The sequence below is a fragment of the Lactuca serriola genome, chromosome 3 (genome assembly GCF_051521515.1).
Source record: "Lactuca serriola cultivar US96UC23 chromosome 3, Lser_US96UC23_V15, whole genome shotgun sequence".
Taxonomy (NCBI): Eukaryota; Viridiplantae; Streptophyta; class Magnoliopsida; order Asterales; family Asteraceae; genus Lactuca; species Lactuca serriola.
The window spans coordinates 121,621,676-121,693,764 of NC_136410.1; the positions used below are offsets into that span (position 1 = coordinate 121,621,676).

Here is a 72,089-nt window from a genome sequence, read left to right on the forward strand (position 1 = left end):
AAATGTCATATTCTCCCCGCCAAGGAGTGGTTCTTCTCTTTCTGATGCGTGACCAGGAGAAGATGGTGGTGGTGAAGCTGGTGGTTCGGTAGTATGGGTAGGTTCGGGTTGTGTTGTTTGTTCGGGTGTAGGCATGGGTTCGGTTTCTGGAGTGGTTTCAGGTGCTATGGTGGATTTAGGTGCGTCAGTATGAACCCCCGTATCAGATACGTTGGTTCTAACATCTGCAGTGGTGGTTGTGGTTGCTTCGGTGAATATTGGTGGTGGTATTGGGATAGAAGTGGGTGGTATTTGAGTAGTGGAAGTTATGGGGGGAATAGAAATAGGAATGGTTTTAGGTGGAGAGGAAATTGGAGAAGTAGAGACATGAACTTCAGGGGTCGGAGATCGTGGTGGAGTGTTGCCACGTGGAGAGTCATCAGAATCAGAACTCTCACCCTCAGATTCGCTTGAGGAGGAAGCGATAATCAACTTTCGTCGCGGTTGGGTTTTTCTCCTCTTCTGCTGTGGAGACTGAGCAGCTCTGGTGGGTTTCCTCTTCTTTGGAGACGGGCCTTTTGCCCCCTTGACCAGCTGTTTTCCCTTATCAGCCTTCTTGCCTCTTGGAGCAGGCTTGCCGACGTCATGAATGGATTTCAGAATCTCCGGAGTAAGATCCCTTGGACCAGAATGCTTGAACTCCTTGTACGTCGTCATAATCTGGCTATCAGCGGGAACATCCCCATACATGGTTTCCGGAATAGACCCGTTGAACGGAAACTTTGAAGCGTCCGACCCAATGATCTTCGTGGTATGAAAGGTACCAATCGAAGACATTGGAGCACCAACGACAATGGGGACGCGGTACTTGTCCATCACCCATTTTGTGATAATGGTCCAGAACCGAGCATACGAAATCTATGAATGTCTGGAAGTGGAGGAGAGACTCTGAATGAGTTGTTGCCACAGAACGAACCCATAGTCCATGTTGATGCCATTGTAGATACCATACATTATGGAGAGAAATAAACGGCTGGCTCCATCAGACCCGACACTTCGTTCAGATAAACCCTTGAACAAAACAGTGAACATCCCATTCCACTGTGGAGGTAGGCACGACTTCTTGAATTTCGTCACCGTAGTAAGCACCTCCATGTATCCCATGTTGTAGAACATGTTGAACAAATGACCCATGGGGATGGATTCCGGATTGACCCTGGAAGAATCCACGTCAAACCCTAACAATGAGCAGAACCGCTGCTTTGAAATCGACGCCTTGTGCTCATAGAGATCAAAGAAGATTCTGTCGACGACCTTGTCGTAGTGAGCGGTGGCAAAGATATGTGACGAGAATTCCATCGGAACAGTTTTAGCCCTGGTAAGTGCAGCAGCGATTGGAGAAAACTTCAGGCATTCGATGATGGGGACCATGAATGCGTCATACGATTGAGGAGTTAAATCGATGATCAAGCTTTGCTGTGGGCGAATGGGCAAGATGTGGGATGTTGCGTGGACTGAAGAAGAATCTGCCATTGTTTTGAAGAAGGTGGAAGAGATGATGAACAGTGAAGTTTGAAGGATTTTTGGCTCTCTGGAAATATAGGCACGGTAAAGAAGTAAATGGTGGGTTACACTGCCTTTTATAATGAGGGTAAAGGAGAGAGAAATATCTTCCCAAATCTTCAATTGAAAAACGAAGGGTTTTTCGGAGTTGACTGATGCGTGACAGTTGGGGTTGCCGATGATCACGCATGAGAGAGAATGTCAGGCCCCTAATAACACGCCTTCGCATCAGGCGCCGTTTGGATATGAAACGGTTCCTATGCGCACGCGTTTCCTTGTTGCGCCGTTTGAAATCAAATCGATTGGACTCCCGCCTGAGTCATTATGTCGTCATCTTATCCCTTTAAATTGTAACGACATCTTTAAAATAAAATTGCCACGTGGATCAATATTAACCACAACTTTTGATAACAGCCAACCCAATTGAAATTCCTTAGAATTAATGAAACCAGAATTTTGGAAAATCAAAAAGATTTTCGTGCTTAGGGTGTAAAAGAAAAGAAATAAAGCAACACTTTTGGGAAAATATGTGATGTCAATAAAGACACGAAACAAATGATCCCGAGCATGAATCTCTTCCTTCAAAGTCAAGAGAGACTTTAAAGTGTTTGTGTGGTTTCTCGTTGAATAACGATCAGACACTTATTAAGAAGTGTTGAAAGACTTCTTTTAATTAGGCTTATGAGGGTGGCTTTCGCTTCGATTCAGAATTCCTAATCTTGATATATGATAGAAATCGAACGAAGTACTTGTGAGACCAATGTAGTCTGTTGAACAAGTAGGTTGAAGATAATTTAATTTGGCTAGGAAATATATAAAATCTCAACAAAAATTAAAACTGGATCCCAAGGGAAGAAATGTTATGGGTGTTAACAATTTCATAGGAATCACTCAAAAGAAAAATAGAGATTTCATGTGGTACATTCGTCAATTCATTAGTGAAAGCTTGAGCAAATTAATTGTTCACCGTCAATGCATAATGGGTATTGAATTTTGGGTTTCACTTAGCACGTAGTGACACGAAGCTAAGATCATGAACACAGAAATTGTGCAACCATAAACCTCAGTGGTAATGTCTGAGAGTCTCAAGGGTTACGTTTGTGAAACGAGGGAGATGGAGAACAATGATGTAGATGGTATAAAGAAACCAAAGTACCTCTGCTATAAAAATAGGACTAAGTAGAAAACTCTTATCTCATGTGAGAAGAGAGTTAGGTAGCTCATGATTAGAATAAATACGATAGCCTAATTGGGAAGACAAGGTTTGTTTATACCAGGTCAGTAAGGCTATTATTCAGAATCAGGTGATGCTTTGGACGCATACAGCAGCATGCTTCTAGGGACACTTAGCTAATGAAATTATATACCCACAAGAAAAGGAAAAAAAATAAATAAATAAAAATAAAAGCCAAGCTAAATAAGATAATAAAAAAAATAAAATATTTTTGGAGTTTTTGTATTTATGAAAGAAAAGAAAAAAAATATTTTTGGAATTTTTGATAAAAAAAAATTAGACACACACAAAAAAAATTGGAACCGAACCCGAGCGTTCGGTCTATTACGGTTGAGAAAAACTTTGGAACCGAACCCGAGCGTTCGGTCTATTTCGGGTGAGAAAAATTTTGGAACCGAACCCGAACGTTCGGTTGATTTCGGTCGCCAAAGAAAATAGATTTGAAAAAAGAGAATAACTTTGACAATAAGAGAAATGAATCTGGAAAATTTATACATAAGATCTACAACCAAGGAAACTACCTTTGAGTGATGAGCGAAAAGCTGATAATGCAACCGAATGCTCGGGTTCGGTTCATTTCGGTACATTAGCACAAGACCCGAACCCGAACGTCCAGTCTATTTCGCTTCTTGCTTTTGAGCTTGAGAGATAATTTTTGGTACTGACTCTGATTCCATCATACCTAGCCCTTGTAGTATTTTGTTAAAAGATGCTTCAGGAAGAGCTTTGGTGAAGATGTCAGCTAGTTGATCAGTGGTTCGAACAAAGTGTATTTCGACGTTCCCATCTTCCACATGATCCTTAATGAAGTGATACCTTAGTGCTATGTGCTTAGTCTTGGAGTGTTGTACTGGGTTATGATAGATCCTAATTGCACTTTCAGAGTCGCAATATAGTGGGATCTTTTTCATATTGAGTCCATAGTCCCTGAGTTGGCTTTGGATCCAAATCACTTGAGAAGTATAGGAGGCAACTGCGATGTATTCTGCCTCAGCGGTAGACAGGGATACACAGGTTTGTTTCTTTGATTGCCAACTAACCAACTTCCCGTCAAGGAATTGGCAGCCTCCAGTGGTGATTTTCCTGTCTAGTACACAACCTCTAAGGTCTGCATCTGAGTAGGCTTCAACGAAAAAGCCTGAGTTGGATGGATACCATAGGCCTAAAGAGGTAGTTCGCTTGAGATACCGGAGTATGTTCTTCACTGCAAGCATGTGAGGTTCACGAGGATTTGCCTGAAATCTAGCACAGTAACACACAGAAAACATTATATCAGGCCTGCTAGCAGTAAGGTACATTAAAGAACCGATCATTTGACGATATAGCGTAATATCGACTGCTGGTTTATCCAAGGATGGAGTGAGCTTGGTGTCGAACGCCATTGGAACTTTAACCTTTGAGTCTCCCATCATGCCAAATTTAGCAAGGAGAGTCTTCGTGTAAGCTTCCTAGTTAATAAAGATGCCTTCGGGTCCCTGTCTAATATTTAAACCAAGGAAAAAGTTAATTGGACCCATTGAGCTCATTTCAAATTTAGTCTCCATCAGCTTTCTGAATTCAGCCATTAAGCTAGGATTGGTTGAGCCAAAGATGATATCATCGACATAGATTTGAACAATCATAAGGTGGTTACCTTCCTTCTTACGAAAGAAGGTTGGGTCAACCGAACCTTGTTTGAATTTGGACATCTTTAAAAACTTGGTTAGTGTTTCATACCAGGCCCTCGGTGCTTGTTTCAGTCCATATACCGCTTTGTCCAGAATATAACAATGATTGGGGTATTTTTCATTGACAAATCCAGGTGGTTGCTCTACGTACACGGTTTCTTCGAGTTCTCCATTTAGAAATGCGCACTTTACGTCCATTTGGAAGACCTCAAAGTTCTTGTGTGCAGCATAGGCAAGAAATATTCGAACAGATTCCAGCCTAGCCACAGGAGCAAAAGTTTCCTCATAGTCGATTCCTTCCTCCTGGCAGTATCCTTTCACCACTAGATGAGCTTTGTTTCTTATCACATTGCCTTCCTTGTCCATCTTATTTCTAAAGACCCATTTGAGACCAACAACCGAGGCATCTTGAGGAGTTGGAATGAGGCGCCAAACTTTATTTCTTTCGAATTCATTAAGTTCGTCTTGCATAGCTTGAACCCAATCGAAGTGATCAAGAGCAGTGTTAACTGTCTTTGGTTCAACTTTTGAGACGAAGGAGTTAAACATACAGAACTCTACTTTTGAAAATAAGGAAGTTTGATTTGCCTTTAGTTGAGATCGGGTCAGGACCTTTTCAGAGACATTACCGACAACCTGTGAAACAGGATGATCTCTGGTCCATTTGACAAGAGGAGGGTAATTTGGATCATAGGATGGATCCAATTCAGCATTTACCATCTCTTCTAGTTTAGATTGACTATCATCGTCATAAGACATATCGACATTCTCCCCCTCGACAGATGAGCTTCCAGGTGTATCTTGACTTTCCGGAGCTACAGGAGTTTCGGGTGGTGTTGAGCTTTCGGGTACCACAGGACTTTCGGGTACATATTGGCTTTCGGGTACAACTGGGCGTTCGGGAGCAGCTGGAGAATAGTTCTCCCCCTCAACATGTGAGCCCGGCTATGAAGAAGAAGGTGGATCCTCCTCCTCAACTGAAGCATCGTGCTATGGAGGGTCGTTGGAACTTGATCCTCCTTCATTCATTTGCTTGGCAGCATTTTCGATGACTTGCTTCAGATGATCTACTTTGTTGTCTGCTGCATTAGCTTCCGAGAGAGTGGCCTTCTCTGGTTCATCGAATAACTCAACAAACTTCTCAAATAGGTTTGCAATCGAGGCTGTGACTTGGCCTGTTTGAGAAAAAATTTCTCCAACTGTGACTTCACTGGTCTTCAGCTTTTTGACATAGCTGTCATCGAAAGTCACGTAATAAGTTTCTTCAATCTTCCTCGAACGTTTGTTCAAAACCTTGTATGCTTTCGAAGTGAGAGAATATCCCAGAAATATCCCTTCATCGGCTTTCACGTCAAACTTGTTACGATGTTCTTTAGAATTGAAGATGAAACACCGTGAGACGAATACGTGGAAGAATTTGACATTTGGCTTCCTGTTGTTGATGATCTCATAAGGAGTGAGACTAAAGCGTTTATTGAGATAGGACCTGTTCTGCTTAAAACATGCTGCAACAATAGCATCAGCCCAAAAATATAAAGGTAAAGAAGCAAAACTTAGCATGGTTCGGGCCGCCTCACACAAAGATCGGTTTCGTCTTTCGACAATTCCGTTTTGTTGAGGGGTGTAGGGAGCTGAGAAGTTGTGACTGGTTCCTTTTTCTGCCAATAAGTCTTCGAACTCTTTATTTTTGAACTCCAGCCCGTTGTCGCTCCTGATGTTGCGAACGACTTTCCTCAGCTGCACTTCAACCTGCTTGATAAACATCTTTAGCTTGAGAGTAGCTTCAGATTTGTGCTTCAGAAAGAACACCCATGTAAAACGTGAAAAGTCATCAAAAATGACAAGAATATACTTGCTACCGCCGATGCTTTCGATAGATGATGGACCACACAAGTCAATGTGAATTAACTCTAATGGTTCAACAACTTTAGTGTTTACAATCGATTTGTGACTTTGACGACTCTGCTTCCCCATTTCACACGCAGCACATAAATGTTCTCGATCAAATTTGAGCAATGGAAGACCTCGAACATGACCACCTGTGACAAGTTTGTTGATATCCTTGAAGTTGAGATGAGAGAGCCTTCGGTGCCACAGCCAGCTTTCGTCGGATTGTGCTTTGGATAACAGGCAGATAGCTGGATTTCCTTTGATGGGTTTGAGATTCAGGGGAAACATTTCGCCTTTGCGCTCCGATTTGAGAATTATTCTTTTTGTTTTCTTTTCAATTATCTCTGAACCCTCATCATCGAAAGAGACATTGAGACCGGTACCTCCAACAAGCTGAGACACACTAATGAGGTTGTGCTGTAGTCCTTCAACGTATGCAACCTTTCTGATTGTGAGATCTCCATTTGTTATTATTCCATAGCCTTTTATCGTGCCGAATGAGTTGTTCCCGAACTTGACATTTCCACCATTTGAAAGAGACCGAAATTCCCTCAGCTCTTCCTTCCTTCCTGTCATGTGACGTAAGAAACCACTGTCAATATACCATTCTTCGTCGAACTGCTCGTCACTGATAACCTGCAAAAAATAAGCAGATTTAGGAACCCAAAGTTTCTTGGGTCCACGTGAGCCTTTCACAGGAACAGAAATAGTAAGAGAGATGTCAACCAGATATGTTCTTTTTATTAAAGTTGTTTCATATTTCTTTTTAATGGTGAAAACCTTAATTTTATTGGGATTTGTTACTGTCGGTTTGGATTCAGGTTTAGGCATTTGGACATTGGGATGATTTTGATTTGTTTTGACTGAGGAAACCTTCGATTTTCCTTTCAAATCTGCTGAAGATTTTGGTTTTTGAGTATGAATAGAATTGGATTTAGAATGAGGTTGAGAAGAATTAGAAGAATTAGAATGAGAGAAGTTAGATTGGGAAGTTTGCTTGACTTGAGGTTCTTGGTGCCCTTTTTGTTTTTGATCATTTGTGGGACCGAACCTTGAACCTTGATTGCTTTTGCTTTCGGAACCGAACTTATGCTTTCGGTAGTTGGTGTTCTCTAAACCGAAACTTTCCCTTCGGTTGTTATGATCCTCAGAACCGAACCTTTCCTTTTGGTTATTATTACTTTCTTGCTGCCTAACAACACTTTTCTCTGACTTTGAATTTCTGTCATGATAAGAGAAATGGGCGTTTTGAGATCGCCAAAAATGTTTTCGTTTAGAGAGATTTTTCTTGTATCTCTGATTCCTTTGCTGCTTCTGATCCTTAACTTGCTTCGGCTGTCGGTATATGTTGGCTTTTTGCTTTTGCTTCTTGTCAGCCGGTTCACTTTGAACTGATGATGTTTCGCTTGAAGGAGTGACTTTTTCTGCAAGAACTCCTTTCTCTTCAGGAACTTCTTTTGTACCACTAGTACTTGGCACGTCGAAGTTGTCAGGTTTGTTTAGTGGCTTTGGCACATATCTGCCTTTGGTTTTCCAGGACGTCCGCTCCGACAAACCAACGGTTTCGTTAGCATTATCGATAAGGGCAGACCAGAAGCAATTTTCATAGCCATCGACATTATCTTCATTTACAATGGTTGTGAGTTCGGCTGTCTGATGTTCGGTTACTCCTGTGACCTTATACACCTGATTTGGAGTCGTCCTTAACTTTTGATATACAACAACTTTTTCTTCAAGGATCGGGGACTTTTGTTGGGACAAACGAGCAAACTCCACAGAATTTTCTGAAATAAGATTTTTGTGGTTTTCAGGTTCGCTCTTGACAAACTCAGAACAGTCAATTTCATCCTCTACAAAAATTTCACTCATATCATCATCCTCATTAAGCTCAGATGCATTTTCAACATCAATTTTATTTTCTGAGCTCAAGTTGGCATTCAATGAGTCAAACTTTTGTATGGTTTCGGTCCTTAGTTTCAGTTTATCATTTTCATCCAAAAGATTTTTCAGCATGTCCTTATGGTCCTTGGACTTTATGAAAGATTCGATTTTGTCTAGACCAAACATATACGTCGGATTTACATCCTCAAACGAAACTACACTTTCGCAATTATATGCTTCAACGTCAATTTCATCTTCCTTAAACTCAAGAAAGGGCAAAATCATGCGATGAATTTTCTGTCCTATTTCATATTTAAGATGAAGTTGAGTGATGTTAGAATAAAGACTCTTAGCAATCAAACAAAAGACATTTCTTTGTTTCAAAAGTTTTAAATTGTCTCTTTGTAAATAAATGTTTTCGTCTTTGGATTTGATCAACTCCGACTCCTTCAGCTCTATCCACATCCTCCGTTCCTCACTCTTTGAAGACAGACTGCTTAATTGGTCAGTTAGGTTAGAATTGGTGACCCGTGTTTGAGTTAAACTGCTCTCTAGATGAGAGATTCTTGAATTTACATTTTTTAATTCTTTTTCATATGAATTTTGTGGGACTTTGAATGAAACAAAAATGGATTGTACCTTCTTGATTAATTCATCAAGCTCATTAAACTGCACGCTGAGAGGTTTTTCTGTGAAGCACAAGTCCTCTCGCTCCTTCGTGTCTTCATTCCCACCGTCTGTGTTGTATCCCCTCATTTGAGATACATCCGACACCATCAAACACTTTCCACTGCTTCCTTCACCTTTCGCAACATAAGCCTTTCCATGAGATGGCTTTCTGACTTCATCATCCTCAGAGTCGGTTGACCAGACCTCCATGCCACCGAACTCATCATCCGCTACCGAACCCTGCATAATTAAAGTATTCATAGAAGGGTTAGCAGTAGTTTTCTTTCTCTTGATTTCTTCCAGCTTTTTCATCAACATAGCTTCTTCATCTTTTTCTTCATCCTTTTCTTCCATTTTCTTTAGGACACAGTCTTTGGCATAGTGGTTCTTTCCTCCACAGTAGTAACATTTCACACTTGAATCTCCTTCAGCTTTCGGCTCTTTCTTTGGTTCTTCTGCCTTCGGTTCCTCCCTCACTTTTTCAGAACTATAGTTTCCCTGCCAATTTCTGTTCTTATTGGTAGGAAACCTTTTCTTGATAAATCTCTTTGGATTTGAAACCATCATTGCATAATCTTCAGAGGTAAGGTCATAGTCTTCTAAGTTAAGATCTTCATCTTCTACCACAGTTTTGCTTTTAGATAGAAGGGCCAAGGAACCCAAGCTTGAAACCACATTTTTCTCCTGCAATACAATCTTTTCTTGGGATTTCAAAATTCCTACCAGTTTAGCCAATGAATATGATTTGAATTGCTCATGAGCTTTAACAGTGGACACAACTGCTCTCCACTCAGATCTAAGACCATTCAAAAACGTAACTTTTTGTTCAATCAACTTCCTTTCAATATCGTGTTTAATCATCTTACTGAGAAGATGATTGAAGCGATCAAATGTCTGAGTAACAGTTTCCTCGGGATTCTGCTTAAATTTGCCAAACTCAGATAAAAGTAGGGTCTGAATGGAATGCTCCAGATCTTTGTCTGTGGAATATAACTCTCATAGCCTATCCCATATTTCTTTGGCAGTGCTGCATGAACTCACTAGCCTGAAAGTATCCGATTGAAGAGCGAATCTGATTAGTCTCAATGCTTTAATATTGCACCAAAACTTATCTTTTTCGTCTTGAGCAATATCTTTTACATCCTTCAATAGATCATTATACTCTTTCTAAGTTTTAATGATTTTAGATGTTGCTAAATGAGCGAATGGTCTAGACACGATTGCTTCCCAGATAAGATATCCATTGTCTTCAGATCCAATGACATAATCTTCAAAGTGATGTGCCCAGACTTCGTAATCCTAGGTGTAAAGGATGGGAATCTTCGTCGTTGATCCAATGCTATTTGAGATGTTTATGGGATTTGATTATGACTCGTCCATGCTTGATCGTATAACCTGTTTGAAAGATCAGACTTGTAATATATATAAGATTAGGGCAAACCAAATAAATGCTGAGTTACGTCAATTATGGGATGATGGCTCAATAAATATTAGTTAATGCGGAATAACCCTAATCGCAACCTTTTTCACAGAAAAGATGTGTATGAATTACACAGCCTCCTGCTCTGATACCAATTGATAAGTCATTAATTAACTTGATGATCGATTAGATCTTCTTAACAGGTAATGCGATGAAGTAAAAACAGTAAATAACACAAGTATAGATCAGGATGTGTCGAAGGATTAGATCAAACAATCCTCAGCAGAGCTCGACTAAGAACTTCCGTTGTAGAGGATTTTAGGGTTACAAGAACGATAATAATAAACTTGCTGAATAATCACTTTCTGATCGTTCTTTTCTATCTTCTTATTCTAGGATGCATGCAAGCTCCTATATATACTAAACCCTACTAAACTCATGGATGGACAGGCCCATACCGGAGATACAAAATGGAATAGCTAACGAGCCCAATAGACGCAATACTTAACACAAAACACGACCCAACATATTCTTTAGTGCTTAGTAATGGATTGAATTTAGATTTAAATAATTGTTGCTACTCGCCAGATATGGCAAGAAACATCATTTCTTTTCATGATTTGTTTAAAAAAGGATTTAGATATTCGTTTAATAATTAGAATGGTTTGATTTATGCTTATCTAAATGGTGTTTTGAAGCAATGCCTTGTAATGGAATTTATGAAACTGTTATGGTTGTAGATAACCTAGGAAATGATGTGTTGTGTATGGATTCTTCCAATAGTATGGATAGAGCATCCTTGTGGCATTGGCGTCTTGGACATGTCAACAAGAAGCGCATAGCCAAACTCCAAAAGGATGGAGTGTTGGAGTCATTCGACCTTAGGGAAGATGACACATGCGAATCTTGTTTACTTGGAAAGATGACCAAGTCACCCTTCACTAGTACTTGTGAGAGAGGTGAGGGTTTATTGGATCTCATGCACACCAACGTGTGTGGGCCCTTTAGATCTACCACAAAGGATGGGAACTGCTTCTACGTGACTTTCACCGATGATTATAGTAGATATGGGAATATCTACTTAATCAAGCACAAGTCAGAAACGTTTGAAAAATTCAAAGAATTCAAACATGAAGTGGAGAATCAATTGGGGAGGAAAATCAAGATGCTTCGTTCTGATCGAGGAGGAGAGTACCTATGTCTTGAATTCCACGACTATCTTAAGGAATGCGTAATAGTTTCGCAATTGACGCCACCTAGGACACCGCAGTTGAATGGTGTGGCAGAAAGGCGTAATCGAACCCTGTTAGACATGGTTTGTTCAATGATGAGTCGTGCTTCACTACCTATCTCATTCTGGGGGTATGCCTTAGAGACTGTCGCCCATATCCTAAACTGAGTCCCTACAAAGAAGGTTGTCAAAACACCTTACGAGATGTGGACAGGGAAAGCTCCCTCGTTGGCACATATCAAGGTTTGGGGCTGTGAAGTTTTCGTAAGACGAGAGACTCACGACAAGCTCGAACCTCGTAGTGAGCGATGTATTTTCATCGGCTACCCGCATAAATCCTTTGGATATCTCTTCTATAGACCGAGTGACAATGTTGTCTTCGTTGCGAGGAGAGGGGTTTTCCGAGAGCGAGAAATCATAAGCCAAGGAGACAGTGGGAGGCAGATCGATCTTGAAGAGATTCAAGAGTCGAGCGATGAAGGAACCTCTAACGCTGGCGCTCAACTTGAGGAGGAAACTCCGGTTGAACCAATTGATGAGTCCTTACCTATTAGACATTCCGAAAGAGTTAGAGTTCAACCCTAGTTTTATGGTTTTCATATCACTACCGAAGGGGATATATATATTAGTGATGGCACACTAATAAATCTAAATGAACCTAATAGCTATAAGGAAGCCATGGCAGGCCTAGAGTCTGTAAAATGGAAAGAGGCGATGGACAGCGAGATTCAGTCCATGTATGACAACCAAGTTTGGAATTTGGTTGATAATGTGCCCAAACGTAAGACGGTTGGGTGCAAATGGATCTTCAAGAAGAAGACCGACGTGGATGGGAAAGTGCACACGTATAAGGCACGAATAGTGGCGAAGGGCTTTACTCAAACTCCCGGAGTTGACTATGATGAGACCTTATCACCAGTTGCTAAGATAAAATCTATTAGGGTGATGCTAGCCATTGTTGCATTTCATGATTATGAGATATGGCAGATGGATGTCAAGACCGCTTTCCTTAATGGGAAGTTGGCTGAGGATGTTTACATGGCTCAGCCAGAGGGTTTTGTCGATCCGAAGCATCCTAATAGAGTGTGCAAGCTTGAGAAGTCCATTTATGGACTTAAGCAAGCGTCTCGCAGATGGAATCTTTGCTTCGATGAGAAAGTTAAAGAGTTTGGATTTGTACAAAGTGAAGATGAATCATGTGTATATGTCAAGGCCAGTGGGAGTATAGTTAGCTTCCTCGTTTTGTATGTCAATGACATACTGCTCATAGGAAACGATGTCCCGACTTTGCAGGAGGTTAAGTCCTGGCTCGGGAAGTGCTTCGCTATGAAGGACCTCGGAGAGGCTTCCTATATTTTGGGAATAAGGATAGTGCAAGAAAGAAGTAAGAGACTAATAGGACTTAGTCAGAATACTTACTTAGATAAGGTACTAAAACGTTTTAGTATGGAAAACTCGAAGAAGGGAGAACTACCGATACAAAGTAATGCCAAGTTGAGTAAGACTCAAAGTCCGAGTACCGAAGCCGAGATAGCCGAGATGAGCCGAGTACCTTACGCTTCCGCAATTGGCTCAATCATGTACGCTATGACTTGCACTCGCCTTGATGTGGCCTTTGCTTTGAGCATGGTCAGTAGATATCAAGGGAACCCTGGCAGAGCTCATTGGATTGTGGTCAAGAACATACTTAAGTACCTTCGGAGGACCAAAGATTGGTTCTTATTCCTCGGAGGGAGTAATGAATTAAAGGTGCGAGGGTATAGTGATGCCAGCTTCCAAACCGACAGGGACAACTACCGTTCGCAGTCGGGCTAGGTCTTTACCCTGAATGGAGGAGCAGTGACTTGGAAAAGTTCCAAACAAGAAACCGTAGTTGATTCAACGTCCGAATCAGAGTACATTGCAGCGAGCGAAGTGTCAAAGGAGGCGATGTGGTTGAAGAACTTCATTGGTGATCTTGGAGTTGTACCTGCCATAAAGGAGCCTATGGAAATTTTCTTTGATAATGAGGGAGCAGTTGCCTTGACCAAGGAACCGAGGGATCATGGTAGATCTCGGCATATCGACAGAAAATATCACTTTATTAGACATCGAGTAGAAGAAGGACACCTCGTAGTGAAGAGGGTATCGTCAGAGGATAACCCAGCAGATCCGCTTACGAAGGGACTGAGTAGGATTAAGCATTTGCAGCACGGTAGGAGCATTGGGCTGAAAGACGATATTAGTTTAGATTAGATAGTTTTGAAACATGTAATAGATAAATGTAATTGACATTTGATGATTAAATAAAAGAGTATTATTTATAAGTAAAGATATTGTCTTATGTTAATTGTTTAACTATTGTTTCACTTTGCATGTTTTGACTTCCTGAATAATTAAGTTATTAAGAATAATTGAATTATTCGAGTGGTCCACAATCGTTCATATGTTGGAAGTAGGTATGAATGAAGATTGTCATGAATTGGTGTGTAGATTGTCTAAAAGGGTATTAGACATAGCAAAGGTTTGCTACAACGTTCATGAGTGCTTATGAACAAGTTTTGAGCATTGGAATAAACCCGCGCTTGCTGTAATCACTTTATGGAATGTGACACAAGTGATCGCAAGATGATAATATCATATGGTCTTAAAACCAAGATATATGGTTTATTGTTTATTAATTGGTTGTGCATTGACAATGCGAAAACGCATCAGTAAATTTATGTCATAAAACGCATTGTTGTGTATAGTTGATTAGTAAATAGTAAATGCATATAAGTCGAAGTTTATCTGTTACTTTTATCCTAAGAGAATAAAAGCGATATCACGGCCGCTCGATGATTTGATTTGACTTATGTGCCGGGCCCGGTCAGGATTGAATTGATGTGTTCAATTAAGTTCTATATCAAATGAATCTGAGATGGAGAAACCAACTGTTGGACAATAAGTTCCATGAGATTGTTTGCATAATATCTAAACAGAGGACTGTACGATCCCTTATCTAAAGGACAGGAGATTGATAAGATCAGAGTTGACAGCGTCTTTGAGAGCTACGATTACTAATCGGTTTGTGTTTGCATATATAGTTACTAGACTTATCCAAGTGGGAGACTGTTGGATTAGTGTCTAAGGCTATAACTATATTTGGTAAGTACTTGACCCGATTATGCATGGTCCTTTTGGGTTGCCTTCACCATAGCAACTTGACAGGATAATTTGTTAAGAGAGAAGAAATATTATTGTTAATATATTATGAGAATAATATATTAAAGGATTAATAATGTTATTTGATTAATATAAGTCATATATTAATTGAGAATTAATTTGGTGACTTAAAGAGGTTAACTGAATAAAGGGGCATAAACTGTCAAATGTGTGATAGTTGTGTTTTGGGCTATGTATCCTTATGGATATGAGGGTGGATGAAATTTAGGGTTTGGGAACCTTAAATTCGTCCAAGCCTAGTATCTAGGAGGATCATGGATTGCTTAGGGCCTAAGTTATTCAATTAGGGTTAAAGGTGAAACCTTAGTAGCTCATAGTATAAATAGATCCCTAGGGTGAGGGAAATCGGCACTCATGCAAGGCAAGAAACCCTAGGGCCAATTTCTCATCCTCCTCCCTCTCTCTCAAGATCATCTTCTTGCTAGTTGGTGTTTGTAAGCCATTAGAGGAGTGACAATTGTGACTCTAAGCTCCAAGAAGAAGAAGTATCAAGCAAGTAATCCAAGGTATTGTTCTAGATCCAATTTCATATGATTATATTGAATTGTTTACATTAGATCTAGTATTGTAAGTCTTGGATTCAATGCATGTTCAATTAGAGAATCCTAGATCCAAGCAATTAGGGTTTACATGTGCACATATGAAAGTTCTTATGGATCAAACCCATCAGAATCATGGATGGTTAATAGCTTGAAATCAGATGTTGATGTCGATGATTTTGGAAGTCAATGATTGACGGACAGTGAAAGTACATTGATCAATATGGGTGAACTGCTTAACAACACGGAGGCAATAGTAGGCCCTTGTGCTACCAGATGGCAAGAAATTAAGAATAAGCGAAGTTCAGTCCATGAAAGCTAAATTTGAATTTGTTTTTGTCATAAATCTTGTCTTATGATTGTAGGTTGGAAATGATAGATTCACATGGATGGGAACTTATACACCATAAAATCTAGGTGGTAAAAGGTTTCACTCTAATTCATGAATAATTATGAGGTAACACTTTCGCTAGTAGATTTTAAAGGTCTAATAAGTATCATTATGGTTAGTATTTGTGATAATTGCATTCTCAAATTCGCAATATGATTTTGGCATCCCTTTTCATAGTTCTATCTGTGAGAAATGGCAAGGAATTGTTTGAAGTTTTAACACACACAAACATATGTTATCTAATGGAGGTGTATAAGCTTGAGAAGTCTAGTTAGAGACTTGTCAAAGCATCAAATATTAGAAATCTGTACTTTAGTAAGAAAGTCAAGAGGGTTGATTTCTGGAAGTCCGGTTGATTTCTGGGTACATGTCAAAGCTAGTGGGAGCATAATTATGATGTAAATGGGAGCATAAGTGTTATGCTAGTAGGAGCATAATTGTTATGCTAGTATTGTAAGTTGGCAATACTATTTGTAGGAAACAAAGTCTAGAAATTTGCAAGTTGCAAAGTTTGGAAATTATTTCACTATAGTAAGACTTAAGGGAGAGGGCACTCATACTTTGAGTATACAAGTTTAGATTGAAGGGGTTAAAAGAACTTAGTCTTGGAAATACATGAGTATTGTGTTGAAATGGTTCAACATATGAAATTCGATATATGGAAACATTATAGCAAGAGACTGATCAGATATCATGTCTTTATGTAAGACATTATGAATCGAGTCCCATATGCTTAGAATAAATTACACACTATAATATTCATTTGTTCTGATTTTTCCAAATGCCTAGGTCATTGAGAGGGAAAAAGGACTAGAACTTGGTATGACTAATGTTGTTAAACAACTGTCAAGAACATTCTGAGGTTACACCAAAAGATTGGTTGCTTGTAGACAGTTGGAAGTATGGTATGGTTTGGAATAACCATATTGAAATGTTTTAGATTGGGATGATTCTTGGTCAAATTTATAGTCATATAGGAATATGGAAATGTTTCCATAGAGGGAGTTGATGATTAAAATCAACATGTGAGTTAGAAACTTTAATGCAAGTGTAGCACCTGGTTCCTGGTATGTAAAATTTATCTAAGTATTTTGCATTCTTAGCCTTGGACTCGGCGAGTTGTAGGCTCGAATCGCCGAGTAGAGCCGGGATATTAAGCACGTTTAAGTTGGCGACTCGGCGAGTCCATATTCTTGACTCGGCGAGTCCCCGCTGTCTGATAAAACCCTAATTTCAAGGGTTTGTACCCTATTTAAACCACCATATGCGCCCCTAAGCTCGCACCCTTCACCCTCATAGCAAGCTTAGCCAAACCCTAACCTTCCCCTTTGTGATTTGAGTGTTGGTGTGTGTTTATTTGAAGTTTTGAGGAAGAGAAGGAGGAAAGATCAAGGAAAAGGAGGAGAACAGAAGTTGTGAGCCCATTTCAGAGATTAGTAAGGTAAAACTCGACCTCTTCTTCTGTTTCTATGGTTGAACCTCCATTAGAGCATCTTTAAGACTTTTTGGAACCATTTTTGGCTTGGTTGTGGTTTAGAGGACTCCTTGGGTCGTTTAGCCTTCAGACCTGACCACATCTGAGCTCTAGAGGCTCAGATCTACAACCTTTATGGGACATTGTCATGAGCAAGCCTAGATCTACACTTCTAACCCCATTAAAGTCCTTTAATCACTTGAATGAGCCTACATGCACGTAAAGCTGGAGACTTTACGTGTAAAATCAACCTTAGGAACCCAGATCTATGAATGGTATGCACTGGATTCAAGCATAATCGAGTGTACAGTTCTTGCATGCATGCGACTCGGCGAGTCATTCTTCTGACTCGGCGAGTCGAGTCGCAAGTCCCTGATTTTTCCCCCCTTTTCGTGTATGCTGAGTTGGAGCGAGTCATGGGTGGACTCAGTGAGTCGGAAGCCGGACTCATCCATGGAGAAACTCGGCGAGTCAATGTCCTGACTCGGCGAGTCCAGGGCAATCTTCTTGCCTCAAGAACAGACTCGGCGAGTGGTTCATACAACTCGGCGAGTCTCAACATAGAGTGTTCTTCGGGTGAAGATGAACTCAACGAGTTGTTCATACAAGTCGGCGAGTAGGATGAAGGACTTTTGGACATCAGTTTAGAAGGAAAACTTGTCGAGTCAATGCCTAACTCAACGAGTAGAGACGGGATTAAGGACAATCAAATGGATAGGGACTCGACGAGTTGGCGAGCCAACTCGGCGAGTCGGGTCAACTTGAAGTTGACTTTGACCTTGACTCTTGGCTTGGTTAGGGGTAAATGGTCATTTTACCCTAAGGTCGATCAGCAGTATTTGACCGAGTGTTTGGTGGGAATTACAGCCGGAGGATTTCCAGAGCAGCAGCAGCAGACAGACAGTTCCCACGCAGATCAACAGTTACTACTAGGTGAGTTACCTTCCAGTAGCGGTGGGTCTACGGCCACAATGCCGGCCCAGCAGTAGGAGTGGTATGTTAGATGATTGTCTCTGTGATATTCATCTAGGGTTTCTACTACCTGTGATATGTTTATGTGCTAGTATGATATGATGCTATTTGATAGTGATAGTAGGGGGAGATAGTCCTAGATTACCGGTCGATAGGGCCGAAGGGGCGGTCACGCCCAGCCAAGCTAGTTAGATTATGTGATATGTGTTATGTGGTAGTACTAGGGGGTGAAATAGTCCCCAACATCCGGTCGAGAGGACCGAAGGGGAGACCAGCACCCAGATATGCTAGTCAGTATCCGGTCGAGAGGACCGAAGGGGAGGCCAGCACCCAGATATGCTAGCCAGTATCCGGTCGAGAGGACCGAAGGGGTAGGTCGGGCACCCAGATATGCCTAACAATATATGTATGTTATGTGGTTATTGGTATGTGGTACAGTCGGGGAACTCACTAAGCTTCATGCTTACGGTTTTCAGTTGTTGTTTCAGGTACCTCTTCGGTCAAGGGGAAGAAGCAGGCCCAGTAGCAGCCCATCACACACACGCTCTTTCTTTTCCGCACTATAAGTCATTATGGGATTTGTACTCTGACACTACCATGTTTTACGTTTTGGTTTACGGCCACGAGACATGTTTTATCAAATGCTATGATCGTATGATATTCTGTTACAAACGTTTTCACAAATCACTTAATTAAAAATGAAATTTTTGGCTCGTATTTTTGGGATGTTACAAGTTGGTATCAGAGCCCTGGTTTGAGGGATTTGGACACACCTTCGAGGGTGTCTGACCTCAAATCGAGGGATTAAAAAGATTTTGAAAAAAAAATGTTTTCTAAAAGGTTAAGAAAAGGGTTTTAAGAAGAAACAAAGTGTGTGATGTATGCGACCGACCGAGCTCAAGTAAGTATTCCCTAAAGTACCCATACAAGCTCATGTTATGTTTATCAGTTCAGTAGAACAAAATGCTAGAATAGGACTAAGGATCTAGGAGTGATGCCTTATGCGCCTGCTTTATGTGCTTCTGTGTATGAAAATTGCATGCTGGAATCGAGTAGACAGCAGTAGCATAGCCTGTTAGGGTTATGCCTGACAGTATGAGTTTAACACTGTATGCTAGATCAGTTTCTCTCTATGAGAGTGGAGCTGCATGAGATTGTTTCCTTTGTCTGAATGCTGCTTGCCTTGTGCTTCGTGGAACTCTGAGTGATGAGAGTTAACCATTAGGTGAGTACATCACGTCACATGTGATCAGGGTTGAATAATATTAGATTGCTGGATTTGGCCATATTACGCAGCTCTTGTCTGAGTCTAACCATTGTAGGGACGGGTCTGTTACTCGAAGGATTATCTGTGCCACATCACATGTGATGGTATTTAGGTAATGGCTAATTGGCATTACAAGGAGGCCTTCAACAGCTGAGGACCGGGTAGGGTGGAGTCAGAGATTTCCGTAGGGCAAGCCTAGGATGAGTGTAGCAGTAGTGAAAGGGGTCTGGTAGAGTCAAGGCAGTCCTTGAAGAAGGTACGGATAGATGTGGAAGGTAGTATGAGCCCGTACTACTGAAAGCAGAGGATCCGTACCCGAACCGAGGAAGGCCAAGATAAGACCAGGGAACTTGCAGTATATGTGATCCCTCAAGGAGTATCACTATCGCTAACGGTTGTTATTTATGTATTTCAGAATGGTGGTACTACGCTCGAGGCCAGCAGTTGGCAGTTAGGAGAGGGATCGGGTTTGGGATCAGGTTCCGAGCTAGTAGATGAGGGGCTACGTGTGTTCATCGTGTCAGAGATCACTAGAGGAATCCTTGAGTCGACCCCCATTATCTTCGGGTCGATCAAGGAAGGGATAGTTGAATTGATGGAGGACCGCCTCCGGGCATTCAGGAGCGACATGGCATCTGGCCAGTCGGGTTCTCGCACACTGTCCTTTAAGGACTTCAGGGGCAGTGGTGCGCTGGATTTTCACGAGGCGAAGGACCCCATAGCTGCCAGGCAATGAATTGCAGAAATTGAGTTTGCATAGTTGACTAGCTTCTATCCTGAGGGGTCGAAGGTGAGATTTTGCAGCAGGGTGTTTAAAGGATCGAGCTAGGGATTGTGGGAGTCCGTTGGTGACTCGTTGGGGGCCTAGGCTGTCGAGGCTATGACCTGGTCGGACTTCATGACCAGGTTCAGGGCAGAGTTTACACCGGCTGTCGAGCTTCAGCAGCTGGCCAGGGAGTTCCTAGATATGAGACATACGACGGAGACTATGGTGGAGATCACCGCCAAGTTTCGGGAGAGGGCATTGCTGGTGCCCCAGTACGCGGGTGATGAGGATATGAGGAGGACCCACTATCATGACATGCTACGAGCTGATATTCGGGAGCATGTCAGTTTTTCAGCTTGCCCTACCCTGGACTCTATGATTTCCAGGGCAAGGGAGAGGGAGATAGATCTGGAGCACATCCGGAAGAGGAAGGCGGAAAAGGGGCATGTTATGGGGGCTTCGGGTAAGAAGCCCAAAGGATCGGATGCGGGTCCGAAACGCCAACATGGGTGGGGCCGCTGCAGGAAATGCGGCAAGACGCAAGAGGGAGCGTGCAACTTGGGATCATCAGGCTGCTACAAGTGCGGCAAGTCAGGGCACTTCAGCCGGGATTGTACCGCCCCTACACCTGTGATACAGACGTCTGAGTTTCTGTCTTTCCACTGCAACCAGAGGGGCCACAAGAAGGCCAATTGCCCCCATTTGATAGCATCAGCGCCAGTAAAGGCGCCAGCTCCAGCTACCCTGCGGATTACTGATGGCTGGCAGGGCAAGGCAGAGGCTCCAGTGGTGAGGAGCCGGGCGTTTCAGCTGACTATCAAGGAGGCACGCGCCGCACCTGATGTGGTGACGGGTATGATTCTTTCCCTATATTTTATTTTATATGATGTTATGTTATTGATATGTGCCCTGTGTTTATGCATTAGGATTGTTCCATGTGAACGATATCCTAGTTCAGGTGTTGTTTGACTCGGGTGCCACCCGGTCATTTGTTTCCCTTGCGCTTAGCAAGAGGTTTACTGAGACTTCGGGCATGTTGGATTGCCCTTTAGAGGTAGAGATTGCCGATGATCGATCGGTGTGAGCATCAGCAGTGTTCAGGGATTGTGTTCTAAGGTTATTTGAGGAGCGCTATTTGGTGGATTTGGTTCCCATCTCGTTGCGGGGGAACAAGGTGATTATAGGCATGGATTGGTTGAGCCCTAATGGGGCGGTGATAAATTGCGCACAACAGCTAGTGCGGATCAGGACCCCGAGTGGGGGAGAGTTGGTGATCCACGACGAGAGGCCACATCATGGACCCACAGTATGTTCAGCAGTGAGAGCTAGGCGCTACCTTCAGCAGGGTTGCGCGGCATATGTCGAGTACGTTATGGATACCCAGGAGGCGGGTAAGGTGACGGTGAGCGAGGTTCCAGTGGTGCGAGACTACGCTGATGTGTTCCCGGAGGAGCTTCCTAGAATACCTCCCGGGGCGTCAGGTAGAGTTCAGGATCGACCTAGTTCCTGGTGCGGTGCCAATAGCCAAGGCACCGTATTGGTTGGCTCCTCCTGAGATGCAGGAGTTGTCTACACAGCTGCAGGAGCTGTTAGACAAGGGATTCATTCGACTGAGCAGTTCACCCTGGGGAGCCCTGATCCTGTTTGTGAAGAAGAAGGACGGGTCGCATCGGATGTGTATAGATTATCGGGAGCTGAATAAGGTAACGGTGAAGAACCGTTACCCACTCCCGAGGATTGATGATTTCTTTGATCAGTTACAGGGAGAATCATGGTTCTCCAAGATCGATTTATGTTCAGGTTATCATCAGATGAGGGTCAGATAGGAGGATGTGCAGAAGACCGCGTTTCGGACGCGTTATGGCCATTATGAGTTCGTGGTGATGTCGTTTGGGCTCACCAATGCTCCTGCCGCGTTCATGGACCTCATGAACCGCGTGTGCAGACAGAAGCTGGATCGGTCTGTGATAGTTTTCATTGATGACATCTTGGTTTATTCCAAGACGCAGGAGGAGCACGAGGAGCATTTGAGAGAGGTTTTGGAGACCTTGAGGAGGGTGAGCTTGTTCGCCAAGTTCTCCAAATGTGAGTTTTGGTTGCGCAAGGTGCAGTTTCTTGGGCACCTTGGCAACCAGAGCGGGATTTCAGAAGACCCGGCCAAGGTGGAGGCCGTGATGAGATGGGAGGTTCCGAAGTCTCCATCCGAGATTCGGAGTTTCCTAGGATTAGCAGGCTACTATCGGATGTTCATTCAGGACTTCTCCAAGATAGTCGTACCCCTGACACGGCTGACTAAGAACGTTGTGGTCTTTCGATGGGGGCCTGAGCAGCAGTCAGCGTTTGAGGTTCTGAGTCAGAGATTGTGCGAGGCGCCAATCTTAGCCTTGCCAGAGGGCGTAGAGGATTTTGTGGTATACTGTGATGCGTCTATCTCAGGTTTGGGCGCGGTATTGATGCATAGAGGGCATGTCATCGCCTATGCTTCGAGGCAGCTGAAGCCTCAGAAGGCGAACTACCCGATGCATGATTTAGAGTTGGGGGCAGTGGTCTTCGCCCTCAAGATTTGGCGACATTACCTCTATGGAGTTCGGTGTACCATTTACACGGACCACAAGAGTTTGAGGTACCTCATGGATCAGCCGAATCTGAACATGAGATAGCATCAGTGGTTGGTCGTGGTGAAGGATTATGATTGCAAGATCCTTTATCACCCAGGGAAGGCCAATTTGGTGGCCGATGTGCTTAGCCGTAAGGCGGCATCGATCATGGATGTGTGTATGAGGATGACGGTGGTGACTCCACTGTTAGAGCAGATTCTGGAAGCTCAGCAGGAGGCTATGAAGGAGGAGCATCGGAAGAGCGAGCGGATAGTGGGTCAAGTCACCTCCTTCGATTATGATAGCCGAGGATTATTAACACTACATCGTAGGGTGTGGGTGCCGTATCACGGAGGCGTGCGCCAGATCTTGATGGAGGAGGCGCACAAATCCCGATTTTCCTTTCATCCAGGGGCGACGAAGATGTATATGGATCTTCTTGTAGACTATTGGTGGCCCTGCATGAAGCGGGATGTGGCTTGGTACGTCGAGCGATGCTTGACCTGCAGGAACGTCAAGGCCGAGCATCAGAGACCGCACGACAAGATGCAGCCGTTGGATATCCCGTTGTGGAAATGGGAAGATATTATGATGGATTTGATCACAAAGCTTCCCAGGACTGCGTGAGGAGTAGATTCGATTTGGGTCATCGTGGATCGATTGACCAAGAGCACCCGTTTTATTCCGATCCAGGAGAGCATCTCGGCCGAAAAGTTGGCCGATACCTATATCCGGGATATCAGACAGAGATGTGTGTTTCACTTCCCGGTTTTGGAAGAAGTTTCATGATGAGTTGGGCAGTCGTCTGTATTTTAGCACCGCCTTTCACCCGCAGATGGATGGTCAAAGTGAGCGGACCATCCATACTTTAGAGGATATGTTGCGGGCGTGCGTGCTAGACTTTGGTGGTAGCTGGGATACCTATCTTCCCTTGGCTGAGTTCTCGTACAACAACAACTACCATGCGAGTATCGACGCCCTCCTTTCGAGATGTTGTACAGACGGAGGTGCAGGACCCCGATATGTTGGGGTGAAGTTGGCCAGAGGGTCATGGGGAGCACAGAGGTGGTGCTCAAGACGACCAAGAGAATTCAGCAGGTTCAGAATAGGCTTCAGTCTGCGCAGAGTCGACAGAAAAGTTACGCCAACAAGCGCCGATCAGACCTGGAGTTCCAGGTCGGGGATATGGTACTCCTGAAAGTGTCGCCTTGGAAGGGCGTCATTCGATTCAGGAAGCGGGGAAAGTTGGGCCCGAGATATATTGGTTCGTTCAGGGTTGTAGCCCGGGTAGGCAAGGTGGCATACAGGCCAGAACTGCCAGCCGAACTCAGTCAGATCCACAGCACCTTCCATGTCTCCCAGCTGTGGAAGTGCCTAGTGGATGATTCAGCGGTGGTGCCGTTAGAAGATATTCTGGTTGATGACAGACTGAATTACATTGAGCGCCTAGTCACAATCCTCGAGTGGAAGTCGAAGGATCTAAGGAACAAGAGGGTGGAATTAGCAAAGGTGCAATGGCAGCACCGAAAGGGTTCGGAGTGGACTTGGGAGCCGGTGCAAGAAATAATGGAGCATTACCCCGAGCTGTTTCAGGAACTAGCAGCAGACTTCGAGGACGAAGTCTAAAATAAGTGGGGGAGATTTGTAGCACCTGGTTCCTGGTATGTAAAATTTATCTAAGTATTTTGCATTCTTATCCTTGGACTCGACGAGTTGTAGGCCTGACTCACCGAGTAGCATCAGGATATTAAGCACGTTTAAATTGGCGAGTCCATATTCTGGACTCGGCGAGTCCCCGTTGTCTGATGAAACTCTAATTTCAAGGGTTTTCACCCTATTTAAACCACCATATGCGCCCCCAAGATCGCCCCCTTCACCCTCAAAGCAACCTTAGCCAAACCCTAACCTTCCCCTTTGCGATTTGAGTGTTGGTGTGTGTTTCTTTGAAGTTTTGAAGAAGAGAATGAGGAAAGATCAAGGAAAAGGAGGAGAACAGAAGTTGTGAGCCCATTTCAGAGATTAGTAAGGTAAAACTCGACCTCTTCTTCTGTTTCTATGGTTGAGCCTCCATTAGAGCATCTTTAAGACTTTTTGGAACCATTTTTGGCTTGGTTGTGGTTTAGAGGACTCCTTGGTTCGTTTAGCCTTCAGATCTGACCACATCTGAGCTCTAGAGGCTCAGATCTACAACCTTTATGGGCCATTGTCATGAGCAATCCTAGATCTACACTTCTAACCCCATTAAAGTCCTTTAATCACTTGAATGAGCATGCATGCACGTAAAGCTGGAGACTTTATGTGTAAAATCAACCTTAGGAACCCAGATCTATGAATGGTATGCACTAGATTCAAGTAGAATCGAGTGTACAGTTCTTGCATGCATGCGACTCGGCGAGTCGTTCTTCTGACTCGGCGAGTTGAGTCGCGACTCCCTGATTTTTCCCCCCTTTTCGTGTATGCTGAGTTGGAGCGAGTCATGTGTGGACTCAGTGAGTCGGAAGCCGGACTCATCCATGGAGAAACTCGGCGAGTCAATGCCCTAACTCGGCGAGTCCAGGGCACTCTTCTTGCCTCAAGAACAGACTCGGCAAGTTGTTCATACAACTCGGCGAGTCTCAGCGTAGAGTGTTCTTCGGGTGAAGATGAACTCGACGAGTTGTTCATACAACTCGGCGAGTAGGATGAAGGACTTTTGGACATCAGTTTAGAAGGAAAACTCGTCGATTCAATGCCTAACTCAATGAGTAGAGACGAGATTAAGGACAATCGAATGGATAGGGACTCGAAGAGTTTGCGAGCCAACTCGGCGAGTCGGGTAAACTAGAAGTTGACTTTGACCCTGACTCTTGGCTTGGTTATGGGTAAATGGTCATTTTACCCTAAGTTCGATTAGCAGTATTTGACTGAGTGTTTGGTGGGAATTACAGCCGGAGGATTTCCAGAGCAGCAGCAGCAGACAGACAGTTCCCACGCAGATCAGCAGCTACTATGAGGTGAGTTACCTTCCAGTAGCGGTGGGTCTACGGCCACAATGCCGGCCCACCAGTAGGAGTGGTATGTTAGATGATTGTCTCTGTGATATTCATTTAGGGTTGCTACTACCTGTGATATGTTTATGTGCTAGTATGATATGATGCTATGTGCTAGTGACAGTAGGGGGAAACAGTCCCCAGATTACCAGTCGATAGGACCGAAGGGGCGGTCACGCCCAGTCATGCTAGTTAGATTATTTGATATGTTTTATGTGGTAGTAGTAGTGGGTGAAATATTCCCCAACATCCGGTCGAGAGGACCGAAGGGGAGACCAGCACCCAGATATGCTAGTCAGTATCCGGTCGAGAGGACCGAAGGGGAGGCCAGCACCCAGATATGCTAGCCAGTATCCGGTCGAGAGGACCGAAGGGGTAGGTCGGGCACCCAAATATGCCTGAAAATATATGTATGTTATGTGGTTATTGGTATGTGGTACAGTGGGAGAAATCACTAAGCTTCATGCTTACGGTTTTCAATTGTTGTTTCAGGTACCTCTTCGGTCAAGGGGAAGGAGCAGGTGCGGTAGCGGCCCATCACACACACGCTCTTTGTTTTCCGCACTATAAGTCATTTTGGGATTTGTACTCTGACACTATCATGTTTTACGTTTTGGTTTACAGCCACGAGACATGTTTTATCAAATGTTATGATCGTATGATATTCTGTTACAAACGTTTTCACAAATCACTTAATTAAAAATGAAATTTTTGGCTCGTATTTTTGGGATGTTACAGCAAGGAAGGTGTTCAAGGAGTGTGCCTTGAATTTGAAACTTCATTACTTTGGAATTATTTTTAGTAACAAAGATCAAATGGAATATTTTGTAATATCGTTGGCTAAGTTTCTATGACTTTGAAGCCTCGACATTACAGAAGATCAATTGCATATAAGGTTGAACTCTAACACATTCTAGTAGTGAAAAGAATTTGGAATTGTGAAATGAGCATCATTGGAATAATGTCCAATTGGTATGTTCACAAAGGAAGGACCATAGAGAAACATAGTATGCATGTTTTTAACATGGCATGACTGATGTTTAATTTAAGCGTTTAGTTGATTACTCAAAACATTATACAATCAATAAAGTCAAATTAACATGGTGATTAAATAATAAGAGTTCTATTTATATTCAATAGTTTTGAGACCGTAGTTAATTAGGTTATTATTGTGTTTCACTTTGCATGTTTTACTTCTAGAATAAATTGATTTTTCGAAATTCCACAATCATTCGTATGTTTGGAAGTAAGTAGTGAATTAATACTGTTATGAATTGAATTGTAGATTGTCTATGGGGATTAGACATAGCAATTGTTTGCTGCAATGTTCATGAGTACTTAGAAAATGGGGATTTTGAGTATTGGATAAAGCCACGCTTAGAGAATTACTTCATCGATTTTATCACGAGTAATTTTGAGATGATAAATCTTATATTCTTGAAACAGATATATATGAGTTGTTGTTTACAAGTTAGTTGTAGATTGATAATATGTAAATACATCAGTAACTTGATGTTATAAAACGCATTGTTGTGCATGATTTGATGAATAAATCGTACAAGCATATAAGTCAAATTTTTTTCGTTCCTTTTGCTCTATTGGGGAAAGCGATATCTTTGGGCCCCTCGCTGACTTGGTGTTGACTTACAAGTGCTTGGCCGAGCTTGGACTAAATTGATTTGTTCAATTAGCAGTCTGAATTCAGTCGCCACAAATCAGAAATTGGGAAACAAAACTTGGACAATGAGATTGATTATAATCCATGTTTCATGTCCTTACGATATCTTGTAAAACGGAGGAATATTTGATCACTTGTCTTAGGAAATGTAACTTATTGGGTTAGAGTTTGACAACAACTTTTGGAAGCTACAATTTGCTGACTAGATTGGAAGTTATACTGGCAATTATAGTTACAGATTTATCTAAGTGGGAGACTGTTTGATTGGGTGTCGAAGCCCATAACTATAATTGGTATATACTTGAATTGATAGTAGCACAGTCCTTTTGGGTTACCCTCAAACCTAAAATTTAAATAGGATAGCTTTTAGAGAGAGAGAGAGAGAATGATTTATTAATTTATTATATGGTTAATAAATTAAATGGAAATCAATATGAATAGTTTTTTTAATATATTGTGAGAATAATACATTAATTGGAAATAGTATTATTTAATTAATCATTAATCAGAAATTAATTTGAATTAATTTTGGGATTAATTAAAAGTGCAGGGTCTGTTTGGTTATTTATTGAAAGTTGAAAAAAAGATCTCATGGACCTCATTGGATGAGGTGGACGAAAATTACTTGGGCAAACCCAAGGAATTTTGTCCAACCCCTTACATAAGTAAGGGAATGGGCTGCTTGGTCACCAAGCAAAGGGATTAAGGTTTCCTCCTTAAACCCTAGCTTTGGCACCAAGCTACCTTAGCTATAAAAAGACCCTTAGCCTTAGAATTTCGGCCATGAGATTATTTTAGAGGCTTAGGGCCAAAATTCTCACCTCTCTCCTCTCTTTCTTCAAGCTCCTTAGTTGTTAGGGTTTGGGTGTGAACCATTAGAGGCACGACACTTGTGGCAATTGCTTCCAAGAGTTTTTCAAGAAGGAATTGAAGATTGTTTGCTATAACAATCTTCAAGGTTATTTTTTCTTGTCTTATGAATTAGTTTGTTCATAGGAAATTCTTATATGTTAGTATTCATAGTATGTTGCTATATATGAAAGACATAGATCCTATTAGGTTGCATGTGCCCTAATCATTTGAATTGTTTAAATGTTTTCCCCTTAGTGCATTGTAGTTGTAACCTTAATAACCTATCAGTATCAGCCACTATGGGTCCTTGAAATGTAGTTTCCTATAGTTTTGAGCTTCTAGGTTCATAAAAATGAGAGCTTGGACACTCTCAGTAAGCTGTGCAAGAGTTTGGGAGTTTTGGGTGACTTTTGGACCAAGGGCTTGAGTTTTTACCCTCTTGAATGCATGCAAATGGATAAAATTAGAGACTTTATCCATTAAGACGTCCCTTGATATCTAGATCTTAAGTTTGGTGCTTTGTTTCAACGAAATAAGAGCTTAATGAAAAAAGTTGAGATTTAGCTATGGTACGCTGGCCATACCTAGAGGTGCGTTGCGTGTACCAGGGTTCGAGCCCATGGTTTGTGAAGGCACCCTCTACGCTAGACTTAGAGGGGAGTACACATGGTGTATTCAGCATAAAAGGAATCTTTGACTTTTGACCTTTGACCAAGTTTGAGTTAGTGGCATTTTCGGTATTTTAAGATGTGAATTGAGTCTAGGTCGCTGTTTTCTGTATAAGTGACCTGTAGAGTTGACATTTGGAGCAACATTTTTTTCTGCTATCTTGTCGGACTATGAAGTGAGTTTCCTCACTGTACTTTTGGGTCGAAGACACCAATGTTAGCCCATTCGGTTATGTATCCCAATATATAGGATGTTAATAAGCTGTTGTGATCTATTAGATCTGCATGATTATCGGTTTGCTAGTTATATGTTTATCTAATGCATATGTCGACATAGCGCAGTTGGATTGAGGCAATACTGCTTCCCGCGGAAGCCAACAAACTCGGGAGAAATTCAAACATAAGTTGTGGGCCAGAAAGGCAAGCCAGACTTATGTTGTGGGCTCAGGAGCAATCGAGACATGAGTTGTGGGCCAGAATGACAAGCCAGACTCATGTTGTGGGCTCAGGGGTAATTTAGCTTGATGGTTGTGGGCCCAGTATGCATGCTATTGTATGTTTTTGTGGTGGTATTTTGGGGAACTCACTAAGATCTGGCTTACAATTTATGTTTTATGTTTCAGGTACTTCAGATGATCTAGGAAAAGCAACGTGATCGTACACATACTTCTACGACATGTTTTGGAGTTATTATGATACATTGAATTTGGAATATTTGTACTTGACATCGGTTTCTTATGACTTGGGTTTTGGTTGAAAACAATTATTTTACTTTAATTAAAATGAAATTTTTTATTGTGATTTATGGGATGTTACAATATATGAATGTTAGTGGGAGTATAGTTGTCACCCTTGTAATGTAATACATAATGTTCTAACTTAGCATGTGTAACAACTTGGCTTAACTTGGGAATTGATTCGCTTAAAATTACATAGGAGGAAGATACACGAGGATCTATCCGAGTAGCTTATTAGATTAAGCCGGTAGCATGGAATCTTGAGGAAACTCAAGATATAAAACTTCTACAAATTTCATGCTTATAAAGTATGGTATGAAATTTAAGCAATACGAATGTAGTAGTTCTATGATTAAGCTAGAAGAGACGAGTCGTATCCCTACGAACATCTGTTTATGGAATTGATCATGACTTGTACTAGATTTAATGACATGTATGCTTTAACCATGACATACCTGATTAGATCTAGTTAGCAAGAATCAAGTAATTAACATCAAGTATATTCTTTTGTGTCCTAAGAAGACATAAGATATGATCTTAGTGTGAAAAGATCAATGTAAAAGGTTACATTGATGTTAAGTTCCACATTAATAAAGACAATTTCGTTCACAGTTGGAATTTGTGTTTTTACTAAATTGCATAGTATTAGCTTGGATAAGCACCAAGTAGTAATACACCATAATGGATTTAAGATTGAAAATTAGAGTATATTGCATTTTTCGGAATGCAAAGGAAAATATGTGCTTGAAAGAAATTCATTAGTGACATTACTGTTAAAATTCAATCATTGATGGTCCTTATGAAAGTTCTTGTGACTATAAGGGTGAGCTTACCTCAAGCATAGATCCTAAGTCACACAAGCTTAGATGTCTCATACTAAAGAACTATCATTACATTGTTGTTCAAATGTAAATACATCATTGTCAATAAGATCACACTAGAAGATAATCTTGTTAAACCGTTCACTAAGCCAATGTCGCCGACCAAGTCTTTTAGCCAGACAAAGTCTTGAGAAATTTGATCTACAAATAATTTGGCTTAACCAATTGTGTTTGTTTAATTTAACTCAGAAATGTAAATCAGTATGAATTGTAACCATTTTGATGTTTATTTCATAGAGACTTAATAAAGAGCATTTTTTTCTATTAAAGATGTTTTATTCATTACCGTGTTTCACTTTTGCATGTTTTGAACCCATTTCTAGAATATTTAACTATGTTCAAAACTCCACAGTCATTTGTACTCTCAGGAGTGATTATTTGAATTCAAGACTGTCATGAATATTAGTTGATTGACCAAGGTGTTTTAGGCATTGGAATTGAGATTGTGCTAATACTTCATGAGTACTTGAAATGTAGATTTGTAGTATTGGAATAACTCGAACAAAGATATTACTTCATGGATCTTTCCACAAGTAATTATAAGAAGATAACATCTTTTATTCTTGAAACCAAGATGTATATGGGGTTTTGTTTACGAAATATGTTGTGATTTGGTGTACTCTAATGCTATCTGTAACTAGTAGTCATAAATGGTATGTCCATGTATGATTAGACTAGTAAACAAAAACCATGTAGTCAATTTTATTTGTTCCTTTTTCCTTAACATGAGAGGCGACATCCTTAGGCCCTCTGATGATTTAGTACCGACACCTAATATGCCTAGCCAGGTCTAGACTAAATTGATTTTTTTGATTTAGATGTCAGATGTGATTATCAAAAATCTTTATCGGGAAACAAAATTTTAAATTATTAGATTAACCCATTATACATGCCTCAATTTCATATGAATATCTAGAACAAACGAATATCTTATCACTTATCTAAGGCCTAAAACTTGATTATGATAATGTGTTTGGTATTTTCTTTGGATGGCTAACTCTCTATTAGTTATTTGAGAAGTATTAAGATCTTAAAAGCAAAAGACTTGTTCAAATGGGAGACTGTTGGAAACGGTGCTCAAGAAAATCAACTAGTTGGTAATATTTCTAAATAATAATAAGGTCCTTTTGAGTTGGCCTCATGACCAAAATTGCTAAAAGGAAACTGAGAAAATAAGTTGTTAATTTGTTAAGGAATTAATAAATCAATTAGAAATTATTTTGGAAATTAATTAAATTTTTTTAATTAATTAAAGAGATTGAATATTAATTAATCTAAAAGATTAATTGGAATATTCCAGAGGCTCCTGGAAGAAAAGGGAGGACGGTTTTGAGCTATCCCTAGGATTAGGATAAGACTGATTTGAATAAGATAAGGATACATCCTAGAATTTGATTCCTTATAGGATTATATCTGCAACTTATAAATAGACGTTATGGGTCAACCTTAGAGCTGATTTTCTCCTTAAAATTTTGTTACCTCTCCTTCCCTCCCACCTTTAACGAAATTCTAACCCTCTCATAAGGTTAGTGATTTTCGCATAAACCCTAATAGGGTTTTATCCTTGTTTGCTTTTTGGAGTCTTAGGTCTGACTAGATTTGAGGAGTTCTCATTTGGGCTTTTCCTCCTTTGCAAAAGATGTACATTACATGTACTAAGGATCAAGAGGTAAGTTTTCTATCATTCTTTCAGAAGATTTTAAAGTACATTGCTAAAGCTAGTAAAACCTATAGATTCTAGGATGCATTTTCACTTATGTAAATCTTTTGCTACCTTATCATTTTGTATGTAAACACATTGTTGCACGCGTATTAAGAAAATAGATTATTACCACTGGTTGCACTAAAAATATAGCACAGGGAAGCAGGGTCGAATCCTTAGGGACACAGTCTAATGGTCAATTCCTTTTTGCATAAGGCACAATCTAGTCTAGAAATAAAAATATAAAAGGGGGTTTTAGTTAAAAACCAAAAACTAAAAATTCAGTGATATCAAACTAAATGAAAATCAATAATAAAAAAGGTTTCAGTTATGTTGCGACTTTGCTAATCATGTAACTGATCAAGATCTGATTATTTAAGATGTGTTCTATCTAAGCTGGTATTGAGAAAAACTAACAAGCTCTAGTATAATCTCTTTTACCTAAACTAGTTAACCAAAACAAGCTCTTTGAATTAACCATAACTTTTTACTGTCTAATCAAACATGCTCTTAATTAAGATCAGAAAAGTTGCATTATAATCTATGAAAAATTCCCAACAATATTTAGTACTTCTCACAGGCTCGGAAGCATAAAGATATGATTTTTATAGTTTATAATAAAGTCAAATCCCATACACGGAACCGATTTATTACTTGTTACTTATTACCAGTTGACAATAACAATTACATATTTTATAATTGATTAACTGGAATGATAAAACCCTAACTAGGTGATCAGACTAACAAGAATCAAAATCAAACATTCATTTACAACAAAACTGAAGAATCTAGATAGAATCACAAATTAAAAACCATATCTAATGATCAATCACATGAAAAGTACTCATCTTTGCAGAACTGAAAACTAAGGTTTTAGCCAGACATGGCTAAAATCTAATAAAAACAAATGAAAAGTGACATCAAACAACTAATCTTACTAATCTACTTGAAGGAGATGATCCATAGTCTTCAGATCTTCAAAAATCATTGAAATCAGAGAAGAAACACCTCCAAAATCGTATTTTTGTGGATGGTACCTCTGGAATTGCCAACTTAGGTTACTGGAAGGTTATGAGGGTCTATTTATATGTCCATGAGCAAAAACGACACGCATGCGATAACATATAGACAACCTGCGATCGCATGTATTACCGAAAACGCGTCACGAGCCTTTTAAATGAAGTATAATACCATTTCGAGAAATTTTGGCGAACCTGCGATCGCATGGGCACAACCTGCGATGACATGTTTTGAATTTTCACTCCCGGATGAATTTTTGGCACAAAAAAACCTCGAAGACAAGTTGCGACCAAAGTTATGATCGCATAAAGGCCCCATGAGGTCGCATGGACCATAGTTGTGATTGCGTGTTTTGCCTATGATGTCTGAAATTTCATCTACTTTTCAGATCATTTTGAATTGCATCAATCAGAGTTACGGTTCATGAGATATGGTAAATATACTGACAGGGGGTCAAAGCTGCCAGCAACATCCTTTAACTTTAGATTGCATATTCTATCTTCGTGTGATCAATTCGATCGAATGTTTCTTGACCAAAGCATCTTGAAAACATTCCTCATAATCCTTCATAAGTCCCAAACTCCATTTTAAGCTCTAAACATACATCCAACTGCTCCCAAAGCACTGCTCCACTTGAACTATCTGAAATTGACATAAAAACGTGAGCAGTACAAGAATTCTAACGAAATACATGACCTGGACATTATTTAAATAAATGACATGAAAATGTACAAAATATGATGCTAAAATGATAATAAAAACTACCCTATAAGATGCAAAAAATGGCATCTAACAATGTACTTGATGCAATTAATCCCCAACATCCATGATGGCCACAAGTGTTTCTCGCTGCAAATAACAAGGCTGGTTCATCGACGTTTTGCCCTTGAGAAAAATTTCCTTCATGTGTTCTTTCATGTCATGGATTTTTACACTATTTAACATAGTGACCAAAACATTGACAATTGTAACACTGGATCATGCTTTTGTCTTGATTAAATGTTGAACCTCGACCACCTTCACGATGTTAGTGGGGGCCACTATATGGCGTCCACCCCGGTTACAACCAATGTCCCCTCTTCCCACGTCCACTACCACGACCACAAGAGTTGTTCCCTCTTGAACGAGTGTTACCTTGTGCTTCTCCATCATTCTTCTTTGACCTTTCAAGCCACTACTAGTAAGTTAATAACTAATTAGTTTTAGTTTGACCACCAACCCTTTCTTCATGAGCTTTCAATACCCTGATAACTCCCTCAACATTTTTTTTTCAAGATCTACGAATTGCTTAATTGTTGAAGCAATTTGCATGAACTTACCTGCTACAACATGAATCAACTTTTTCACAACATGTGCTTCAACTATGGTATCTCCTATGGACCGAATGTTGCTTACCATGTTATTTACCTTCATGGCAAAATCATCTATGGTTTTTGATTCCTTCACATTTAAGATCTCAAACTCAGCCTTTAGAGTTTGGACATTCTAAATCCTTACCTTGTCTGCACCCATGTACATAACCTTCAATTTTTACCATAGTTCCTTTGCCATATGCTTCTCCGCAACTGACTACAACAAATCTTCCATGATTCCTTGATTGATAGAGGCAAGATCCATCTTGTATTTCTTCAGACTGACTATGTTTTGGGGATTCTTAGGCTCCACAACATCCGGACTTCTTGATCCTACATAAATGTCTTCATCTTTATGGCCCATGCTGTATAGTTGCTCCTGGACAAAATAGGGTAATGCATCTTCGGGCCTGCAATAACATGCTGTACTTTATGTTTATTGAAATCTTGTTAGCTGTGATACCAAGTGTAAATTTGGAGATTCAACTTGTGCCTTTGTGCACAAGGAATTCTAGTAACATAGGACAAAAACCTAATCTAGAAAACAAACGAAGAAGAGAGCGAGGGGAAAAGTACTTGTGCAATAGGCTCTTTATTGATAAACATAAGAAAGGAACCGATTAATTAAAACATAAAACATTGGAAACTAGAATTCTAATCCAATTCAAACATTACATTGAATAAAGATTCAAAAACTAAAATAAGGAAAGTTTCCAATTTTGCCCTTTCATAGAAAAACACACAAAAATTTGAAAACACACAGAACATTTGAGACAAAGAACATCGTTTCTAATGTCACATGCGTGACTGGGCAATTGACGCCAATTGCAAAGTTTTGTTCACCGAAGCAAACTCAAGAAGTTCTTCATTACTTTGAAATAATCTCATGTGTTCTTCTTCAAGACTCACCACAACTTCAACTCCATATCCGTCTGGTGTATCATACAAGATGAATGTGTTCTTCACCAACACATCGGCAATGGTGCCCCACTTAGGATTCCCCCACCCAAAATTCATCTGGTAAAAAGAACCTCCACGTACATGGCTAAACCTGTAAACTTCAAGATTATCAAACAACTCTTTTACATTATTTGCAGAATCCCTAACGCTATTCAACCAATCATGGAGATCATCTTTATCTCCGAGTTCTTTGACTCCTTTCTTCATCTGAAGCACCAAATTTCCCAGACTAGTTTCACTCTGGTGATTGTTTGATGTTGTAAAATACCAAGTGAAGTTTCCGATGGAATTTTCATGTAATGGTGGTGTCATTCGTGGCCGCATGTTTACTAACTGAATCAAAGTAGACTTTTTGAAATAACCTAATTTCGCCATGGAAGCAGCAACCACACATCTGTAAAGAAACGCAGTAACAATCCCTATCTTTGTAGGGTTTTCCACTAACCCCGATACTGATCGTTTCAATCTCGATATGTTTTCCGCATGGAACACGTACCTTTTTGTGATTAGGGTTTCACTCATTTCAATCTCGATCTCAGGCATTGTGTATGCAAGATCCAATGAAGGTATGTATGTAGCAAGGATTAACGGTGGTGGTCTTTCTTCTCCTCGTGCCATGGCAGCCCAGTCGCTAAGGAAAATTCCAACAGATGGTGCATCTGCAACCTTGTGGGACATGGATATAGTCACTGCCATGCCTCCACCCTCGAAGTATGTTGCTTGAGTAGCGAGAAAGGTGTAACCAATACATGATCCTTTCCACAAAAAACCTTCAGGAAACAGTAAGCTTTGTGTTTCGTAGTTTGGATTTTGACGGAAATCGGAGAGTCTACAACCAATGATTTTAGCTTCCACGAAAACCACTCCTTCATCATTGCAATCAATGGTGATGCCGTCTTCTTTAAGTCGTCCGGCGAATGGGTAGTATTTTGTTAGGATTTTAGATAATGATTTCTTCAAAACATCACCACAAATTTGGGTTTTTGAGTCGTACAAGAGAATAATGGGAGTATAAGTATGTAAAGTGAGTTGATCGAGCAATGAGAGTTTGAAAGTTTTGAGGTGATCAGGGGTCCGGGATGATGGTTTGATGATTTCTTTCGAGATGATCTCCATTAATTCTCGATGTTCTTTTTTGCTCAATTGTGCATTAATTTAAGTAGATAAATATTAACATAAAATAATATATATGGCCTTGAACAATCCACTATGTTAATTTGTCTCCTTTTGTTTTTCTCCATTCAGATTTTGAAATTTTGAAATTTTGTTTTTGTTTTATTAGTCTTGCAAATTAAATTACAATAAATATGATCCCCATTTGTTTCAAAGAGAATATATTGTTCTTCGGTTTCAAATTGTTTTAGTTGTTCTATGTGAGTTTGCCGTCTTAATTACTATCGGCGGAGAAAGTAGTAGAACATAATGTTCAATCAATTACACGTAAATTATAGGAAGTATACCTTTTCTTTTAGATCGGTGAACGATTTTACGAAGCAAAAACTCTAGCATGGCGGCATGAGACAGGAGAAGGTATAGCACACAAGTAGAAAAAAAAAACATCATTCCCACTTATACAAAAAGGCTTATAAAACCCGCTTAAATAAATCAAATAACCATATTTTCAACTAAGTCTTATGATCAAAGAATCTTATGTGAAAGGAGAAATAAAACCCGGTTTCAAAACCGGCTCCCATTGCCATGCAAATAATTGGGTCGTATAAAACGTTCATCGTCGTTTCCATATGTATATAACAAAAATAAGAGTCTTATGTGAAACCATACTCTTATTTTGTATTTATTTTAGTTCATAAATAGTTTTAAATTTTTTGATTTTGAAACTTTTTTTATCTCGACTTAATACGTTATGAGATTTACAATATCAAAAATATGTCTATATATGACTTCACTAAATATCAAAATTATTATAAATTAGTTGTGAGACTCATGTATTATATGAGTAAATTTAAAAAAAATAATAAATATAAATGTCAAAATATTTGAAAACTTTGAATTTATAAGAAAATAAGAAAAATAATGAATTATTATAATAGAAAAATGTTTTTCTTATCTTTTAAATTAAAACTAATGATTTAAATAAATAAAAGAAACTAATAAACCTTAATTTTGAGAATTTTAAAATTAAAATGTAATTTTATTAATAAAATTGATATCCATTTATTAGTACATTTATTGGAAGTATTAATATATTAAAATATTATGTAGAATTTAATATATTAGAAAAACTAATAAAATAACATGTGAAAAAAAATTAATTTAAAATAACCACAAAATAAAAATTTGGTAAATTGAATCAGAATGTGACAAGTGGCAAAAAAAACATTCATTTATTAGAGATGATGTGTTTAGTATTATTATTTAATACATAAAGTAATTATAAAAAACAATATATGAGTGCACCTTTATAATTTGCTATTATTACGTTTTTTTGTCTTTCTTTTTGAGATATATTCACTCTTATTACATATTTGTAATAACATTAACAATTCGAAATGGAGAATTAGATTTAATATATATATAAGTTAAAACTTAAAAAGTTTTCAAATAAGATAACAAAATAGTATATTATATGGTGTGAGATCAAAATTTTCAAAGGGGCTATACTGTTATAGGAAGTAACAATTCATTTTTTGTACAAAATCTTTTAGATATATTTTCTTTGTATGTTAGACGACTAGTAAGGTGTTGTTTGTTTTTTAGAAAAAAAAAAAACATCTTCGGACCTCTTATTGGTGTGCAGCAGAGTATACGTGCAACACTTTTCATCTCGCAGCTGCTTGTTTTTTAGAAATCTTCGGATTAAAAAACATCTGCACGTGTTCTTCTCCGCACAATATTTGTTTTGCTTCTTCCTACTTCTTTCAATATCTTCTTCTTCTTGCTAAAATATTGATTATATATTTATGAAATCTTATTTTACATTTTGTCTTTTTTTTTTGTTATTTTTTTGTTTATTCTTGTTGAAATTTTTTTCTTTTTTTTTATATTGAATAATAATAATTTGTTGATTAATATAATTATTTTATGCTAAACTATCATTATTTTTTGTTAAAATATCATTATTTTTACTGAAATATCGTAAATTTTTGCCGAAATATTATACATTATTAAAATTTCGGTATTAAAAAAACTACTTTCGGATTACAAAATCAGTTTATTTTAATTTTTTAATACCTGCAACAACATGCATATATTAAAAAACAAACACGCTTTTTATTACAGTTTACAACCGTTTAGTCAACGTTTTCTACTGCATAGGGTTGCAGAGATGGTTCGCAGACTTTATGAATTTTTGTTTCTAAAAAAAAAATCTAACTTTTATTGATTCAGCTATCAACTAAAAACACACAGTAAGCTTTGCGACCAACTAAAAACACACAGTAAGCTTTGCGACCAACTAAAAACACACAGTAAGCTTTGCGACGACAACTTTTGAATGTTTATCTTTTTTTATAAAATAAATTTTGTTTGGATAAAGGTACAACACATGAATTTATAAAATACATAATACCAACAAAAAAAAACTATGTAACAATGATCAAACATTATTTCTTATCTTTAAAATTTAACTTTTAAGCTTTTTAGATGATATATATCATTGTCGTTTAAATTTGCATTTTACTCCAAATATTATTATTGAATTACGTACATCGAAAAGGTAAATTTATAACAAATATTTACAAATAACAAAATGTTGCAACTATGTTCTTTGTCTAAGTTCTTCATGAAAATAAATAATAATAAAATATACAACCCAAGGTTACAATATGAAGTTACAAAACATCATTGCCAAATTAAATATAGAGATAAAAATCTTACATTAACAATACAAAATTTTAACAAAGTCAATCTCATTTTTTGCTGTTAATAATAACAAAAAGAGAAAATTGCAAATTTAGCCAAAAATCTTAATTAGTTTGTGGAAAATAGCAAAAAAAAAAAAAACTAAAATTGCAGTTTTAACCACTAAAATCACAAATGGATTAAACTCATCTGTGATTTCAACAAGCCACCTGCGAATGCACAAGTGGCTAAAGCACATACATGCTTTTGTCATTTGTATATTCGCAAATGGTTTTTTTTTCTGTATATATACCTTGTTTTTCAGTCTAAAATCGCAGATGCACTATGTCCATCTGTGATTTTCTTTCGTTTTCATTTGCGATTTTGAGTTTTTTTTTTAGTTTTTTTTATTACGAAATTGATGTGTTTGACTACGAAATAACTTTATTATATATAAACTTTTGCAAAAAATTATCAGTTTAGTTGTTATTTCTTTGGAAAATTTGTTTAAAACCTCACTAAAAAAACTGATTGAATATTTGGTTTGTCTTGTAACTAGTAGGAGATGGCAAGTTATTGAAACAAATCTTGAATACGTATGTCCACATGGATGTATTTCTGAATTCGCTTTGATATTTTTTGAGTATATTAGTTATAGTGAATTTGTATGTTTGGTGAGAAGCAAAACCGGTTTGTTAGACAAATATAAAATTAGTTTTCGTTTTCCATCATCCTGAATTGAATCATTATATAGCCATGGTTGAAGACATGGATTTAGAATGTTGATCAGTGTAGTCAAATGTAGTGGAGGAAGGCTTGTGAAAGTGTTTGTGGTGGCTGATGAAAGTGATGCGGTTACAGAGGGTGGCTAGAGTGGAAATGAGACGGTTGCTAATTTATGCAGCAATAAAGGGAGCAACAATCCAATAGGGACTTTCAATACTCCTAGTGTACCTCAATTTCATAGTGTTGCTGAAAATGTTAATGTTAGGTATTCACCTATTCACTATGTGGATCCTGAGAATTACAAGTATGCTGGTGATGATGTTGTTGGTACATATCTTTATGACGTGGGTGGTCGTTGTGTTGATGTTCCCAAACAAGAAGTTAAAGTTATGAATATGCGTGTAGTAGATAAAAGTAAAAAGAAAAAAGTTATGATTCAAAAAGATGAAAATGTTCATGTTTACGGGGATTATGTTGATGTTGCTGATGTAGCTTTAGGTATAACTGACTTAGAAAGCAATTATGATGGAGATGAGTTGGGTGATGAAGTTAAAGCCAAGTTTCCTGGTAACCTTTTTTACGGTATGTCCCCTCTACCAGCATGTCCAGTTGATATTAATGAAGATATCCCAACACAGATGGTAGACATCAATCTTCAAAAGATTGAATGTCTCAGTATATTTAAGAACAAAGTTATTCTAAAACGAGTTATTGGAAAAAAAATGTCTTCGAGAAGGTTTACAGACGAGGAAAAGTAGATCCACCAAATCAAGGTATGAGGTTGTGTGTGTTACGACAGATTGTTCATGGTTACTAAGAGCAAAAGGAATTAAAAAAATTCGGCAGACTTTTCCAAGTGAATAAATTTGTTGATGTACACACATGTTCTTCAACAGTTTTGCAACCTAATCATCGACAAGCAAACAAATATGTTTTGGGTAAATATCTTGCTAATGTTTTGACTAAAGATCATAGGAGAGTATATCGGGGAAAATATATTATTAATGATATGAATGCTCAATTGAAAATCAATATCTCATACCATCAGGCTTGGAGTGCGAAGCAATATGCATTGTTGTTGTTAAGGGGTACAAAAGAGGATTCTTTTACCAAACTTCCAGCTTATTTCCACAATTTGGTCAAACATACTCCGGGTACAGTGACACATATTCAAACAGATGATGATGATCGATTTGAGTTTTTGTACGTTGCACTTGGTTTCTCGGTTAGTATTATTATATTTTATTGTTATTATATATTATTTTTTTATTTTTATTTTGGTGTATTTTAATAGATATACAATGTATTGTAGGTAGGTACTTTTGTCAATTTTTGTAAACCGACCATTGTAGTAGATGGAGCCCAACTAAAGGGCGAGTTCAAATGTACTATGTTACTTGCAGTTACTAAAGACGGACAAAACCAAATATTACCGGTTGCATATGGTATATGCAAAAATGAGTGTACAGATTCTTGGACATGGTTTTTTTCAAAAACTACGTGGTTACATAGGCAATATGGAGGAGCTTACAATTATATTTGGTAGGTCTCCATCTATAGCGACATCCGTTAAGAGTAAGACAGTTAAAGGAATTTTTAGGAGGCTTGTAGGGCATATATAGTTGATGGTTTTGATGCTGCCATGGAACTTATGAAAAATACAAAAGAACTAGTATGGGAATACTTAAAAAGTATAAATCCTGAAACTTGGTCTAGGGCACATTTTAGAGGGAGCCAATACAATCTTATGTTGTCCAACAGTGTGGAGTCTATAAATGCATTATCTAGACACGCACGTAAGGTGCCAATTGTCACACCCCGAAACCCAAGGAGGAAACGTTCCGGGGCGGAGGTGACTTCATGTATGTATCACAACCAATGTACATAATAAGCAAAGTAAACAAACATTACATTACATATTAGAATTTACATTTGTTTGAAAACCAGTATTACAGTTGTTATACATATGTATATATGAGCAAAACTAAAGACGCATCTTCTACGCACTCCATCTTCGCCAAAAAGAATCGTTGGGTACCTGTCTAAAGTGGACCTGAGAATACAAGTAGTTTGAAAATCAACATAACGCTGGTGAGTTCATAAGCAGTTTTGTTTTCTGAAAAATGAACAAGTTTCCTTTTGGTTTCTGAAAAAGTTACGAATCCAAGAAAATCCCATATTTTCTTACATGTAAGGTTTGGTTATCTGCTTTATTACACAAATCTGGTTATGAACAATTGTTATCCCAGGAAAATCCCATATTTTCCTAAAAAGTTGGTTGCTGATCTGAAATGTAACGTAAAAGATGTATACTGAAAACCTGATTATCCTTGTGAAGTGTATTAGTTTTAACATGAACATAAAACTAATAAATATAAAGTAAACAAATTACTAATCCATTATTACTAACAAGTAAATCTCTGTTATCCAAATTGCGAGTTCCATAACCATACTATAGACTAAATATGGAAATATGTAGTCCATATCACTTTATGACTTTCGTCACCCTTGAACCTTTCGGTTCGGCTGTAGCTAGCAACCAGGTGTGGGGTAGTCAGCCCCGTATAGATCTATACACTCAAGTCACGCCCCCTATCTAAGAGATTCTGGTTACAGAGGCGGTCCTCCACTTGCGTATCTCTGTGGAGTGTTTCCGAGGATGTGTATCCAATTTATAGGAATAACAAATTTACTAGTAATAATACAGAAAAACAATGAATCCTCCACTCGCGTATCTCTGTGGACTGTTACCGAGGACAAATCAAATGTATCAATATGTTGCTTTTAACAATAATGATATGAAACTATTCATTTGTGAAATATAAAACATAACAATTTATAAGAGTTTCACAAATAGTTTAATGTTTGGTTAATACTGTTTTCCATTGTTAAAAGCATGTGAATATCAAACAGTTTAAATGTAATAAATACTTTAAGTACAAGATATTCTTGTACTTTTGCTTGTATTCTCCCCTTGAAAACATTGAAAAACACTGAAAAAGGGTAGGGGTATGAACTCACCAGTCGAGAAAACGAGTCGATTTGGATGCTAAATGTCAGTTCGGGGCTTGATAACGCGCGAGGTTCCTATGTAATATGGAATGGTACACAAATGTATCTAATTAGACTTCAAACCACTAATTAGATAAGAGTAAACACTTCTAGACGTGAAAACACTTCAATCCAAGTGTTTGGAGTGACCCGGGTAGCATCTAAGGACGAGTATGGTTTGGATGTGGAGTTTACTCCCCAAGAGTAAACTCCTTTGGGAGTTTACGGTCCAAATGACCCATTCCCCATGAGTTTACAGCCATAAACTCATGGTGGGGGTGTTCTTGGTTGCTAAATGGCCTTATAACACTTGTGGGTTGATGCAAGACTTGGTTTCAAGGCTTTTGAATGAGAGTAGAACACCCTAAGGACCATTTGAGGAGTTTACGGCAGTAAAATATGAGTTTACGGCCGTAAACTCTTGTGTGACATGTTTCAATGTGTTTTGGTGGTCTTGGTTTAATTACAATGCACAAAGGAAGGTTCAAGGGTTGATTCTATGGCTTAGGAAGTGTTTGGGACTCAAATTGACCTTGGAAAAGTAGTTTATGGTCTATGAAGATGTTCTTGGGAGTTTACTACCTTAAACACATGAGTTTACAGCCGTAAACTCATGTTTTTCCAAGATTCATGGGTTTTAGTGATTGAAGGTTAAGCATACAAGGTTCTAGGTTCAATTCCAAGCCATACATGGTGTTAAGGGCACTTTAACACCCATTTGAAGAGTTTATGGTCTAAGGAGATGAGTTTATGGTCTTAGAAGATGAGTTTACGGTCTAAGAATGTTCTTGGACTGTAAACTCTAGTTTGTCCCATTTATGTATGTTTTGGTGCATTTCTTGAAGGGTTATAAGGTTCTATGCAATCATGGAGGCTCATTGGAGGTGTTTAGGGGAAAACTAACACCCTAAAAGGTTTTTAAGGTCTATGAATGAGGGTTTACGGTCCAAGCATGTTCTTGGACCGTAAAATCATGTCCATGCCTCAAATGGTGTGATTTTGGGGTCCTAAACTCATGTATGCAAGTCCAAAGGTCTTAACTAAGCACTAGAAGTGATTTAGAGGGGTTTTGAGGCTTCAAAACCATCTTTAGGGTAGTTCACGGTCTTGGGAGGGTCCCCAAACCGTAAACACATGTTCATGGATGTTTTTGGGTGATTCAAACATAGATTTGCATGCCAATCAAGTTAGATAACAAGTTAGGGTAGACTGCTTACCAAATTGAGGCTTGAAAGGGGGGGGGGGGGGTTGGACCAATTTCGAGTTCTAGAGAGAGAGAGAGAGAGTGGTGAGAGAAAGTTGTGAGATGGGAAAAAGTCTTCAAAATTTGTCCATTTAACCTTTATATAGAGGTTAGGTTTGAGACTCGGTGGAATTCTACCCGATACTGACGTTATACGATGCTTTTGGTCGCACCCGATAAAGTTGTCGTAATTCTTTATGGTCGAAACTAAAAATTTACTAATTTTTAATTTAGAATATTTTCTTGAGTTATTGACATGTTTGAACACCTATTAAGTCATAATAAAAGATTCAAATTTAATGACTTAATTTAATAACATAAACGGAAATGAATTTGAAAACGACGAATTTATTAACGGAAAGGGTTACAAATGACGGAAAGAACTTCGGGTTGTCACATTATCCCCCCGTTAGAGGGAATTTCGTCCCGAAATTTAGAATTAAGATACAAATCATGGATCTGGAAATAGATGTGGATACTTCTGTTTCATTGAGTCTTCATGCTCCCATGTGAATTCCGGTCCCCGCTTGGCATTCCAGCGAACCTTCACTATCGGGATGCGGCTTTGCTTCGTACGTTTGATCACTCGATCCATGATTTCGACTGGTTCCTCCACGAAGTTCAAGTTTTCATTGATCTTGATTTCGTCCAAAGGAATCACGAGGGTTTCATCAGATAGGCACTTTTTAAGGTTCGAGACGTGAAAATCGGGGTGGATGTTACTAAGCTCTTGAGGTAGTTGGAGTTTATAGGCTACAGGACCGATCCTGGCGAGGATCTCGAAGGGTCCAATGTACCTTGGGTTAAGTTTCCCACACTTTCCAAAGCGTACCATGCCTTTCCAGGGCGATACCTTCAACAGGACACGGTCTCCAACCTGGAACTCCAGAGGTTTCCGTCGTATATCGGTGTAACTCTTCTGTCTATCTCGTGAAGCTTTCAATCATTCCCGGATTTAGATAATCTTTTATGTGGTTTCGAAGATGATTTCAGGACCAGTGAGAGCACTGTCGGGGAATTGACTCTTGACTAGCTGCGAGTCCCCTACCTCGTCCTAACACAGAGGGGATCTGCATTTGCGACCGTAGAGGGCCTCGAATGGAGCAACTTTGATACTGGTATGGTAACTGTTGTTATACGAGAACTCTATCAAGGATAGATGTGTGTCCCACGACTTTCCAAAATCTATGACACATGCCCTCAACATGTCTTCTAGGGTTTGGATAGTTCTCTCACTCTGTCCATCGGTCTGAGGATGATAAGTCGTGCTCATGTCCAGATTAGTTCCAAGAGCCTCCGGAAGGGACTGCCAAACCCTGGTGGTAAACCTGTTATCTCGGTCAGAGATAATGGACACAGGTACACCGTGCAGTCAAACTACCTCCTGGATGTAGATCCGTGTGAGTCTTTCCATCTTGAATGATTCTTTGATCGGAATGAAGTGATAGGATTTTGTCAAACGATCGAAAATTACCCAAATGGTGTCGTACCCACTCGGACACTTGGGTAACTTGGTGATGAAGTCCATGGTAATCATCTCCCATTTCCACTCGGGTATCTCGGGTTGCTGGAGCAGACCCGAGGGTTTCTGGTACTCGACTTTCACTTTGGCGCAAGTCAGACACTTGCCCACGAATGTAGCGATCTTGGCTTTCATGTTTGGCCACCAATATTGTTTCTTGAGATCCAAGTACATCTTGTCCGAACCTGGGTGAACAGAGTATCTAATCTTGTGCGCTTCTTCCATGACAATCTCCTTGAATCCTCCGAAATTTGGAATCCAGATTCAGTCCATGAAACAATAGACTCCATCACCTCTGATCTCAAGTTTCTTGTCCATTCCCCTCAAGGCTTCGCTTGACACGTTCTCTGGTTTGAGGGCTTCTAACTGGGCGTCTCGGATTTGCATGGATAAATGGAAATGGATAGTCATCGTCAGTGTCCTCACTTTACGACTTGAACTTTCCTTTCGGCTAAGGGCATCTGCTACTACATTGGCCTTGCCGGGATGGTAGCGAATCTCACACTCATAATCGCTGAGCATCTCTACCCATCGTTGAGCATCGCTGATTGAAGATGTGATGTAGGCTCTTATGGTCAGTGAAAATCGTACACTTGATTCCGTAGAGATAATGTCTCCAAATCTTTAGTGCAAAGACTACAGCTCCTAGTTCCAAGTCATGAGTGGTATAGTTGACCTCGTGTGCCTTCAGCTGTCTCGAGGCATATGCAATTACTTTTCCTCTTTGCATAAGCACACAGCCTAATCCTGTGACAACCGTCAATTTTCGGTCAAGTCAAAGTCAACTAAAGTCAACAAGTCAAACCAGTCAACTCAACTAACCCTTGTGTACGAGGGCTTACATTATGTATTTACTAAACAACTCGCTATTCTAATGAGGAGTCATAAATTGAAAAGTTCGTACATCTAGATCTCCTTAACCTAAATCTGTGGTACGTGGCGAGCCAAACCGATAAAACAATGTTGCATACTCATCGGGAGTGTGTAAGATCCTTAAACATGGCTTAACAGGGTTTACGGACCTATCTTTGCGAAGCCGGACACTCACAAATGTCACACACGAAACCTCTCTCAATCGTTTTCACTCTATGTCTCTCTATGTCAAATCTCTCCCAAATCTCTCCAAGAATGTGAAATCTCTCCCAAATCTCTCTCAAAAGTTTCCGTAACTTTTTGAAGTCATTCGGGTCATTCCGACCCTTGACCGGGTCAAAAACAGCTTGAAACGGGGTAAAAACGAGTAAAATAGGCTTGAGGACCCGAAACCCCTCTTAAGGACCCGAAACCCCTCTTAGGGCCGAAAGTCCTATTAGGGACCGAACCCTCCTGAGGCGAACCCGAACCTGCTGAGAACCGAACCCGAAGGGTCCTCTCGGGCCCGAACCTCGCATGCCCCACCCGAACCCGAGACTACTGTTCATTCGGGTCTGACCACCTTCGCTTCTGAGACATAGGACCGAGCCTTCGCCTTCGCTTCTCACCTCTGGTTTGCCCCATTTCACTTCCGGCTCGGCATCAGTAAGGACCGAACCTCGGCCTAGGGACCGAACCTCGGCCTAGGACCGAGAGGTCTCGCTGGAAGTCCTTTTTCTCCCGGTTTTCGACTAATTTTGCGTTTTAGGCCCGCTTTTAATTGTTTTAACACGGGATTTTCACCCAAAACTTTATTTTAACATATAAGACCCCTTAATTAATGATTAATCACGTTTTAAGGATAAAACCTTATCCAAAAGAGAGTGGGTGAAGTACAAGAGGTGGAGTGTTGACTTTCCTTTATCCTATGACACAAGCAACCACTCCCATACCCACTCCATGTCACTATTCACCATCAACCCATACCTAGTCATTTCATGGTACTTTACCACCCTTTTTCAGCCATACACTTGGTCAAGGATAAGAAAACTCTCCTCTCTCCTCACTTCTCTCATTTTCTCTCCTTTCACCAAAAAGATCAAACTCTTTTCTCTCTCACTTCCTCTCTCTAGAATTCGAGATTCAAGGGCTGATCTTGGGTTTTTCCTCCACATGTGGTAAGAAAAATCCATTCTCCTCATGATTATTTCACTTCTTTCTACTCAAATCATGGATATCTTACACAAACTCCGTCATAATTGTGTTAGATCTTCGAATCTTCAAGTGATTCTTCAAGTGTTCTTGGGTTGAACACTTCTCTACTTCAATACTTATCTACTGAAATCACTCAAGGTGAGTTCATACCCCTACATTTTCATGTTTTCTCAAGTTTTTAGGGGGGGGGGGGGGGGGAATACAAGTTAAAACACCAAGAACATAACTAAACTTTTCTTACAGCCTTCATCAGAAAAGTTCAACTCCATTCACGGACTGTTTTGGAGAACTTAAACATTTTAGTTTTCAAAACTGTTTTAGTTGAAAGTAGTTCCAATTCTTAGCTTTAAAATGACTACTTGCACATCTCCATAAGATTGTTCTACAATTTATGGTGATTTTTACAAAACTGCCTATCAGTTCAAACACCAATCCCGACCAGTCTGTGATTATGGACTATTTCACCCAAGTTGGAGGTCATTAAAAATCATGATAAAAATTATGTGTAAACTAGACAAATTTTGGGAACTCTCATAATTTACGGATTTAGTTTTTGACTTCGTATGATTTTTCTATGACTTTTCTAAAACAGTGCAGAAAGGTTTAATTTAGTTAACATCATATAACTTTCATAACACTTTGTATTATGTTGAGCAAAGTGTATAATAATAAGTTCTAAGTATTGAATGTGTTTCTTTGTTAATTTTATCATCATAAACTGAAAATTTGTCATTCATAATAAGAGTATTCATTCATTTAGAACACGTGTATTAAACTATAATGAACATAGTTTATGGATTCATAGCACAAATGCGTTTCATAAAAGAGTTCTTATACATTACAAACGTTTTGGATAAACTATAATAGGTATAGTTTATGTATCATTTACTTCTCAAAATTTTTACCAAAGGTTTTCAGTTTAGATCACGTAAATCTGTTAATGAATAAATTTGTGAGTCATTCGCTTCGGGTTACTTCCAAAGTAACCAATTCAAAAAGTCCTGTAAATTGTAACCAAAGTCTCTTGTAGGGAGAACGTGATAGTTGTGTATAGATCTATATTGGGTTTGACAAACCCACACCAGAGCTGCTTGCAACAGCTAGACCGACAGGTCTGTGGTGACAAGTGTCATTTCAGTTTCGCAACGCCTGAAGAACGTCGCAATTACGAGGCCGTCTAAGTCAAGTATGGTTATGATAGCTCACATGTGGTATTAACAAATCATAAGATTTATGGGTTCTAAGTATAAAATAGCGAGTTATGTCTATTTAGCTCACTGAAATTACTTTAAGTATGGAAAAATACTTGTACGTCTTCATATTAAAAAGGGTTTTATGTTCATTTAAAATCACTTTTTATATCAATTACAAATATCGCTGTATATTTTCAGTCTTAGTATTTAAGACTACACACCATTCATTACGAGAGTTTTTCTCAAATCAGAAAGGGTTTTACGCCAATTTGAAACCACTTTTATATCTTTAAGTATGACAAATACTTGTACTTTTTCGGTACTAGCATTTAGGACCACATAACTTTTATAAGAAAAATATTGGATTTTTCTTGGCAACATACATCTCTTTACAAAGATCGATTTTTAAACTCTTACTGTCAAAAGCTTATGAACTCACCAACCTTTGTGTTGACACTTTTCAAAACTACTTGTATTCTCAGGAATTCAGTGAAAACAGGAAATCAACAACGTTTTGAGGATGGGGCGATAAATCGTCAAACAGTTCATTTTGTATCATAATGTAATTGATTCGAATCATGTAAACATATACTTTGGTGTAACTTTTTCAATTATATTTATGATGGTTGTATTTACTTTGAGCACTATTATACTCGTTGTTGTGATACTCTACATGAAGTCCTCCACCCCTGGATGTTTCCGCCATCCTTGGTTTGGGGGTGTGACAAAGCCCTGGTTAGACGCGTCACAATAAACAACGAAGTCCTCCGTTCCTTCGGGCAAGGACAGGACTGGTGCGCTGCACAGGGCTCGCTTTAACGTTTGGAACTCGGTTTCTTGCTTTTCACTACAACAAAAGGGTACACCTTTCTGTTTTAGAGTGGTTAGAGGTTTGGCGATTCTAGAAAAATTCTAGATGAATCTCCGATAATAGCCGGCGAGACCCAAGATTTGACGGATTTCTGTGGGTGTGTTCGGTGCCGACCAATTCTCTATCTCTTTAATCTTGGAAGGATCCACATGAATACCCTCCTCGCTTACCACGTGACCGAGGAAAGTCACCTTTCGGATCCAGAATTCACACTTGGAGAATTTCGCGTACAACTTTTCGGATCTAAGGGTTTCCAACACTGACCTTAAGTGTTGTTTGTGATCTTCTTCACTTTTGGAGTAGACAAGGATGTCAGCAATGAACACGATGAAGAACTTGTCTAAGAAAGGACGAAACACCCGGTTCATCAGGTCCATGAACACAGCCGGTGCATTGGTTAGACCGAAGGGCGTCACTACGAACTCGTAGTGTCCATACCGAGTCCTGAAAGTTGTTTTGGAAACATCACTCTCATGAACTCGTAACTGATGGTACCCTGAACTAAGGTCTATCTTCGAGAAGTAGCTATCTCCCTAAAGTTGATCGAAGAGGTCATCTATTCGCGTAAGGGGATATCGGTTCTTGACGGTCAACTTATTAAGTTCGCGGTAGTCGATACACATCCGGAAGGATCCATCTTTCTTCTTTACAAACAAAATCAGAGCTCCCTAGGGTGAGGAACTCGGTCTGATGAACCCTTTGCTGAGTAACTCGTTGAGTTGGCTGGATAACTCCTGCATTTCTGCTGGAGCTAAGCGATATGGAGACTTGGCTATGGGGGTAGCTCCAGGGATTAGGTTGATGCGAAACTCAACTTGATGTTCAGGAGGAATTCCTGGGAGCTCTTCGGGAAAGACATCAGGAAAGTTGCATACTTCGGGGATGCTCGCGAGGTCTTTAACTTCCTGTTTCTCGTTGATGACATGGGCTAGGAATGCTTGGCACTCCTTCCGCAGAAGATTTTGAGCTTTGATGCAGGAAATGATGCGGAGATTGGAGCTAAGCTTATCTCCGTAGATCATGAGAGTCTGACCAGAGGGAAGGTTGAGACGAATGGCTTTTTCATAACAAAGGATATCAACATGATTGGGACTCAACCAATCCATGCCAATGATAACATCAAAGCTCTTTATAAAAACTGGCATAAGATCTATGGGAAAAGAATGGTCGTTCAGGGTAAGGGTACAACCTATGAAGATATCTCTAGTGCTTTCCTTCTCACCGTTAGCCATTTCGACGGTAAACTTTTCACTTAATGGTTGGGAATTATGTTTAAGGTTATGTTTGAACGAATGACTAATAAAGCTTCTTTCAACACCTGAATCGAAAAGAATACTTGCATAAGAGTTGTCGAGAAGGAACGTACCCGAAACAACGGTGGGATCGGCGACTGCCTCCTCCCGTCCCATGGCTAAGACTCTCCCGGTGTTATCAGTTGTAGTCTTCTTGGGGCAGTTTCTCTTGAAGTACCCAACTTCTCCAAAATTATAGCAGGCTTGACCAACACCTGCTCCAGAAGATTGATTGGCTGATTGGGCTGGTGCTTTGCAGAATCGAGTCGTGTGCCCCTTTTTACCGCAGTTGGTGCATGACAGCTCACGACAGGGGCCGGGGTTATGGTGTTATTTACACTTTTCAGACTGAGGAAGGTTACCAACATACTTGCTAGTAGGCGTCTGAGCTGTGGATCCCACACCAGAAGCAGCATCAACAGGGGTAGTAGCAGCATGGACTGCTACTGTCTGCTATTTCTTTGAAGATCCTTGAGAAGGTTGACCTTTCTTCTTTTTCCAAAACTTCCTCTTCTCACCACTCCTCTTGGTCGGTTCAGGGGTGGCGGTTGTTTCCTCAACATCATCATTGTGGTCAATCAGGGTCTGGGCTAAACTTTTGGCGCTGTCATATGTATCTGGCCTCGCAGCTAAAACATTTCCTTTTGTCGGTTGGGTTAGCCCCCAAATAAATCTCTCTATCTTCTTACTCTCTGGAGTAACCAATCCCGGACAGAGTAGCGCCAGGTCATCAAATCTCGAAGTGTATGCGACAATATCGGAACCCTTCATCTTCAGGTTCCAGAGCTCGTGCTCTAACTTTTGTATTTCGCCCTGAGGGCAGTACTCAGCTAGAAGAAGTTCTTTCACGTCTTCCCATCCCATAGCATTGCTACAGGTATGGTCAAGGATTTGACTCCGCCGTTCCACCAAGTAAGCGCTTTATCGATAAAGGTACAGGCTGCGAAATTCACGTTGTTGGATTCCGAATAGGCACAGATTTGAAAGATAGATTTGATTTTCTCGAACCATCGAGTGAGGGAAATGACACCTCCAGTGCCATCAAAGGACGTGGGTTTCACGTTCATGAAATCTTTATAGGAACATTCCTTTCGGTGTCCCTGGCTACCTTCCTGGTTCTGAGGCTGGGGACCACCTCCTGAACCACCGGGGTTCATTTGTGACATGGCGGCTGCTACTGCGGCAGTAACAGCTGCCTGGAACATCGCAGGATCAATTTGAGGAGGAGGTGGTGGCGGAGTGTTAGGGTGCAAAGTCACTCTTGGATGTAGTGTTTTAGGCTTACTCTCTTGTATGTGTAAATGGGTTGAGTCTTTCCTATAAATACGAAGTGAGTGACTCCCATTAAAGAAGAATCATTTTGGAGTGTTAGACTAGAGAGAGAATTTGTGTACAAACCCATTTGTATATTCTTTCTAGATCTAATAAGAGCTTACAAAGAATTATTTACTCCTTGTGTTCTTGATTTGTATGATGAATCACTAGATCTTTCCTAATTCCGCACATGCCATCATAATCAACACCACTACAATTGGTATCAGAGCGGGTCTTCAAGATCAAGGTGATATTTGAAGAAAGATTCTTGATTTGGCAATTTTTGTCGCAATTTGATCAATTTTGGTGAGTCTCTCTCTATGATCTCTCATAATTTCATTTAAATCGTGCGTAATGTTTTTGAATTTTGACCGTTTGACTCGTTGGATCAAATTTTTCTTGAAAAACCCATTTGTTGGGATCCAATAATTTTTCGATGATGAAAGCCCGATTCAATCCTATTTGTTTGTTCGATTCAATTTTCAAATTGCATTTGTTTGTTTGAATTGAAATTTATGCTCAAATTTTTTATGATCCAAAATTTCGAATTCCTTACTGTTCATTTCATCTAAGCCCAATGTCTATTAACGATTACTGTTCATAAATCATAAAGTCCTTAAATCAAAGTTTGAAGCCCAATTGATGTAATCTACTACTGTTCATGGTTCACTTTTGTGAATTCACGAGATCAGAATTTTTTTTCTTCCATCGCTTATTTTAATTTGAATATCCAGATCGTATCTTGCACTCATAAATTCAGTTCTTTTCGCACATAATAAATTTTGATTTTCACTTATAATGAGTCGCATATTCAGTTTTTGATTCAATTTCTTAACATAATGAGTCAAAATATAATTGCATATGATATTCAATCGATCAGATGTGTGGTTCGTCAGACAACTTGTACACTTGCTTTATCTGGTTGTACAATTGTATCAGTTCGTCATCAACAATTCTTTCATCAATTACTCTTTAATCGTATGTTCATACGAGTTCTGCTTGTTGTTTGTTGAAATCATTTTGGGAATCGATTTCAGTTGATTTGTCTAAACATAAAAGTGATTATAATCAAGATGTCGATTTTTGAGTCTTGTGAAAAGTCAAACTCAAAGTCCAAATAAGTGTTCTTGATGAATCTGGAAGTCAATTTAGAAAGAGGACTGATTGAAATAGCTTGGATTCGATGTTGGAGTCCATGTTAATTTCGACATCTAAGTTCAAATCAAGAGTAGTTGATTTTGATCTGCTGGGGATTGAATGTGTTTTTGGGATTTGTGGGTCGACTGAGAATGATGATTTCAAAGGCTTGATTTTGATTGATACTTGGATATTGAAGATCGATTGGGTGTTGGGTTTGTATACAGGAATCGATTTTATTTGGATGGATGAAGAACGAACAGATGAAGAGATTTGATTGTTGATTTCGAATATTTGGTGTCTGTGTTCGTTGTTTTGATATCGTTTTGGGATCGTGGTTTGATGGTCGAAGAGATGGGATCACTGTCATGATTTGAAGGATTGATTTGGAATCAAGTATTGAGGATCCATGTTTGAAGAATTGATTTATGGAATCGATTTCAAAGGTGATCGATTCGAAGGGTACTTGCGTTGGGTTTGGGAAGAACTGTAAGGAACAAACGAAAAACGAAGACTGTAAGAACAGATGGCTTACACCAAAAAGCGAAGGGTAATAGATGATTGAAAAAAAAATGAAGAACGAACAACTGGGTTAACGTACGAAGGGGGTACTGTTTATTACTATTCATAATAGAGCCTTCGTATGCTTCGTATCTTTGGTTAATTGAAAAAAAAAAACGAAGGGGGAGTATCAAAAATCTTGCAACTTTCACCCGAAAAGTCAAAAATTTTCATAAATTGAAAATTTTTTGTGGCTTTTTCGTGATTGTTTTGCCGTGCAAGATTTTTGGTGATTCATTTTTGGTACACATCAAGGGGGAGTATCGTGAAGACTATTCCTCGGGCGCTTCTCATCCTTAGTGGGTTTTATAATCATTTTTTGATTATAAAAAGGGGGAGAATGATGGGTATTCGAAGCTTCTTGGGTTTGTCGAATATTCATTTGCGGATTTGAAGACCAGTGTTACTTCGAGGGGGAGTTTGGTCTTGATCGCGCTAGCTCGTTGGAGATTAAAGCCGGACATTCAATCCTAACTTTGAGGGGGAGAATGTTAGGGTGCAAAGTCACTCTTGGATGTAGTGTTTTAGGCTTACTCTCTTGTATGTGTAAATGGGTTGAGTCTTTTCTATAAATAGGAAGTGAGTGACTCCCATTAAAGAAGAATCATTTTGGAGTGTTAGACTAGAGAGAGAATTTGTGTACAAACCCATTTGTATATTCTTTCTAGATCTAATAAGAGCTTACAAAGAATTATTTACTCCTTGTGTTCTTGATTTGTATGATGAATCACTAGATCTTTCCTAATTCCGCACATGCCATCATAATCAACACCACTACACGGAGGAGGATTGTTCTTCTTTGAGCTAAGTCTTTTTCTTGGAGGCATCTTGATCTATAAAGATCAGGAAAGAGAGGATGGCAAGTCCTCTGAATTGAATCAAGAGATATGACAGATATTGAATTCTATTAAGCGATAAAGCAGGAATGAATTATCAAAGCAGATAAATTATCGCTAAAAGAATGATAGAGGAACAACGTTGGAATGAGGATTTCTATAACGAAGCTGGCTCTAGAAATACTCCCATAGTATTTCATGATTTGCTACGACGATGGCTCATTGTTTGGGTATTGGGTAAGTTTTAGGCATGCCGCATACTACAGTCACTCCCAAGCACATGTTGGCCGTGTATCGAATGAATATAGTTGGCCAGGCTATATTGATCCTAGACACGACTACATAACTGCCCAGGTTTAACCGCAACATACAACACCCATTTACTTATGTTTTGTTCTACTTGTAGTTACAGATCTCGACGGTTAGGTATACTTATATACTTTTTGAAAATACTTATATTGTAAAGTATACTTTTAGTTCAGAGCACTTAGGCCCCTTAGTGTTTATAGTTTTATACCATGTAAGGTTTGGTATACTCAGTTCACTATAAACAAGGGCTTTGATACCAATCTGTCACACCCCGAAACCCAGGGCAGAAACGTTCCGGGGCGGAGGTGACTTCATTTATGTATCACAACAATGTACCTAGTAAGCAAAGTAAACAAACATTACATTACATATTAGAATTTACATTTGTTTGAAAACCAGTATTACAGTTGTTATACATATGTATATATGAGCAAAACTAAAGACGCATCTTCTACGCACTCCGTCTTCGCCAAAAAGAATCGCTGGGTACCTGTCAAAAGTGGACCTGAGAATACAAGCAGATTGAAAACCAGCATAACGCTGGTGAGTTCATTAGCGGTTTTGTTTTCTGAATAATGAACAAGTTTCCTTTTGGTTTCTGAAAAAGTTACGAATCCAAGAAAATCCCATATTTTCATAAATGTAAGGTTTGGTTATCTGCTTTATTACACAAATCTGGTTATGAACAATTGTCATCCCAGGAAAATCCCATATTTTCCTAAAAAGTTGGTTACTGATCTGAAATGTAATGTAAAAGATGTATACTGAAAACCTGATTATCCTTGTGAAGTGTATTAGTTTTAACATGAACATAAAACTAATAAATATAAAGTAAACAAATTACTAATCCATTATTACTAACAAGTAAATCTCTGTTATCCAAATTGCGAGTTCCATAACCATACTATAGATTAAATATGGCAATATGTAGTCTATATCACTTTATGACTTTCGTCACCCTTGAACCTTTCGGTTCGGCTGTAGCTAGCAGCCAGGTGTGGGGTAGTCAGCCCCGTATAGATCTATACACTCAAGTCACGCTCCCTATCTAAGAGATTCGGGGTACGGAGGCGGTCCTCCAATCACGTATATATGTGGAGTGTTTCTGAGGACGTGTCTCCAATTTATAGGAATAACAAATTTACTAGTAATAATACAGAAAAACAATGAATCCTCCACTCGCATATCTCTGTGGAGTGTTACCGAGGACAAATCAAATGTATCAATATGTTGCTTTTAACAATAATGATATGAAACTATTCATTTGTGAAATATAAAACATAACAGTTTATAAGAGTTTCACAAATAGTTTAATGTTTGGTTAATACTTGTCACACCCTCGAACCAGACGGCGGAAACGTCTGGGGGCTGTCGTGACTCAATTGAATACCATCACAATGAATATACATGAAACATAACATCATACAATACCAAGCATTGGAATATTACAACTGGTAGCGTTTACATTCAGTACATAGTTTCAAAATATTACATTCCCAAAAGTAAATTGTTCGATATTAATTAAACAACAGCAAAACGTCATAGAGTACAATTCTTCCTTCACTTTATCTGTTACCTAAGAATACAAGTATTTTGAAAAACGTCAACATATGAAATGTTGGTGGGTTCATAAGTAATGTTTGAAATCCAATGTTTTGTATCATTTTGAAAACCACCAGAAAATCCGATATTTTCTGAAAATTGTATAGTATAAAAGGTGTGAAGATCCGAAAGTATGCTTGTTTGTTTCTATAAATGTAAGAGTACGATTTGTAAAAACTCGGTATGTAATTCGTAGGTGTAATAATTGAAAATCCTAGGAAAACCCGACGTTTTCCCATTAATTTGCATTAAATAACTTTATGTTTCGTTATTTCGTTACGACAGGTGTATTCGTTGAGCTCCGGGGACATTGGATTAATTGTGGATTGTGAATTGTTGTAAACGTACATTAATGAAAATGACCAGTTGACAACCGTACAAACGATTCCCTTAGGCGTCGCTCGCACTATTCACTTAACCCAACCACGTGGACTCATGTAGCCCCACGACCGAGGGGAAAAAGTGAGTGCGAAGCCCCAGGTAATTCCCTACGTCGTTCAAGGCTATAGTGAATGCGAAGGGCCCTTAGCCCAACTCGCATTGGTGAATTCTCGACTTTGCTAGCAGTACCGAAGGACCCTTGGGGACCAGCAGCACGTTGCCATTGAAAGTCCTTTTACGTTGTGTTGGATCATGTAAGACCCAATAACTCGTAAGGTTGATGTCTTCGGGCCTAAAGATCAGGTCATTGGGCTGGCTAGGCCCAACAAACAAGATTTTACACTTTTGGGCCCAAAGATAGTGTATCGACGTCTGTGCACTCTCACGTGTGTATTGAATTCCCAAATTTTCCGTGTATGAATCGAGTTGTCGTCGTGTTAGTAGTTTCGGATTTGTTATTGATTCGAGACCGAATCAATTCGTTTGATAACGATTTTTGGTGTTGTTGTGTATTGTAATTCGTCAGTAGTCGCAGTGTCAATATTTGATCACAATGGATGTATTGAATTAACATTGAAATTTTTCTGTTTACAGCCCCTCTTTATTTTGTCAATTTACTTTTTCAACCCTTTGAATAAATTAATTTCCGGTTTATTCCTTTAACCATTTTTCTTGGCATTCTAACACCAAAACTTATTGAAATTGATATTTTCAGCACATTTTTAGTTGAAAACAGTTTTAGTCCCTGAAAATACAGTTTTCTCGGCTGTAACCTCTCTTTTTCGCAATTTTTACACTTTTGGCCCAAATTGGAAATTTTTTGCAACTTTGGTCCTTTTTAATTATGAAAGCATTTTTAACCTTTGAAGAGGACTTGGAACACTAGTAGTCCACTGTTTTACGGAAAAACACAGTTTCAGCCCCTCAAATTGGAAAATTTCGCATATTGGGCCCTATTGAGCCGAAAAGTTCATTTTTAGCCCATTAAGTTTAGAAATTTACATTTTAAACATTCTAAAGTGTATATTTCTGGAAAAATTCCTTTATGAAACTGTTTTGACACTTCTTAACCTCCAGAATTTGTATTTTGACATTTTGGGCCCTTAAACTTCATATTCTTAGCATTTTAAGTCCAAAAATGTGATTTTTAGCCCAAGATGTTCATCTAAACCAACTTGGTTATTTTTCTAGTAATGACTTATGTATAATGATATGTTTTAGCACTTGTTTCATGCATCATAACACAAATCTCGACTTTTAGGTCCTTTTGTCTAGTTTCAACACCATAAACACACAAAAGTATGTCAATAAACATAGAAAGCATACAAGGCATACACATAATGATAGATCTACACATTTGCTTGTATTCCCCCCCCCCCCCCTACAAAACTTATAAAAACCGAAAATAAGGGGGTATGAAGCTCACCATAGGGTGTGGTTTCGGTTTTGGAGGAGAAATGGAAGAAAGTTTGGTGATTTTCGGCCCTAGCACCCCTTGATGAAGATCTCGGCCTTGAGGTGTTTCTAAGATACAAGATCATGATTTCTCACGAGTTAAGAAGCGATTTTTGATAGATCAAGGAACCTAGATCATAGAATGTAGTATAACCTTACCTTGGAGGGTGATTTTTGGTGAAAAATCTCCTTGGAATGCCTTTAAATCTCGAAAATTTTAGGAGAGGGAGAGAGGAATTTTCTTCAAGACTTAGAGAGGTTTGGAATGAATTTTTTTTTGGTGAGTGTAGGAGGGTGTTCGGCCGAGAATGAGAGAGGGGAAGAAGAAGAGAGGGTTGAGTTGACATACATAGATGTATGTTGGTCCATGCATGGAAGTATGGTGGACATAAATGAGGTGGCATGAAGAACTCAACTCCTTTCTTCTTGGGCTTGTCTTGGGCCGAATTTTGGAAAGAAAAAGAGAGTATTGGGCTTTAATGCCCCTAGGCCCAATATTAGAGTTAGGTTGGATGATTTTTGGCCCAAATAAAAATATAATATGATTTTTACACTTTGTTGGGCTAGTTTGAGTTAATTATGATTCATAATCTTTAATTTATTTCATTCTAGGCCCAATATGGCCCAAAATGTTGAAATAAATAAACGTGGGTCCAATTAGAGCCCATTTAAAGGTTCTAATCCCATGATAGTCAAATTGGAAGCTTATTGGCCCATTGAGTCCAATAAGGAAGTCCTAGTCCAAAATGGACCTAAACAAGAACTTCTAGGGTTTCCAATTGCTTATTGACTATTTGCAGCACTTGTATGGTGTATTTGATTGAAATTCTGTTGTCATAGAGTAAGCATCATACATGCTCTTTGAGTTTTTGATTCTACATTTTACTTGAGTGTAGTGATTACAAGACACAAAATTTCTAGTTGTGACATCATGGTGGGTTCAGTTTTCCTCGTTTTCCAAAACGAATAACCCCTTTCCAGGGTGAGACTTTCAACAGTACTCGATCCCCGACCTGAAAGTCTAAGGGCTTTCGTCGTTTATCGGCGTAGCTCTTTTGTTGGTCGCGCGATGCTTGTAATCGAGCTCTGATTTGGACGATCTTTTCTGTGGTTTCACAAATGATCTCCGGTCCTGTTAGTGCCTTGTCTAATGTATGCGTTTTTGCTAGTTGGGTATCACCTACCTCAGCCCAACATAACGGTGATCTACACTTACGCCCGTATAGTGCTTCGAAAGGAGCGACCTTGATGCTCGAATGATAACTATTGTTATACGAGAATTCGATTAAAGGTAAGTGGGTATCCCAAGACTTCCCAAAGTCTATCACGCATGCGCGGAGCATGTCTTCGAGCGTTTGGTTGGTTGGTTCGCTTTGACCATCCGTTTGCGGATGATAAGCGGTGCTCATGTCGAGATGAGTTCCCATTGCCTTATGGAGTGATTGCCAAAAACGTGACGTGAACCTACTGTCCCTATCCGAGATAATAGACACTGGTACTACGTGGAGTCTCACGATTTCTCGAATGTATAAACACGTCAATCTCTCCATCTTGTAGGATTCTTTGATTGGCAGGAAATGGGCAGACTTCGTCAGTCGGTCGATTATTACCCATATGGTGTCTAGTCCATCCGACGTTTTGGGTAGCTTGGTCACGAAATCCATAGAAATCCCCTCCCATTTCCACTCAGGAATTACCGGTTGCTGTAATAACCCTAAGAGCTTCTGGTATTCCACCTTTACCTTGGCACACGTAAGGCACTTACTAACATAGGTAGCAATTTCTGCCTTCATGTTAGGCCACCAGTAGTGTTGTTTAATATCCAAATACATCTTTTCTGAACCAGGATGAACGGAGTATCGCGTCTTATGGGCTTCCTTCATAATTACCTCCCTAAATCCTCCGATTTTAGGGACCCAAATACGGTTCATGAATTAGTATACTCCATTCTCCTTTGCGTCTAGGTTCTTCTCCATCCCGCGCAATGCTTCGCTTGCCCTGTTTTCCGCTTTCATGGCCTCCGACTGGGCTAGCGCAATTTGAGTGACTAGGTGAGATTGAATGGTTATAGAGAGAGTCTTTGTACGATGATTTGAGTACCCCTTCCGACTTAATGCGTCGACTACCACGTTGGCCTTGCCTGGGTGGTACTTGATCTCACACTCGTAATCGTTTAATAATTCAACCCATCTTCGTTGCCTCATGTTCAACTCTTTCTGGTTCAAGATGTGTTGGAGACTTTTGTGGTCTGTGAAGATGGTGCAGTTCGTACCATACAGGTAGTGCCTCCAAATTTTCAGAGCGAAGACCACGGCTCCCAATTCCAGGTCATGGGTCGTATAATTTACTTCGTGCGTCTTTAGTTGGCGAGATGCGTAAGCTATCACCCTTCCACGCTGCATGAGAACGCAACCTAAGCCCTGATTCGACGCGTCACAATAGACCACGAAATCTTCCGTTCCTTCCGGTAGCGATAGTACCGGGGCGCTACAGAGAGCTTATTTCAGGGTTCGGAATGCGGCTTCTTGTTTGTCCGTCCATTTGAATGGTACGCCCTTTTGTGTACGCGAGGTAAGTGGCTTGGCGATCTTAGAGAAGTTTTGAATGAATCTCCTATAGTAGCCTGCTAGACCCAAGAACTGATGGATTTCCATAGGTGTTGTCGGGATTGCCCATCCTTCAACCGCTTTGACTTTAGAGGGATCCACATGAATTCCATCTTGGCTAACTACATGACCTAGGAAGTTCACACTCCGGAGCCAGAACTCACACTTGGAGAGTTTTGCGTATAGCTTCTCCAATCGCAGCGTTTCTAGGATTTGTCGGAGATGTTGGCCATGCTCTTCTTCGCTTCGGGAATAGACGAGGATGTCGTCGATGAAAACAATGACAAAGTTGTCGAGGAATGGTCGACAGATTCGGTTCATTAGATCCATAAATGCAGCAGGGGCATTTGTCAGACCGAAGGGCATTACGACAAATTCATAATGTCCGTAGCGAGTTCGGAAAGCGGTTTTTGGAACATCCTCTTCCCGGACTTTGAGTTGGTGGTATCCGGACCGTAGATCTATCTTAGAAAAATAACTAGCTCCTTGGAGCTGGTCAAATAGATCATCGATTCGTGGGAGTGGGTAGCGATTTTTAACAGTGAGTTTATTTAACTCTCTGTAATCGATGCACATTCTAAAAGATCCGTCCTTCTTTTTGACAAAGAGGACTGGAGCTCCTCATGGCGAGTAACTAGGGCGGATGAATCCCTTGTCCAAGAGTTCGCTGAGTTGGTTGGATAATTCCTGCATCTCAGCAGGAGCTAACCGATAGGGTGATTTAGCGAGAGGATTTGCTCCTGGAACGAGGTCGATTCGAAATTCCACTTGTCTCTCCGGGGGTACTCCTGGAAGATCTTCAGGAAACACATATGGGAACTCACATGCTACGGGAATGCCTTGAACGTTAACCTCTTCCTTGGTCTTATCAACTATGTGAGCCAGGAACGCCAAGTTGTTCTTTCGTAGATGTTTTTGTGCCTTGATGCACGAGATGAGGCGAAGGTTCATGCTAGGTTTGTCTCCGTAAATTACTAGGGTTTCGTGATTGGGAAGGCAAAGGCGAACGGCCTTCTCGTGACACATAATTTCAGCATGGTGGGGGCTTAACCAGTCCATGCCAATAATCACATCGAAACTCCTAATTGATACAGGCATCAAGTCTATTCGAAAGACGTGTTGATTGAGGGTTAGGGTACATCCGATGTAGATTTCCCCGGTAGATTCGGTTTTCCCATTGGCCATTTCCACCGTAAAGGTTTCATTTAGCTTCTGGGGCTGTTGTTTTAATAAATGCTTAAACTTACTGCTTACGAAACTTTGCTCAGCTCCACTATCAAATAGGATGCATGCATAAGTGTGATTTAGGGGAAACGTACCGGTAACAACAACGGGGTCCTGAATCGCCTCTCTCTAACCCATGGTCAGCATCCTTCCTGTTCCTCCATTTCCTGGATTGTTGGTGTTAGGGCAGTCTCGGCGGAAATGCCCAGTCCTTCCACACCCATAGCAGGTGTGGCTAGGCCTTGCATTGTTGCCGCCGGTGGTGACGTTGTTGTTGTTGCGATTGTTGTTGTGGTTGCTGTTTCCCTGTTGTTGGTTCTGGGGAGGGTAAGCCCTGCAGTACTTCGCCGTGTGTCCCCTTCAGTTGCAACTAGTGCACTGTAACTCCTTGCATTCTCCATGGTGATGGAAACCGCACTTGTTGCACTTGGGAAGATTACCGGAATAAGGTCTTGAAGCATTTGAAGCAGCTGAGGCTGGAGCATGTGGTGCGGCTGGAACCGGTGCGGTGACAGCGTTAACCGCCACTGTCTGCTGCTTTTTAGAGGTCTCGGGGCCCTGGCGCCCCTTCTTCTTATTGTTCTTCCCCTTCTTGCCATCACCTTCCTTCTTTCCTTCAGCCTCCGCTGGCTTCTCACCCTTTTTGTTGTTATGGTCATACAGCTTCTTTGCCAATCTTTTTGCACTGTCATATGTTTCGGGGTTTGCAGTTATCACATTTCCTTGAATTGGCGATGTTAGTCCCCAAATGAATCGCTCAATATTCTTTCCTTCCGAGGTGATCATACCCGGGCACAACATAGATAGTTCACTAAATCTCGATATGTAGGCATCGATATTCGCATTCTGCACAGTGAGGTTCCACAGCTCTTGCTCCATTTTCTAAATCTCACCTCGTGGGCAGTATTCAACCATCATCATTTCTTTCATCTCCGCCCACGGCATAGAGTTGGCTACAGGAAGTGTCATGGCTTCCACATGTCCGTTCCACCAGGTGAGCGCTTGATCGAAAAAAGTGCAGGCCGCGAACTTCACTTTCATCTGCTCAGGACAATCGCATATCTCGAATACCGACTCCACCTTCTCGATCCATCGCTTCAGAGTGATCACTCCTCCAGTGTCGTTAAAAGTTTGTGGTTTGGCATTTGTAAAGTCCTTGTAGGTACATGTTTTAGTAGGTCCTTGATTCATCCCGTTGTTCGAACTCCCTGTCCCTTGCCCGTTGCCTCCTCCGTTATTCCCTTGGTGGAGTTGTGCCATAGCTGCGGTAACCGTAGCAGACACGACTGCCTGGAATGCAATGGAGTCAACTTCGGGTGGGTTTGGTCCAGGGTTTCCGCGAGTAGGTCAGCGAGGCATCTTTCTGTCATGAAACGGAAAGATGTTGAGTGTTTGGGGTTTCTGGAAGGTTGTGACCCTACTGACTAGGTGCAATGTACGTACTAAAACATTCCTACCATTCAACATACAATCATAGATTCTCAACACATAGCAATTTGTAATATCATAACAAAGCACGTAAAAGTTTACTAATATTATCCGCATTTGACATATGAAAAATTTGCTCGTAAGAGCATATATGAGTGACACTAGTTTGACAGCATAACGGCTCTATGAGTAGTGTAGTCACTTAAACATAGAGTCGGGGGTACATAGCATAGTTCCTAACGACCTACTAAGATATGTCTATCCCTAACCACGACGATCTGCGTCCTACGTATTGGCAGGGTCATATGCCGAAATAGTGCGCCAGTAACTGAGCCATCTCCGTCATGTCTCCAATAACCTCATCCCTCTCATGCTCAGCTCGTACTGCCCGAGCCTCCATAGCATACAGCTGTTGTCGCAGTGCGGCGATCTCAGCTTCGGGGGAACGGTTCTCCCTTGGAGGGTTCACTGGTGGAGCGAGGTGGTCTGGTTGCGCCTCGTTCTCACACGGCGGGATGTGGTCCTTGTCCTCGTCTTGGCCTTCCTCGACGTCGTTGTCGGTCTCTCCAAATTCGTAGTTGGTGTCTATGTATTCGTCAGGTCCGACGTCATGTGCTTCCTCTGGATTCCCTTCTGGTTCATCTTCAAGCATCTTGTGAGCCACTAGAACTTGATGGAACTGGATACCCAGTTGATCTCCCTCCATGACGACTGGGGGAAAGTATAAACTATCGTCACTCCTACGTCTATGATATATACTAAATAGACGTTCTGTTTTTGGTGATAAAAGGGTATAGTTTTATGTTCCCTAGCTATCCCGATCTCATCAGAACGTGTGTTAGTTATACTTTGGAGAGAATGTAGTTGATCAGGCTACATCCACTCCTTGGTACCACTAAGAACAGTCCTGAATTAACCGAGATACTAGCATTATTTTGTTTGGTTCGGCATTATGTTCCTTGTTCCTAATGCAAGCAAAGATGATTTGTTGTTGTATTTTTACTTGTTTTGTTCAGAGTTATGTTAGTCCGTTTTTGGTTTATAGTTGCATATCAATGTATGGTTCGATATGCTAGTTCACTATAAACAGAGCTCTGATTCCAACCTGTCACACCCCCGAACCAGACGGCGGAAATGTCCGGGGGCTGTCGTGACTCAATTGAATACCATCACAATGAATATACATGAAACATAACATCATACAATACCAAGCATTGGAATATTACAACTGGTAGCGTTTACATTCAGTACATAGTTTCAAAATATTACATTCCCAAAAGTAAATTGTACGATATTAATTAAACAACAGCAAAACGTCAAAGAGTACAATTCTTCCTTCACTTTATCTGTTACCTGAGAATACAAGTATTTTGAAAAACGTCAACATATGAAATGTTGGTGAGTTTATAAGTAATGTTTGAAATCCAATGTTTTGTATCGTTTTGAAAACCACCAGAAAATCCGATATTTTCTGAAGATTGTATAGTATAAAAGGTGTGAAGATCCGAAAGTATGCTTGTTTGTTTCTATAAATGTAAGAGTACGATTTGTAAAAACTCGGTATGTAATTCGTAGGTGTAATAATTGAAAATCCTAGGAAAACCCGACGTTTTCCCATTACTTTGCATTAAATAACTTTATGTTTCGTTATTTCGTTACGACAGGTGTATTCGTTGAGCTCCGGGGACGTTGGATTAATTGTGGATTGTGAATTGTTGTAAACGTACATTAATGAAAATGACCAGTTGACAACCGTACAAACGATTCCCTTAGGCGTCGCTCGCACTATTCACTTAACCCAACCACCCGGACTCATGTAGCCCCACGACCGAGGGGAAAAAGTGAGTGCGAAGCCCCAGGTAATTCCCTACGTCGTTCAAGGCTATAGTGAATGCAAAGGGCCCTTAGCCTAACTCGCATTGGTGAATTCTCGACTTTGCTAGCAGTACCGAAGGACCCTTGGGGACCAGCAGCACGTTGCCATTGAAAGTCCTTTTACGTTGTGTTGGATCATGTAAGACCCAACAACTCGTAAGGTTGATGTCTTCAGGCCTAAAGATCAGGTCATTGGGCTAGCTAGGCCCAACAAACAAGATTTTACACTTTTGGGCCCAAAGATGGTGTATCGACGTCTATGCACTCTCACGTGTGTATTGAATTCCCAAATTTTCCGTGTATGAATCGAGTTGTCGTCGTGTTAGTAGTTTCGGATTTGTTATTGATTCGAGACCGAATCAATTCGTTTGATAACGATTTTTGGTGTTGTTGTGTATTGTAATTCGTCAGTAGTCGCAGTGTCAATATTTGATCACAACGGATGTATTGAATTAACATTGAAATTTTTCTGTTTATAGCCCCTCTTTATTTTGTCAATTTACGTTTTCAACCCTTTGAATAAATTAATTTTCGGTTTAGTCCTTAAACCATTTTTCTTGGCATTCTAACACCAAAACTTATTGAAATTGATATTTTTCAGCACATTTTTAGTTGAAAACAGTTTTAGTCCCTGAAAATACAGTTTTCTCGGCTGTAACCTCTCTTTTTCATACATGCTCTTTGAGTTTTTGATTCTACATTTTACTTGAGTGTAGTGATTACAAGACACAAAATTTCTAGTTGTGACAATACTATTTTCCATTGTTTAAAGCATGTGAATATCAAACAGTTTAAATGTAATAAATACCTTAAGTACAAGATATTCTTGTACTTTTGCTTGTATTCTCCCCCTGAAAACATTGAAATACACTGAAAAAGGGTAGGGGTATGAACTCACCAGTCGAGAAAACGAGTAGATTTGGATGCTAAATGTCAGTTCGGGGCTTGATAACGTGCGAGGTTCCTATGTAACATGGAATGGTACACAAATGTATCTAGTTAGACTTCAAACCACTAATTATATAAGAGTAAACACTTCTAGACGTGAAAACACTTCAATCCAAGTGTTTGGAGTGACCCGGGTAGCATCTAAGGACGAGTATGGTTTGGATGTGGAGTTTACTCCCCAAGAGTAAACTCTTTTGGGAGTTTACGGTCCAAATGACCCATTCCGCATGAGTTTACGGCCGTAAACTCATGGTGGGGTTGTTCTTGGTTGCTAAATGGACTTATAACACTTGTGGGTTGAGGCTAGTGATGGGATTAAAACAACTTTTAATCTATGAAGATCGATTAGATCTTGAACAAGTATATGAATATGAAACAGCAAGAACACAATATTAAAAACAAAGCAGAACGCAATATTAAGAACAAAACAGCTTGAATCAATCGTGTCGAATGATTAAATAAAATCCTTAGAAGAGCTCGATTAAGAACATCAACTGTAAAGGATTGGAAGATTACAAGAACGATTACTGGAAAATATTGTACTCTTGATTAATCGCTATATCGATAATCTCTTGAATCTTAACCTAATATGCATGCAAGCATTAACTTAAATACTATACATAAAAGGCTCTCAGTTGGACAGGCCCAAACCGGAGAATAAAAGGCTAATCTAACGAGCCCAAAAGACGCAACATCAAAACTCTTTTCAGCCCAACAATCTCCCCCTTTGCGTCAATTTGGAGCGAGACCTTCGCTTCCTACTTGGGCCGGCGGCTGAAGCTGGTACCTTCTTCTTCACGGTACTAAACAGACACTTGGTTATGGAAAGGATGGTCTGTCTAAACCGGATGTACCAATTGATCATATCATTGAAGTACTTGATATCATCAGCCGAATTGTCTTTACACTGTTTGATGATGAATAAGATGTGCTCCAAGCAAGTTGTAGTGTAAAGATGTTTGTCAGCTAAAGCGAAGAGACATTTCTGTCCTTCGGCTCTAGTGAACATCACAGAGTTTCGCCTCGAATCTATCTTGCCCATTTGCATTTGATTCAGATCACTGGCCGATCCCACAGGCTTGACTTTCGGTTTCTTCTTAAAAACTGTGGCAACCTCCTGATCCATTAGGGCCACCTCCATGATATAGCATGCCAGCATCCTTTTGACATGGTCTAAGATGGGACCATATTCGGCTTCGTTTGTCAGTAGGATATTGTACAAGACTATCTAATCATGAGGGTTCAGATTGGGCAGATCCGCCAGAGAGATCATGTGAGCAGTTCTTGCAGATCCTCGGATAAGCTTGAACTTGACGTTTGTAAATCTCCCCACGACAAAAGGCTTCATCACCCGAACATTGACAATCTTCTGGGCGCTCCATGTAAGGTATTGAGGGCGAGCGGCCTCCAGGTAGAAGTCAATGAGCTCCCTGTCAAGCTCATCGTTCAGATGCGGGACTTCAGAAATATTAGAGAAGGCGTGGAAGATGAACGCCTTTCGAGTTAGTGGCATATCGAACTGCGAATCGATGGTGTTGTTGCAGTCGAACGATATCACCGGCTCGAGCCACAGTATGCTTGGAGTCTCTATGGCCTCTTTTATCAAACGATCCCTGGTCCAGGCAGGGAAGAGCAACTTTCGGCTCTCAAGGAGATCGTGGGCTTCTTTTTGCTTTCGTTCGGCTTCTTTAGCCTCACGCGCCACACGACTGGCATCACCTTCAGCATTGCGACTGTTTTTCCGTTTCAACAAGTCGGCAATGGTCTCCTTGTCTTCATCTTCATCTTCATCTTCATCTCCTCCCTCTGCTATGTTTTTGCCCTTGTTCTTCACACCCGAACCCGAGGCATGACCAGTTGGGGGTGGTTCGGTTGTGTGAGTAGCTTTGGAGGACGGAGGTGGTTTCGATCCTTTCTTCTCATCTCCCCCTTGTTTCGGAATGGACACGAAACTCGGCAGACCTTCAATTTTGCTTAAGAGGTCCATGGTCGGGGAGAGCTTTTCAGCGAGGGTGCGCCTCACCGAATGATTAAGGATGGGGTCGTGTGCTTCCAGGATGTTGGATAGAGCGGCGTGGACATCCGAAACACACGTCTTTATGACTTCCCTCTCGGATCGAAGAGCTTCCAATTGTTGTTCAGAGTTGGAAAGCTGCGTGCTCTTGACCTTTAGGGCAGTTGTTTTACTCGCCAGAACGTCCATCAGAGAGTTCTCTGCCGCAAGATCCTCTTGTAGTTTTGCCAGACGGGCATCGATGGAGGCACGGAGTGCCGAGTTGTCGTCGCTTATATTTTGTCGGAGGGTAGCGAACGAAGTCAACTCCGTCGAGACGAACTTGGCCAATTGCTGAACAATCGGTTCCAGAGTTGTCTTTGTGGCATTGGCGCTTTCCTGCAGAGACTTCAGCAGGTCAGAAGCGTCGGAGAATAGTTTATCGACTTTTTCGGTCGCTGCCTCACAGGCTCGGGTGGAGGCGTCTATAGCAGCAGTAGCTGAGGCCATGGAATCATGTTGAGCCCTGGAGAAGGCATCAACTATCTTCTGAAGGGCAGCTTCAGATAAGGATGACTGCTGGTTGGAAGAGGAGGCGAGAAGTTGATCAACCTTCTCGTTAAGCTCGCGGAGATGCTTCTTTGTCACTGGAGCATCATCCTCCTCATCACTCTGAACTTGAAACGGACTATAGTAGACCGAATCAAAGTTCATGTGATCACCACCAAGGTATTGATCATCGCCATCGGAGGCGTCTTCTGGAGATTGAGGTGGTGGTGAAGCTGGGGGTGTTGTGGGTTTGGTTGGTTCAGGTTGAGTGGGTGGGGGGTTAGTTTCGGGTGGTGGTGGTGTATGGGTTTCGGTTTGTGGAGGTTCGGTTACGAGAGGGGTTTCGGTTACAGGTGGTGTTTCGGTTGATGTGGTGAATATGGGTGGGGGTATAGGGAATGAGGTTGGTGGTATAGTAGGGTTTATGGTGGGAATGGAAATAGTATTGTGGGTGGAGGGGAAGGAACTGGGGATTGGTGAAGTTCCATCTCCGGGGTTGGGGACCGAGGGGGTGTGTTGCCTCGTTGTGGAGATTCGTCTCCTTGTGAGCCCTCAGAGTCCGAACTCCCACCTTCGGATTCGCTTGAAGAGGAGGGTATGAGGAACTTTCGTTTCGGTTGGGTCTTCCTCCTTTTCGGTTGTGGGGATGAAGCAGGTTTCTGTTGTTTACGCTTCTTTGGAGAAGGTCCCTTTGGAGCTTTGGACACTTGCTTTCCCTTGTCACCCTTTTTGCCCCTGGCCACCGGTTTGTCGGCATCATGAATTGATCGCAGCATGTCCGGTGTCAGTTCCCTCGGACCAGTTTGGCGAAACTCCTTGATCGTTCTGATCAATCTGCTATCTGCTGGCACATCAGCATACATCGACTCCGGGATAGAGCCAATGAAGGAGAATTTCGATGCATCGGATACGATGATCTTCTTGGTATGAAAGGTACCAATAGAAGACATCGGTGCACCGTCGGCTGTGGGAACGTTAAACTTGTCCATAGCCCATCTGGTGATCAAGATCCAGAACCGGGCCAGCGACACCTCGGAGTGTCGGGAAGAGGAAGAGAGGCTCTGAATCAGTTGTTGCCAAAGGACAAATCCATAGTCCAGATTGATCCCGTTGTACACCCCATACATAATTGACAGGAAAAGACGACTGGCCCCGTCCGATCCTGAGCTCTTTTCTGACAGTCCCTTGAAGAGAACTGTAAATAACCCATTCCACTGGGGCGGAAGGCAGGACTTCTTGAACCTTGCGACGGAGGTAAGAACTTCCGTGTAGCCCATGTTGTAGAACATGTTGTAGAACATACCAACCGGAATCGTCTCCGGGTGAACACGCGATGGGTCAGCAGCAAACCCAAGCATGGTGCAGAAGCGGGGACGAGAAATCGACGTCTTGTGTTCCGCCACTTCGAAAAAGACCCTGTCGACGGCCTTGTCGTAGTAAGCCGTTGCGTAGACCTGAGATAAGGCCACCATTGGCACCGTTTCAATCCGTGACAGTGCAGGAGCAAGCTGGGAGTATTTGAGACATTCGATGACCGGCGACATATAGGAATCATACGCCACTGGGTTGAGATCAATCACGAGGCATTGCTGAGGACGGATTGGAAGAATCTGAGAAGTAGCATGGACGGAAGAGGATTCAGCCATTGTTGCAGGTTTGGAGAAGAAGATAACCGGGAGAGAGTTTGGAAGTATTTTTGCTTTGGAAATTATGGGGCAGTAAAGAGGTAAAAGGTGGTGTTGATGGGTTTTTATAGTAGGTGATAGGAGAGAGAAAAATCGTTTCAAATCTCTTATGGAAATACGAAACGGGTTTTTTTTGGAGTGACTGATTGGTGACAGTTGGGACGTGCAATGATCACGTAGGAGAGAGAGTGTCAGATTCCTAGGATCACGCTGCCCAGTAAGCGCCGGTTCAGAGAAAGAAATCGTTTCCATTTCCACACGCGCCTGTAACTTCAGAGATATGACACTTCGACATTGTACACGCGTCCTCAAGTGTCAGAAAAAGCGCGGCCGTTTCAAATTCACGCGCCCTCCTTTTTACCGTCGTTTGAATTCTTATCCTTTTAACTCCCGCCGAGTCAGCAACTTTTTGTCTTATCCCCTTTTAAACGGCTGTTTCCAATTAATGATCCACGTGGCTAATTTTTGACCACAACTTCATTTGTAACCATCCAGTAAATATCCAGCCTGTAAAATAATTAGTAACGGAATTTTTGAAAATCTTGGATTTTCGTGCAAAGAGTGTAAAAGAAAAAGAAATAAAGCAACTCTTTTTAGGATAATCTGTGATGTCCATAAGGACACGAAACTGATGATCCCGGGCACGAATCTCTTCCTTCAAGGTCAAGAAAGACCTCAAAGTGTTAGTGTGGAATCCCGTTCAATTACGATCAAACATTCATTAATAAATGTTGAAAGGCTTCTTTTAATAAGGCAAATTAAGGGTGGTTTCGCTTTGATTCAACAGTTCAATTCTT

General features: G+C 40.3%; 1 protein-coding gene across 1 annotated transcript; it reads right to left on the reverse strand.

The window, feature by feature from the left end:
• Positions 1–35,458: 35,458 nt before the first annotated feature.
• LOC145094649 (diaboline synthase-like) lies at positions 35,459–36,739 on the reverse strand. Its single transcript, XM_079032762.1, has one exon. The coding sequence runs from the start codon at positions 36,737–36,739 to the stop codon at positions 35,459–35,461; it is 1,281 nt and encodes a 426-aa protein (XP_078888888.1).
• Between the last annotated feature and the right edge of the window lie 35,350 nt (positions 36,740–72,089).

Coding starts and splice junctions, on each gene's coding strand:
- LOC145094649 (XM_079032762.1), bottom strand. CDS start 36,739: ATGGAGATCATCTCGAAAGAAATCATCAAACCATCATCCCGGACCCCT.